The following is a 60,648-nucleotide window of genomic DNA, read 5'->3' on the forward strand; positions in this document are numbered from 1 at the left end:
CGTCGCCCGCCGCGCGGCCCGCGGACGCGGCCCCGGCCACGCCGTCGCCCACGGCGCCGCGCCACCCCCCCGTCGGCCAGCCCGGCACGCCCTACTCGGCGTACCCGCCCGCGCTGGCCAACGCGCGCCACCTCGGCAAGCGCTTTTCGCAGGCGGCCGCGGCCGCGCCCGTCGCGCCAACCGCGCTCATGGGCACGTCGCCCACGGTCGAGGCGCCCGCGCCGGCCGCGCCCGCGCCCGCGCGGCCCACGGTCGTCGCGTCCCCCGAGGCGCCGCCCGCGCCCTTCTTCGCGCCCGCGCCCGCGCCGCCGGCCGCGCCCGCGCCGCCGGCCGCGCCCGCGCCGCCCGCCGCGGCGCCCGTCGCCGAGGAGCTGGGCGAGACGCTGTCGCAGCACGACGACAACGGCGAGTCCTGGACGCCCGACGACAGCGACGCGCCCGGCGTCGGCGACGAGGGCCTCCGCGAGGAGCGCGTCGACGACGAGATCGTGCTCACGGGCGCCGAGCTTTTGGCCTTGATGAACGAATCCGAGACCCCGGGCGTCCGCCCCGAGGCGGCCGCGTCGCCGACCGCGGCGCCCGGCGCGCCGACCATGGGCGAGGGCTTCGTCGAGTCGCTGGCCGCGCGGTCCGAGGCCGCGGACGCTATCGAGTCGCCGCCGCCCGAGGGCATGGACGTCGAGGATTCGCCGCCGCAGGGCGTGGCCATGGACGACGAGGCGGACCGGTCGCCGCCCGCGGCGCGCGAGCCGGACGTCGACGAGGAGCAGCGCGGCGCGCCCGGCGACGCGGACCAGGAGCGGCCCCGCGCCGCGGCGACGCCGGGCGCCGCCGCGGCGCAGCGGCTCCCGCGGCTGAAGAGCCCCCACACGGAGCGGGTCCTGAAAGCGAAGAAGCACGTCCACGGCGACAAGGTGCCGCTGACGTTGACCAATCTTTCGGGTCAGAACGCGTTGTACCTGCGCGAGTACGCCATGGCCGTGCGCATCAACAAGGCCACGAACCTCAAGGTGGAGCAGCTGCTCAAGGCGCTGACGGAGTACCTGCAGACGCACGGGCCCATCGTGTCCGACATGGAGTTTGATGCCGAGCGCGTCGAGTCCGTCGCGACGACGACGACCGACGACGTCGCCATGGGCGACGACGACGTCACCATGGACGGCGACGACGAGCCGTCGCCCGCGGAGGGCGAGACGTCCGAGCCGTCGCCCGAGCCGCGGCTCCCGCGGCCGTCGCGCGCGGCCAACGCGTCGCCGCCGCGCCTCGTCGCGGCGTCGCCGCCGTCGCGCGCGGCCGCGGATCCGGCGGCGGTCGTCGACGAGTCCGAGGAAGACGACGCGGCCTTTGACGGCGGTCTCGCGGCCTGCTACGACGCGGACTCCGCGGAGCGGGCCATCCCCGTGGACGTCGGCTCGCGCGTGTCGGTCCTCTTCGACGACGGCGACAACGCGTGGTACGACGGCCGGATCGCCAGCTACGACGCCTTGCGTAGGCTCCACACGATCAACTACTCCGACGGCGACATCTCCATCGACGCCCTGGACAGGCGCTTCTTCCGGCGACTCGAGCGCCCCGGCAGCGAGGCCATCGGCCGGCGCGTGGCCGTGTATTGGTCGGGGTCAAAGCGGTGGTTCAAGGGCCGCGTCTCGGGCTACTCGCCCCAGCGCCGGCTCCACAAGATCTCCTACGACGACGGCGACGAGCCGAACGACCACAACCTGGCCGACGAGTGGTTCAACTGGCTCGAGCCGTGGGAGGAGTCCCAGCGGCGCGCCGCGGCGGCGGACCCGGACGGCCGCTTTCTGAAGCAGCCCAGCGCGAGGGACAAAGACTACCTGAAAGCCATCAAGCTCGTCCACGATTTGAAGACGCCGCTCACGTTGGACGACCCGTTGAGCCGCGAGCTTGGGCGCACGACTTTGGAGGAGCTGAGGGCGAGAGAGCTCACCGAGTACGCTTACGCCGCGGGCATCCGCGGCCTTTACGGCTCGGCCAACGCCGCGCGCATGTCCAAGGCGGACATCGCGAGCGAACTGCAGCAGTACCTGAGCAAGCACGAGCGGCTGGTGTCGCCCATTCGCGTCGACTGGAGCGGCTGCCAGCGCGCGCTCGTGCCGAGCCGGCGGCGGCGCCGGCCCGCCGCGGCGCCCGCGGACGCGCAGCAGCGCGTCGCGGAGGACGCGCAGCAGCGCGCGGACGCGCAGCAGCGCGTCGCGGAGGACGCGCAGCGGCGCGTCGCGGACGCGCGGCAGCGCGCGGAGCAGCTGCGGCAGCAGCGGCGCGCGGCGGCCGAAGCGGAGGAGCGGAAGCGCGTCGAGGCCGCGCGGCTCGCGCGAGAGCGGCGCCTCAAGGCCCTCGAGGACGCCCGCGAGGACGCCCGCGTCGACCAAGAGCGACGCGAGGAGGAGGCGGAGAAGCGGCGCGGCGAGGAGACGAAGGGGCCGCGCGTCGAGGAGCCGCCGCCGCCGCCGGAGCCGGAGCCGAGCGACGGCCCGCGCGACATGGACGTGGACGCCGTGCTGCAACTCCCGGGGCGGCTCGACGGCGTCATGCCGCAGCCGCGGAGCGACGACACCGCGCCCGTCGCGGCGCCCGTCGAGGCGCCCGTCGAGGCGCCGCCGGAGCCGCCGGAGCCGTCGCCGCCGCCGAGCTTCGACCCGCGCGACACGCTCGTCTCGGTCGGAGGCGCGCCTCCGCGCCCGCTCCGCGAAATTCTGGCGAACCGGAGCGCCGCCGAGGCCACGGACGCGCCCCGCGCCGAGGCGGACGTCGAGGAGGACGTCGAGGAGGACGTCGAGGAGGACGTCGAGGACGCCGAGGACCCGCTCACCGGCCCGGTCTATTCAACAGCCCCCCGGTGGGGCTGGAAAATCGACTCGGACCGGGCGCGGCGCGAGGTCGCCGTGCAACTCGCCGAGGCCGAGAAGCAGCGCGAGGCCGAGGAGGCCAAGGGCCGGCGCGAGGCGCGCGCGTACGACGTGGACTTTCCGCACGAGGCGCACGCCTACGAGGACGACGACGCCGACGTCGCCGCGTGGTACGACGCGGAGTCGCCGTCGACGCAGGCGGAGAGCGTCCGCGCCGCGGCCCTCCGGCTCGCGGATTTGCAGCTCACGGCGGACGCGCGCGACGCGATCGCGCCGTCGCTGACGCCGTCGACGCAGCCGCTGACGCCGCCGCCGCCGAGCGACGACGCGCCGATGGACGTCGACGACGAGGAGGGCCCGTCGATCCACGAGCGCAAGATGGCGCAGGCCGCGCGCCGGCGCCTCGGCGACTACGTCGAGGAGTGCGCGCTCGCGGCCACGATCGCGGCGACGGCGCCGCCGCCGCGGCCCGCGGACGCGCGGCGCGCGGAGACCGAGCCCTTCGCGGTCGCCGCGCCCGCGGCCGAGGCGCAGCGCCGCGAGCCCGACGCCGCGCCCAAGGCCGACGCCGCGGCCCAGGCCCAGGACGACGCCGCGCTCGAGGCCCAGGCCCACGCCGCGGCCCAGGCCCAGGACGACGCCGCGCTCGAGACCCAGGCCCACGCCGAGGCCGCCGCCGCGGCGCTCGCGGCCGGGGCCGACGCCGCGCTCCGCAAGGGCGCGCGCCGCACGGGCGGCGCCCCGGAGCGCTTCACGGGCTCCCACCTGAGATTCGACTCGCAGGCGCCGCCGCAGGCGCCGTCGACGCCGTCGACGCTGTCGGCGGCGCCGCGGGCGCCGTCGACGCAGGCGTCGTCGCAGGCCCAGCCGCCGCCGCCGCGGGCGCCGTCGACGCAGGCGCCGTCGGCGCCGGCGCAGGCCGCAGAGCTCTCGCACGACGAGATGGCGGACGACATGATGGCCTGGATCACCATGACGGCCGGGAATTACGCCGTCGGCGAGGGGGGGCTCCAGGCGATGACGCGGAACCTGAGCCTGAAGTTCAAAGTCGAGCAGTCGCTCGAGACCATGCGGTGGGTCCAGGATTGTCTCGAACATTTACGCGCGCCCCCGGACGACGCCACCATGGCGCGGCTCTTCCGCGACGCGCCGCGCCCGCGTCCGCCCCAGGCGCCCCAAGCGCCGTCCGCCAAGCGGAGCGGGGCGCCGGTGCGCAGGCTCGCCTCGAAGGACGTCCGGAAGCGCGGGTCCTCGGACCTCTGAACCCCTGTTCCCCCTGTTCCCCTGTGCAAACCCCCGCGCCTCCGCGAGCGGAGCGCGCCCCCCATCCCCCCCGCGCGCGCCTAGTCTGCTAAGTTAGGCGCTGGCAACGGCCTCGCGCTCGCCGAGAAGAGGTCGCCCGAGACGGGCTCCGAGGCCGCGTCGAGCATGTCCGCCGCGAAGAAGAAGCCCGTGGACCCGCAGCACCGGAACGTGGGCTGGTAGGGCGACGACGGTGGCACGCAGTCGAGCGCGACGCAGTCCGGCGAGAGGGTCGTTGCCTCGACCGCGCGCCACCGGAGCGTCGCCGAGAGCCCAGGGCCGCGGAGCTTGACGCGTCCCGCCGCGCACGTCGACGAGCACGTTCTCCGGCTTGATGGCGCGGTGGGCGAGGTCCGGCGCGCGCACGAAGGCCAGGCCCCCGCGCGGCGACGCCGCGACGACGACGATCGTACGCGAGGAGATCCGCCGGAGCGTCGCCGAGAGCCCGGGGCCGCGGAGCTTGACGCGTCCCGGCGCGTATCGCCGCGCACGTCGACGAGCACGTTCTCCGGCTTGATGGCGCGGTGGGCGAGGTCCGGCGAGCGCACGAAGGCCAGGCCCCCGCGCGGCGACGCCGCGGCCCCGCGACGACCGAGCGCGAGGAGATCCGCCGGAGCGTCGCCGAGAGCCCGGGGCCGCGGAGCTTGACGCGTCCCGGCGCGTATCGCCGCGCAGTCGACGAGCACGTTCTCCGACTTGATGGCGCGGTGGGCGAGGTCCGGCGCGCGCACCGCGCGGCCACGAGGAGCGGCAGCCATCCTCGGCGCTGCCGAGCGTCGACGCGAGCGCGTCGCAGCGCTCGCTCCAGCGTGCACGCCTGCGGCTTGCCGCAGCGTGCGCAAAGCGCTCCGCGCGTCGTCGCGAGGACGCGCGGAGCGACCGGATGGCCGTGCGCGCAGCCGTCGACGCCGACGCCGCCGAGGCAAGCGCCGCATCGATTGATGACCTCACACGCTGAACTCACGTTGAGCTCAACGAGGCGTCCCGACAAGGTCGCGATGAGCCGGAGTCTTATTACCGGACCCATCGGGGAGCGCGCGCGCGGGAGGGGCTTGGGGGAAGTGATGCGCGCGCGGAGAAAATGGCGCAGCCCCGCTCCGGCGGCCGGCGCGCGCGAGGCGCCCGGCATGGGCGAGTGCCGCGGCGCGAGAACGAGCCCTAGGCCACGGCGTACTTGCCGCAGACCTTGGCCCCCGGCACCGGCGCCGGCGCGTCGCGCTGCGCGGCGCGGCCCCGGGCGTTCGCGTCGGCGACGTCCGCGGCGCGCGCGCGCTCGTCCGCGTCGTCCTTCTCCTTCTGGACGCGCTCCTTCTCCGCGCGCTCGTGCGCCGCGACCCGCCGGGCGTTCCGCGCCTTTTGCTCGGCCGCGCGGGCGACCGCGTCGCCCTCGTCGTCCTCCGCCTGGGCTTCGAGCTTGCGGTCCTTGTCGCGCGAGTAGTTGGCCGCGCTCTTGCGCTTGCGCCGCGCGCGGTCGCGCGCGTCCTCCTCCTCGTCCTCGCGGTCGCGCGCCAGCTCCCGCCGCGCGTCGATCTGCTTGCGCAGCGCCTCGATCTCGGCCAACGTCGGCGCGCCGTCCGCCGGCACGTCGCGCGGCGCGCCGCCCACGTTGAACGTGGCGTTGAGCGTCGAGTGGCCGCCCGTGCCGCCCGTGCCCGTCGCGTCCTGGCGCTGCTGGATGCCGCCGGTCTGGCCGCCGCTCAGGTCGTCGCCGCCCGGGCCGCCGTCGCCGCCCATGCCGCCGTCCTTCGCGCCGCCGCCCCCGCCGCCGTTGCCGCCCGGGCCGTTGCCGCCCCCGCCGCCCGCGTCGCCGCCGCCGCCCTTGCCGCCCGAGTCGCCGCCGCCGCCGCCGCCGCCGCCGCCGCCGCCGTGCTTCGCCTTCTTCTTCTTCAGCATGCGGTCCACGCGGTACTTGAGCGCCAAGACTTTGGCGGCGTCATCGCTGGGCGACTGGACGATCTGGACGCAGATCTTCAAGGACTCGTCGGCGGGGTCGTCCTCAAGCGCCTCGCTCAGCATCGGGGCGATGAGCAGGACTTTGCCCGCGTCGCCACTCGGGCCGGAGAGAATGTCGTGGATCGCACCGAGAGCGTCCATTTTGAGTAGTCCTACAAAAGTGGACTTCCACGCTCTGTGGCAATACGTCAGCGAAGCCTTCACTCACGGCTTGATGCACTGGCTAACTTGGAGGCTGCCCGCGGACCGCCACGCTCTCCGTCGACCGTGCCTTGGCCGCCGCTCGCTCGCTCGGTGCTTCTGCAGCTTCTCGACCGCATGGCGATGTCGCTGAAGGCCGTGGTGGACGCCGTCGTGAGTTTCAAGTCCAAGGGCCCGGCCGAAGCCGAGGGCGCCGGGGACCGGGCTGCGCGGCTTGGCCGTCTGATCAAGAACATCCTCGACATCGACAACGTCGCGGCCGTGGACAAGACGGAGTTCGTCCGCCTCGTCGTCGAGAGCGTCGACTACGTCGGCGCCGCGGCGCGCGACGACGACGCGGGGATCGACGAGGAGCTCGAGAAGATCGCCGCGCGGCGGAAGTTGGCGCGCGCGCGCGAGGACGAGGAGGAGGAGGCGCGCGGCCGCGCGCGGCGCCAGCGCAAGGCCGCGGAGAACGAGTCGCGCGACAAGGAGCGCAAGCTCGAAGCCGAGGCGGAGGAGGACCGCAAGGCGAGCCGCGAGAAGCGGGAGAAAGCGCTCGCGGACCGGCGCGCGGCGCGCGCGGAGGCGAAATCTGACGAGAACGCGGACATCCTGAACTCCGTCGAGGAGCAGCGGTCCCTCGAGGAGAGCCTCCGCAACCGCCGCGAGCCGGGCGTCGTGGCCGCCGAGAAGGAGGCGAAGCGGAAGGCGGAGCGCGACCGCGACGAGGACGTCGCCGACGCGAAGGCCCGGGCGCGCGCCGCGGCCCACAAGGAGCGCGAGGCCGAGGCCGAGGTTCAGCGCCGGCAGATCGTCGAGGACGCCGCCGCCCAGCGGAAGCGCGACGAGTCCGCGCGGCTCGACGAGGAGCTCGAGAAGATCGCCGTGCGGCGGAAGCTGGCGCGCGAGCGCGAGGAGGAGGAGGAGGAGGCGCGCGAGCGCGCGCGGCGCCAGCGCAGGGCCGCGGAGAACGAGTCGCGCGAGAAGGCGCACGCGAAGCGGCTCGCGCAGAGCGCGGAGGAGGAAGCCGACGTGCGCACCGTGGAGCAGCAGGAGGCCGTGGAGACGGCCAACCACAACCGCCGGCTCGCGGAGGCCGCGCGCGCTGGAAAGGAGCGCCTGGAAGCGGAGGCGAAGCGGAAGGCGGAGCGCGACCGCGACGAGGACGTCGCCGACGCGAAGGCCCGGGCGCGCGCCGCGGCCCACGAGGCCGAGGCCCAATACCAGCGCCGGCGCATCGTCGAGGACGCCGCCGCCCAGCGGAAGCGCGACGAGTTCGCGCGGCTCGACGAGGAGCTCGAGAAGATCGCCGCGCGGCGGGAGCTGAAGCGCGCGCGCGACCTGGAGGAGGATGAGGCGCGCAAGCGCGCGCGGCTCGAGCGCGTAGCCGCGGCGAACGAGTGGGACGCGAAGGAGCGCCAGCTCCGCGAGGAGGCGAACGACGAACGCGTCGCGAAGCGCGAGGCCAAGGTCGCAAAGCGCCTGGAGCGGGCGAACGATTGGCACGTGGAGGCGCGCACGCTCCGCGAGCAGGCGAAAACGGAGGCGCGCGCCGCGCTCAAGTGGGAGGCCGAAGAGAAAGCCGATCTACAGTGCCGGCTCGCGGAGCACCAGCGCGCGGAGAAGGAGCGCCTGGAAGCGGAGGCGGCGAATAAGGCGGAGCGCGCGCGCGACGCGGACGTCGCCGACGCGAAGGCCAAGGCCCGGATCGAGAGCCTCAAGCCCCTCGTTTCCGCCGGGGGCTAGTCCCCGCTCGCGCGCCACGCCTCCCGATCCCCCCCCTGATAAGTCCCCTGTGCTGATTCTACGGAAACACCCGTCGATGATCTCCCGCGTACTACCGGTGCGAGTTTGCGGATTCACGGCCCGCGGCCCGCGGTGCGGAGATTCCCGCTCGACGACGGACACCGCGTGCAGGCGGCTCACGGCCGGCGCGGGCGCGCGTCCAGCGGGTCTCGGGCGCGCGTGCACGCACGCTCGGGAGGAAGCCGCGCGGCCCGCGGAGTAACCGTCCACGTCAGTGCAATTGCATTTCAATGAATCTCAGGAACAACGAGATTTAGCCAACCGTGCACTCTTTTTTCACATTCAGGCCGTGTCCACACCAGAGATCGCCGTGCTGCCAGCCGCGCCGCCGGCCACACCGACGTAATCACGTCACCAAACCTATCGTAGACACCGCGCGTTCCACCAGCGTCCCACTAAAACCCCCAGAAAAGCTGCAGAAAGCTCCAAAGCTCCACCGACGCTCCAAAAGCTGCCCCGTTTGCCGGCGACGTTACTCCAGCCGCGGCGCGACGAACGACGGCGCACTCGCGGACCGCCGCACCGCCGGGCCCGCCGCACCGGCTCCTGGATGCGCCGGACGCGCCACCGCGCCGCCCCGACGGACGGCCGACGGACGGACGTCCCGGCGACGGCTCCGAACGGCTCCGGACGGTCCCGCGGAGCCGCGGAGGAGCGCGCGGCGGCCGCCGCACGGTCGCCCCACCGGTCTCGCCGCTGCTCCACGCCGATCCACTCGACGCGGCGCGCGGCCCTCGTGCGCGGCGTGTCCGGCTCCGCGATGGCTTGCCCCGAGCGGCCGAGCCATGCGCTCGCGTCGCGGCAGCGGCCCCGAGAGGTCTGGTCCGCCAACGCCCTGGGGCGGTGGCAACGGCACGGCGCTCGCGGACTGCGTCGCGAGACCCGACGACGGAGCGGCGTCCGACGGGCTGGCGGCGGCGATCGGACGGCCGCTGCGGACTCCTGCGGCGCGGAGCCGTCGCTCTCGGCCGGCGGCGGCGGCGACGTTCGACGGCGCGACGTTCGACGGCGCGACGGTCGGCGGCGCGACGGTCGGCGGCGCGACGGTCGGCGCCACGGGCGTCTCCATGGGCCCCGCGGCGTCGCCGGAGTGCGTCGACGGAGCTGGAGTGCCAGGGCTGGAGCGCCAGGGCCCCGGAGCCGCAGGTCTCCACCCCCGGAGCTTTGCTGAGGCGTCTCGTCCGGGGGAGCTCCGCGGCCCCCGCTGACGCGCTGACGCGCTACGCTCCGGGCCGTGGAACTCCCCCGGACGAGCCGCGGTCTGAGAGCTTCCCCTCGCCCATCCCCGCGCCCGCAATCACCGCATCACCGCGACACAATCGTAGGTCCCGATCGCCGCGCGGAGAGGGGCCGCCCCCCCGAGGAGGATGCGGGCCGCCCTCTTCCTCCTCCTGCTGGAGCGCGTCGCCTCGACGGCGACTCCGACGTCGACGTTCGCGCCGACGGTGACGTTCACGCCGTCCTACTTCCCCACGGAGGTGCCGTCCTACACGCCGACGTCGTGCCCGTCCGCGTCGCCCTCGGCGACGCCGAGCGCGGCGCCGAGCGCGCTGCCGTCGATCGCGCCGACGCCGAACCCGTCGACGCCCGGGCCGACCGGGCTCCCGTCGGCCTGCCCCTCGGCGACGCCGACGACCCTCCCGACGCCCCTGCCGAGCTTCACGCCGATCCCGTCGTCCGTGCCGACGGCGGAGCCGTCGCGCGTGCCGTCGTCCGTGCCCACGGGCACGCCGACGGCCGACCCGAGCGCGTTCCCGACCGTCGGTCCCGGCGCGGATGCACGCCACTTCTTTCTCTGTGAACGCGCCGAGAGTTCGTCGCGCGGAGCTCGCATTCTCAACAACCCCCCGCCAAAACCTAGGTCCCGCCCACGCCGGAGCCGTCGCTGACGCCGTCGAGCTGCCCGACGTCGACGCCGACGACGACGCCCGCGCCGAGTTCGCTGGCCATCAGCTTCCAGGTGCCGCTCCAGATGTTCACCTACACGAACAACACGTTCAGCTTCTTCTTCACGGGCCACGCGGCGAACTGGACCGAGGCCGAGGACGCGGGCGAGACGCCGGTCATGGACCCCTTCTTCCTCACGGACATCATCCTCATGGACTACAGCACGGACACGAGCGTCGAAATCATCGAGATGCACTCCTACATCGAGTCGCCCTTCTACGAGGACACGCACTACATGCCCGGCCAGAACACGCTCCTGCCGGACACGACGATCAGCGGCTGGTACTACATCGAGGTGCTCGAGTACAACTACGGCTACCGGCAGACGAGCTACCACTTCATCGTCACCGACACCGTGCCGCCGACGCCGCTGCCGACCCTCGTGCCGAGCACGCACCCGTACCCCGCGCCGACGTTCAGCCCGACGTCCGTGCCGACGTCTACCCCTACTTCTCCGTCGCTCTTCCTCCAGATCCTGGTGAACAACACGGAGCGCGAGGCGCACACGCTCGGCCTCGGGTCCAACGACAACCTGCTGACGGGCGACGTCATCGACCTCCAGATGAAGTTCACGGGCTCGACGGGCCGCGAAGCGTCCGCGACGATCCGCCTCTGCGAGGGCGAGATCACGGAGGAGAACGAGTACGACCCCTGCCCGACGCTCGTGGCGACGCTCTCCGTCGGCGCGGACGTCACGGACACGGGCCTCCTCGACGTCCAGGTCGCGATCCCGAACAACCTCCCGTACCGCAACGACTACCGCATCGTCGTCTACACGCTCGAGCTCCGGCGCCACCTCGGCGAGGACCGCCAGCTCATCGCCGAGTCCGAGGGCGGCGACAACGCGTACTACACGGGCGACTTCGGCATCCAGCCCGCGTACCCGACGGCCGCGCCGAGCACCCCGCCGACGCCCGTGCCCACCCGCGACCCGAGCGTCATGCCCACGGCCGTGCCCCACCCGCGGCCCACGCACTTCCCGTCGCCCGCGCCGTCGCCGTCGCCGTCGCTGCCGCCGACGGCGCCGCCGACGACGATCCGCCGGCCCGTCGTCTACCTCACCGCGGAGAAGGCCCAGTACGACATCAACCTCGAGCGCGGCGGCAGCGAGCAGACGGGCAAGAACAACGACGCCTGGGACCTGAACCTCAACAACGACGCCTGGGACCTGAACCTCGTCGCGGGCCACGAGGAGATCGCGGTCGTCGCCATCACCTACCTCAACCACCAGCTCACGCTCAGGGGCTGCCTCATGGAAGGCTTCACCGAGCACGACTGCAACGCCGCCTTCGGCGACCTCGTCTACGACTTCGTCTACGACCTCGTCCTCGTCGACCAGGGCGGCAACGAGGTTCAGCAGATCTGCGTCGGCTGCACGTCCACAGCCTCAAACGTCTTCTTCGGCACGTGGACGCCGTCGGAGGACCTCACCCAGTACCGCACCTACCAGTTCAAGCTCGTCGAGTACACCTACGGCATCTCGCACCGGTCGCCGACCATGTACCTCTCGGGCACGAGCAAGCCGTCCGCGCGGCCGTCGCCCGTCGCGACGTACCAGCCGTCCGCGTACCCGACGACCTACACGCCGTCCTACGCGCCCACGGGCGAGACCCTGTCCCTCGAGGTCACCGTCGACCCCGGCGGCGACGACGCGTCCGAGCGGCGCGTCGTCACCTTCGGCGGCGGCGACGACAGCACGACGAACTGGGTCCAGCGCGGCGAGACCGTCTCGATGCGCATGATGTTCACGGGCGCCGACGACCGCGAGGGCCTCGTCACCCTGCGGCTCTGCGAGGGCGTCCCCGACCCGGGCCAGAACATGTGCAACGACAACAACGGCTTCATCGAGGAGATCACGTTCCTGAGCAAGGTCGTCCACAAAATCGGCGACACCGAGGACATCTGCGAGGGCCACGACTACACCCAGACGGTCTGCGAGGCCATCTCCTGCTGCGAGTACGACGCCACGGACGGCTGCGAGGCCGAGTACGAGGGCCAGTGCAACAACGACGGCACTTTGGTCAGCTACACGATCCCCAAGACCCTCGCGCCCGGGGACGACTACTACTTCGCCATGTTCATCGCCGTCAGCGGCAATATGCGCAAGCTCGGCGACGCCGACGCCGACGGCCGCCGCAAGGCCCTCGACGTCGACGACACGGACGACGACGAGCTCGAGATCTACTTCACCGACAACTTCGCGGTCGTCGACTACGAGCCGACGCCCGCGCCCTTCAAGTCCAAGGCGCCGACGCCGCTGCCGACGCACAAGCCCTCCAAGACCGGCGACCTCCCGACGGCCTACCCGACCTACGTGCCCACGGCGGCGCCCATCAACCCGACGGTCGAGCCCACGGACTGCGAGATGACGTTCCGGGACCTCGACCTCGAGTGGGAGTGGGGCGAGACCGTCGACATCGACCTCCACATGTGCAACAAGGTCTACTCCTACTCCTACGGCGTCATCGACGTGCTCCTCTACGAGGGCTCCGTCTCCGGCGACCCCGTCGAGACCATCGCGCAGTACGAGGCGATGCACACGGCGGACACCATGCTCCACTTCAAGGTCCCGAGCGCGCTCCCCGTGTCGGACTACCGCATCCGCGTCATCGAGTACGGCCAGGGCTTCGACGTCGAGTCGCCGGAGATCCTCATCGTCGGCGGCGGCGCGCCGTCGCCCGCGCCGGTGAACCCGTCGCCGGAGCCGACGCTCGAGCCGACGCCCGAGGTCCTCGGCTGCTTCGGCATCACCGTCGAGGACCTCGTGCTGGACAGCATCTCCAACGACGGCAAGGGCCACGGCTCCGTCGCGCCGGGCTCGGACGTCACCTTTGAGGTGGAGTACAGCGGCGACTGGCCCTACGACGAGAGCGAGGTCAACGTCGCCGTCCGCCTCTGCCGCGGGGCCTGCACGAGCATCCGCCAGACGCTCATCTATAACCTCGAGGTCGAGGACACGGGCGGCAGCGACGACGAGACCGCGACGCTCTCGCCGTACCTCGAGACGGGCGACGACTACCGCTTCCTCATCGAGGTCGAGGAGGGCGGCGAGACGTGCAAGAGCGGCTTCTTCACGATCACCAACTACGCGCCGACGACGTCGCCGACGCCGGAGCCGACGCCCGGCCCGAGCGTGCCGCCGAGCCCCGTGCCGACGGCGCCGACGGTCACGTTCCACCCGCAGCCCGAGCTCTGGCTCGTCGGCGAGACGTACGACGTCACGATCCGCGTCGGCGACTCGCGCCTCGTCTACTCCTACGGCTACGGCCAGAACGGCGCCGTCGTCGACGTCCTGCTCTACAGCGTCGCGCCGTCGGGGTCGTCCTACGTCGACCCGACGGAGACCATCGCGGTCTACCAGGAGCTCACGGGCCCGCGCGAGACGTTCACGTTCGCCGTGCCGTCGGACATCGCCGTGGGCAGCACGTACCAGATCCGCGTCATCGAGTACACGCGGGGCTACGACGTCTACAGCGACGCCTTCACGATCGCCTACGGCACGCCGACGCCCGGGCCGACGGTGGACCTGCTCCCGACGCCCGCGCCGACGCCCGCGCCGACGCCCGCGCCGACGCCGAGCGCGATCCTCATCAACGTCGACGGCCTGTCCTACGACAAGGGCCAGGCGCTCCTCGCGGGCGTCGCGTACGACCTCACGACGCAGTTCACGGGGTCGCTCACCGACGACCTCTCGTCGGTGCGCATCTGCCCCGTCTGGGAGATCGAGGACCACGGCCACTGCGAGCCCGACAGCGACCACGCGCAGACCGTGGCCTACATGGTCGACGACGGCGTCTCCGCGTCGTTCACGCCGGACGCGAAGCTCGTCGAGGAGGGCCTCGTCGTCTTCCAGGTCATGTCCATCCAGGGCGACCTGGCCTTCACGGGCACCTTCGCCGTCGCCGACTTCGAGCCGAGCCCCGCGCCGTCGGCGCCGCCGTCGCCGAAGCCCACGATGTCGGACCCGTCGGCCGCGCCGTCCGCCGCGCCGTCCGCCGCGGGCCTCCGGCTCCACGTCACGACGGCGACGCACACGCCCGTCTGGTTCGTCGGCGAGAGCGAGCAGATCGACCTCCACCTCACGGGCCTCGGCGACCCCGGCGCGCTGTCGACGGGCTTCGTCGACGTCTACATGTACGACGCGGACGACGCGGCGATGCAGCCCGTCGTCGTCCTCGCCGAGGGCGCGGAGATGATCGACGGCGCGCTGAGCCTGAGCTACGCGGTCACGTCCGACTACGTCGGCGGCTTCAAGATCCGCGCCCACGAGTACACCTACGGCTACTACGCGGAGAGCGACGAGTTCCACATCTCGACGACGTCCTACCCGACGGCGGCGCCGAGCCCGGACCCGACGCCCGCGCCGACGCCGACGCCGACGCCCGGCCCGCTGCCCGAGCCCACGGCGGCGCCGACGATCTCGACGCTCCTCGTGGACCTCCAGCTCGACGCCGACGCCATGGCGCCCGACGCGACCGTCGTGTCGAACGCGTCCGTCTTCACGGTCACGTTCACCTACTCCGGCGAGCTCCAGAAGGTCAGCGGCTACCTCACGCTGCGCATCTGCGAGTCGACGTCGAGCCACGTCGCCTACTCCGGCGACGCGGCCGCCGCGACCTACGAGTCGTGCGACGAGGCCGAGACGCTCCTCCTGTCGCAGACCTTCTCCGAGTCCCTGACCTACGAGTTCACGGCGCCGACCATCGACTCGTCGAAGCCCTTCTACCTCCGCGCGGACTCCATCGCGTCGCGCGACAGCGGCGACTACGACTCGCAGTCCGCGTACACGCTCGCCTACGAGAGCGACAACTTCTACTTCGTCGCGTTCTACCCGACGGCGAAGCCCACGGAGGCGCCGACGATCCCGCCGACGTACCCGCCGACGACGACGCCCGTCTTCGAGCCCACGGCCCTGCCCACGGAGCCCAAGCCGAGCTCGGCGCCCGTGCCCGCGCCGACGGTCGGCGTGCTCCTCGACAGCGCGCTCTGGTACAAGACGGACGAGCCGAGCAAGGACTGCGTCTGGGTCGCCGCGTACTTCGACACGGACAACGACGACTACGTGCGCTGCGACGTCAAGGGCTGGGACGACACCTTCGCGTACGAGTCCTGTGCCCTGACCTGCGCGGACTACGACTCGAGCAACCTCTAGACCCCCCGCCCCGCCCAGCTCCCCCCCAATTCGCCTCTTCGCCCCGGCGAACCCCACCGCCCCCCGCCGCCCACTCCGCCCGTCCCTCTAAAGACGCCCTTGTTCTTGCAATCGCTGCGTTTGTGTGACGGCACCTTGAAGCACCGTGACACAAGAATCTGTGGCGGCAGCTGATCGAACTGCCTGTCGTGGGCTGCGCTAATCGGCGCGGCATATAAGATGGTGGCAGCCTGATCGAACCTGCGAGCCATGGGCTGCAGCTAATCGGCGCGGCGAGCGATCCCATGCCTCGCAACTGAGCCGATGGCGACGCGCTGGCTCGTCGTCGTTTCAGCGCTGCCACTCGCCACGCACGCCACGATTCCCAAGGTGCTGTGGCAGACGGTGGCGAACGCGTCGCGGCTGACGCCCGCGTTCCTCTCGCAGCGGCGGCGGACGCTGAAAGCGAACCCGGGCTGGCGCGTCGAGGTCCTCGACGACGCGGCGCTCGAGCGCTTCGCGGCGTCCGAGCTCGACGAAACCCTGCGGCGCACGTTTGCGTCGATGAACCCGGCCGTCGGCGCCGCGCGCGCGGACTTCATGCGCTACGCGCTCCTCTGGGTGCGCGGCGGCGTCTACCTCGACGCGGACTGCTGCGTCCGCGAGCCGCTCGACGCCTGGCTCCGGGGCGGCGCGGGGCTCCAGCTGCTCTACGAGCCGCGCCAGTTCCCCTACCACGCGCCGCCGCGCACGGACGACCCGGACGAGCGGGACATCGCGGCGCGCGCGGGCCGCGTCTTCGCGCACCTGCGCGCGCGCGGCGTCGCGTCCGAGCCCGCCGGCGCGCACTCGCTGCTGCCGCTCGTCGTCGCGCAGTGGTTCCTCGCCGCGCGGCCGCGGCACCCGGTCCTCGGGGCCGCGCTCGCGCGCGTCGCGCGGTCCTACGACGCCTGGGCCGACGACGGCGACGCGCTGGCGCTCGAGGCGCGCTTCAAGGTCGTCTACCTCACGGGGCCCGCGCTCTTCAACGCCGTCCTCCGCGACGACGCCGGCGGCGACGTCGACGTGCTGGGCGTCGTCGACCGGCTCGACCGGCCCTGGGACGCCTGGGTCGCCGAGGCGTACGGGGACCGGAGGGTCGCGGGCCTCGTGGACTACCACTGCCTCGCGGACGCGTACGAGGCGCCGTCCGCGGGCTACGCGAACTACAAGGACCTCCCGAGCTGCGCGCCCATGAAGACCGACGCGCCGCGGTGCCCCGGCGTGGCGGTCCCCGCGTGCTACGGCGCCTACTGCCGCGCGCACGCGGACCTCCGCGCCGCGTTCTGCGGAGGCGGCGCGTGCGCCGCCGCGGCGGAGACCCAGGCCTGCGGCGCCCACTGGCGCGACCACGGCGCCGCCGAGGGGCGCGAGCCGAACCCGGAGGCGTGCTCCTGCTACGAGGCGTACTGCGACCGGGCGGACCGGCCCCGGCGCCGCCACGGCGCGCACCGGCACCGCCACGCGCGCCACCCCGGCTAATGTTTGTCCCAGGAGGAGTAAGCGCCGAAGGACGGGGGGCGCGTGTCTCCTGCTTGGTGCCGCCCCCCCTGATCTGGACATGCCTCTAATGATTAACGACGGTCAGCGGCGCGCGGCGGGCTTCTCGCCTCGTCGCTGGCCCGGGATGCGGCCGGAGACGGCGTCGACGCTCTGGCAGCCCTCGGCGCCCTCGATGCGCGACCACTCGCCGTTGAGCTCGTACCAGCACGTCCCGCGCGGCGTGACCTTGGTCGCCGTCGCCGGCAGCTCGGCCTGCAGCGACGCGGTCGCGTCGGCGCCGCGGGACCGGCGCGCGGCCTCCTCGCGCTGGCTCTGCTCCGCCTCGTTGAGCCGCTCGAGCAGGCCCGACAGCTCCTCGAGCTGCTTGTCCCGCGTCGGCTCCTCGCCCTGGACGGGCAGCGCGCGCGCCGCCCGCCGCGGCAGCGCGAGGCCCGCGGCGACCGGCACGGCGCGCAGCAGGCGCCGCCGCGAGAGCCGCCAGGCGCGCGCGGCGCCGCAGCAGAGCGCAGCGAGCACGAGCACGCGCTTGCACGGCATCGCGTCGTCGATTGTCGCGCCGCCGCGGCGCGCGAATCCTTCGCCACTGGCGCGGCAGAAGTTGTGCGCGCCCGCACCTTGGAACACGAGTCGAGTGAATGCAGGCACGATGCATTTTCGAGTGCGGGCAGCCCCGAATCAATCACACGCTTGCGATGGCATGGTGGACGGCTGTCCTGGCGCGGGCATGGACGCGGTGAACTTCTTCTGCGCGGAAGCCGATCAGAACCCGCCCGGAGACGAGTTTCGGGTCGGCGGAGGGCGGCCGTCGTCGCCGCCGCAGGAAGAAGTGCCCATGATGCCGGAGAAGAAGCCGTCGTCCTTCGACACGCTGCGCACGGCCCTCGGCAGCGGCGAGGCGACGGCGTCGCCCCCGAAGCCGCCCCCCGCGCCGGACCAGGGCGAGTTCAGCGACACGGCGTCGGGCGCGTCGCTCGTCTGCGGCGCGCCGCCGGACGAGATCGCCGCGCCGGCGCCGAAGCCCGACACCCGCCTGCGGACCCCCGGCCAAGCGCGCGCGCTCGGTCCAAGGACCCGCAGGCAAGAGGCAGCGCTGAGCTCGGCCAAGACGCGGCGGCCCCCGACCTCGCTGTGTGCGCCGTGATCAACTAAAGTCCCGCCGCGGCCTTCGACCTTGCCTACCGAGGGGACGTTCGAGCGCGTGAATGGTCGCAATCGATGCACCTGGCGCCGAGAACGAGCGCCGGACGGATCGCTCTCGGAGAGCCCTCAGCGCGGCCCAGCTGAACACCGTCCACCGACGGTCTCGCGGGCCGCTCGAAAGCTTCAAAGCCGCCCCAGGGCATCCCGAATCGATGCCCGTGCGAAGAAACATTCGTGCCCCTCGGCCTCTCGCTGCCTCGGCGGACGTCTGCGGAGCCGACATCGTGTCGCAGAGCCGGCGGACCGCGGAGCCGTTTCGCCGCGGCCGACGACGAGCTGGTGCGTCGGGCGCGCGCGCGACGCGACGGCCCGTCCAGCGACGCGCGCCCGGACGACGTGCGGCGGACCGCGGAAGCCGCGCACGCGGTCCAGGACTCCGTCGGGCGCGGGCAGAGTCGCGGAGCCGGTTCGCTGCGGCCGACGACGAGCTGGCCGACGACGAGCTCGTGCGCCGTACGCGCGAGCGACGCGACAGGCCGTCCGGCGATATCTCACACAATCGGAACGGAGTGTACGGCGGATCGCGGAAGCCGCAGCAGCTCGCGGTCCAGGAGCGCGCGAGACAACCTCCGAGTCGAGAACGATCGTGAGAGCGGCTAATTTAACTGTGAATTGGGCTAGGCCCCGCAGGGCTAGGCGTCGTCGAAGTCGCCGTCGCTGTCGTCGGCGTCGGAGAAGACGGGCTCGCCGTCCGTGATGCGGATCTCGTCGTCGGGGTCGCGCTCCACGGCGCCGTCGGCCTCGGGCTCCGCGGCGGTGGCGGCGCGCAGCCGGTCCTGGAGCTCGGCCGCCTTGCGCCGGGCTTGGACAACGTTGCTGTCCTTCTGGTTCTTGCGCAGCGCGGCGTTGCACTGCTTGATCGTGGCCTTCAGGTCCTGCATCTTCGCGGTGCTGGATTTCAGGACCCGGACCTTCTCCTGGCAGAGGTGCGCGTGCTCGGCCGCCGCGCCGTCGCGCTCGGCCACGAGCGCGCTCTTCTGGCGCCGGAGCAGGGTCTCCGCGCGCCGCATCGTCGCCCGATCGGTCTCGTCGCCGGCGCCGGACGCGGCGGGAGCCGTCGCGTCCGAGATCGCGGCGCTCGCGGCGACGAGCAGCGCGTTCGGCCCCTCTTGCGCCATGCCCAACGCCTTGGCCAGGTGCGCGTCGGAACCGGCCCGGCGCGCGGCGCGGCGCGTCGCCAAGGCCGTCGGCGGCGGCTCGCACGAGTCGCGCGCGAGCTCGAGCTGGAAGGCGGTGCCCACGGGCCGCTGCGTGACCGGCGCCGGCGGGCTCACGGCCACGTGGTCCAGGGGGCTCGCGCAGGGCGCGCCGTAGCCGTCCGGGTCCTCGTCGTCGGCTTCGAGGCGGTCGGCTCGAGAGCTCGTGTCCGTGGAGAGGCTCCGCGCGAGCTGCAACTCCCAGGCGCTCATGGGGCCGCCGTCGCCGCGCACGTTCACGTGGAGGTTGCTGCTCTTCAAGGGCTTCGGCGGGCCCGCCGGCGCGTAGACCAGGAGCCGCAGCTCCTCGGGGCGCGCCCGCGGATCGTCGGCGCCGCCGAGGATGTCCGCGAGCGTCGCGGGCTCGTCGATGGGCTCGAAGAGCATGAACGTCGGCGACGTCGCGCCGGACGTCTTGACCTCCGCGGCGACGAGCACGGCGTCCGGCGCGACGTTCAACGAGAGCGCGGCGACGCACGTCGACACGAAGCGCGGCTGCCCCGACGTCGTGGCGCGGTTCGACGGCTCGAAGCGGAGCGAGGCCAGCGCGACGGCGAGCTTGTCGCCGCCCAGCGCCACGCCGTAGGACGACTGCGTCATCTCGAGGTGCGAGAGCAGGGCCGCGCGGTCCGGGCGCCGCTCGCAGGACCGCGCGTCGCGGAAGAGCGCGGCCACGGCCGCGACCTCCTTCTTCACGGCGACGCCGCCGAAGTCGCGGCGCCTCTCGCGCCGCAGCTCGAGGGAGCGGTGGTAGCCGTGGAGCACGGCGGCGCCGAGGCCCGCGACGGCCGTGGCCGCCTTCATCTTGGCGAAGTCGCCGGCGGCGGAGCCCGTGAGCCCGCGGTTCGTCTCCGCGCGGCCTTCGTGGAGCCGCGTCGTGGAGCCGAAATTCTGGCTGCCGAGCCGCTGCTGGGAGGCCTGCACGATGCCCTCGTGGACCTCGCCGCTGGGCTTGCCCGACTTCTCGACGCCGCGGGTCGTCACCGTCATCGCCGAGCGCCAGAAGCCCAGGGACTGCGCGAGCGACCGCATGCGCGAGAGGAAGGGGAGCTCGAGGAAGAGGATGCCGTAGTTGGGCTTGTTGTTGGCCAGCATGGCCGGCGTGGAGATCGTCTCCGCGACGTTCGCGAAGAGCCAGTGGCGCCACTGGAGCGACGTCTTGAACGCGTGCAAGTTCATGGCCAGGAGCGCGTGGTCGCGGACGCACTCGAACTCGCTCCCGCCGTCGCCGCTCGTGAGGAAGGCCACGAGGAGCGCGACGAAGTCGGCCTGCTTGATGGTGCCGCCCTCGACGGGGAGCGCGTCGACGCGGGAGCGGAAGGCGTCGTCGCGGAGCATCGCGGACACGAGCTCCTTCACGGCGGCCAGGCACTGGATCCGCTCGTGGTGGACCTTCTTGCGCACGTTCTGCCCCGCCTCCGCGGACGACGTCGTGACGCCGGTGAGGCCGCGCGCGCGGGCCACGGCCCGGCCCAGGTGCTCGAAGCCGTGTTTCAGCGTGAGGTGCGTGAGGTGGAACACGGCGTGCAAGCGGTCGTGCTCGACGACGTTGCACGTGAGGAACAGGCTGAGCTGCTTCAGGACGATGTTCGCCTCCTCCTTGGAGCCGGCGCCGTCGATGACCGCGTCGCGGAGCTTGGCCAACGCGCTCTCGTACCGCGACACCGTGAGCCCGTCCGAGCATGTCATCACGAGGCCCTTCGACGTCGCGGGGCTGATCAGGGCGCAGTCGCTCAGGCCCTCGTCGCGCAGCAGCCTCAGGAACACGGCCTCGTCGGCCGGCCCGTCCGGCGTCGAGCTCGAGGGCGTCGCCGCGGTCGCCGCGGTCGCCGTCGTCGCCGGGGTCGCCGTCGTCGCCGTCGCCGCCGGGGTCGCGGCGGTCGCGGCGGTCGAAGGCGTCGCCGGGGTCGCCGTCGTCGAAGGCGTCGCCGTCGTCGAGGGCGTCGGCGCGGGCCGCGGCGACGCGGCGGCGACGGCCCGCGTCCACTGGCGCGTGAGCCGGCCGCCGATCGTCGGCGACACGGCGTCGGACTGCACGAGCACGGGCACGGGCACGGGCGTGAGCGCGGCCGCGGGCACGGGCGACTTGCGCTTCTTCGCCTCCTTGGCTTTGTTCGCCGCCGCGATGCCCTTCGACTTCGCGTCGACCGCGAGCTGCACCTTGGCCGCGCCGGCGACGCGCCGGGCCGCGGCGCGGTCCTTGAGCGTGTCGATCTGCTTCTTGCCCCGGTCGACGCCGTCGCTGATGCCGAAGGAGGCCGGCGTCTGGATGGGCAGGAGGTCCATGAAGATCCGCGCCGCGCCGTCGGTCGTGAGCTCGTTGTGCTGGCTCGCGGGGAGGACCTTGATCTCCGTCGCCTCCTTGTGGCCCGGCGTGACCTTGTCGATGGAGTGGCGCATGAGCTTGTCGAGCGTCGCGATCGCCTCCAACTTGACGCCCTTGGGGAGCAGCCGCGAGCCGCGGATCACGGGAAGCATGTCCATGTTCTCGAGCGTCGCGAGGCAGTCCGCGAGGCCGTAGACGAAGAGCGCGCGCGCGGCGTCGTGCGTGCTCGCCCGGCGCCCGCGGGCGGCGCCGGACGCGGCGAGGAGGGCGTCCGGGTCGAGGTCGCCGACCGTGAGCGGGAAATCCAGCGCGACGAGGCGCGACGGGAAGGCGAGGTCGGGCACGTCGCGCATGAGCTTCGAGAGCGTCTCGACGGGGCGGAACTCGATCTCGACGCGCTGGCCGTCGCGCTCGAAGGGCATGAAGACGCGGCCGTAGTCCTTGGCGCCTGTGTGGATTCCAACCACTGGTTTGGGGGGTCCTGGCCAAACTTTGCAACATGGCAGCTCGGCCAAATCAAAGTCGATTCGGCTGATTTTTGGACGAATCGATCGCTCTCGTCGAGCTCTCGAAGCACGGCGGAAAGCCTCGCGTCGAAACGTTCGCATACGCGCACATTGAAGTCGGGTTGAAGATTTGATTTCCACGCAGCTCGGCGCCCGCGGCCGCCGTCGCGGGCTCCTCGACGCGCGGCGGCCCCAGGACCTTCGGCAGGGAAATCTCGACGGCGCTGCAACTTCTCGCGCCGGTGACCAGGCTCGCGAAGGTGTGGCCGTAGAGGCCGTAGGCGTCGCGCTGCACGCAGACGAACTTGGGCATGGCGTCGTCGTAGAGGCCGCCGGCGGCCGCGAGCTGGATGCGCAGCAGCACCCGCACCGTGAAGTGCGTCATCGACGCCGAGGAGCGGTCGCTCCCGCCGAATTTGGCGCGCGCCGTGACGCAGGCGTTGTCGACGAGCCTGTGGAAAGACACGGTCGTTTCGGGGGTGTTTCGGGGGTGTTTCGGGGGTGTTTTCGGGGGTGTTTTCGGGACGCCGCGTCGCGCGAGCACGTCGAGGCGCCGTCCGCCGCGAGCCCGCGCGCCCAGAGCGCCGTGTTCTCCGAGCATATTGACGCGTATTCAGATTCAAAGGCACGGACGATCTTCCGGTCCGCTACTATCCGCAGCATGGCCATCTCCTCGAGCTCCACGTTCGTCGCCCCCTTGGCCGCCTGGACCAGGCCCCACCAGAGCAGGAAGTTCGGGCACTTCGCCGCCGACGCCGTGGCACCCAGCCACATGACGTGCAGCGTCCCTATCTTGGCCTTCATGTCCTTCCGCCCAATCCTCCCTGCCTTGGCCGCCCAGAACTCGTAGGACCCGGTCGCCTTCTCCAGGAGCGTCGACGGCGCGCCGGCCGCGAGCAAGGCCAGCTTCGTGCCCTTGAACTTCCTCAGCATCTTGAACGCGTTCTCGAGCAGGCGCTCGTCGCCGAGCGCGCCAGACAACAGGGACTCCAGCTCCTTGCCGAAGAGGATGTCGCATTCCCGGACGCCCTTGTCGAAGGTCTCTGTGTGCGTCGACGCGAGGCCCTTCGTCTTCTCGGCCGCGAGCTTCTTCTGGAGGTGCTCGATCTCCGCCCGGAGCGCGTGCGGGTCGTCGGAGAGGAGGTCGGGCTCGGGGGCAGCTGGGGCGGCCTTGTCATCGTCGGCGGCGTGTCCAGATGGGCTCAAGGCAGCCCCGGGCGCCGGGCCATCGAAGGGCGGCGGCCCCGCCGCGGGCGGACACGAGCGGCTGGCGCCGCGGCGCCGCGAGTGAGTCGACGACGACGCCAGGATGGACACTTGGGCCTCAAGTTTTATCGCTGCCAGAATGAAGTCGTCCTTGTGGCAAAATTGCAGCTGGACGCATGGCGCCCCAACACCAAAAAAGCCACGAAGTACGCTCCACGCGCGTCGCTCGTCCGCCGGGTCGCTCGTCGTCGCGGGGACGCGTGGCCGAGGCCGCCGGAGCCGCGGCGGCGGCTCGCCACGGCCGCGGCCGCGGCCGCGACCGAGACAACATGCGTGCGACGGCGGCCCAGCCCCTGCCCGCAGGGTCGCGCGAAGCGAACTTACTACTGCCCGCGCGCGACGACGGGCAGCTCGGCCCTCGAGAAGACGACGACGTTCGCCGACGCGCCGCGCCGGTTCCACCGCGCGGCGGCCACCTCGTCGACGACGAACTTCACGGCGCGGCGCTCGCCGAACGCCCGTTCGAGGCGGAGGAGCCCGTCCGTGAGCAGCGAGCAGATGATGCGGCCGCGAGCGTCGACCGTGTACCGCGCGCCCCAGCCCGTGAGCTTGCCCCTCGCGAGCGCGACGAACGTCGCCTGGAGCTTCCGCCGCCGGCCCGCGGCGCGCACCTCGCGGAGCAGCGCCCGAATCTCCGGGACGTCGATGGCCTCGACGGCGGGCACGCCCGCCTCGCGCGCCTCGAGCGCCGCGGAGCAGGCCGGGCAGCAGGCCGGGACCGGCGCCGCGAGCAGCGGCGCCGCGACGTCTCCGAGCACGTGCGCGGCGACGGATCGCCAGCAGAACCGCACGGACTCGAAGAGGCGCACGAGGTCCGTGAACTCGGCGAGCTTCTTCGCGTCGTCGACGATGATGCCCGCGACGGCGAAGAGGGCGGCGCGCGGGAACGCGACGACGACCGTGCCGCTCTGGCCGGCGCCGCGCGCCGCGCGGCCCACGAGCTGGAGCCAGGACTTCACGCCCGAGGGCGGCTCCATGACGATGATGGTGCGCAAGTCCGGGTGGTCGAGGCCGCGGTGCCCGGCCTCGTTCACGACGCCGACCGCGCCGTAGCCCGTCTCCGAGAGCGGCGCCTTGAGCCGCCGGAGCCGGCTCCGCTTCTCATCCATGGCGAGGTTCCCCCGGATCTTCACGACGTCGCGCTCGGGGAACTGCGTGGCGAGGTGGTCGCCGAGGGTCTCGACGACGCTCTTGCGGAAGGCGAACACGAGCGCGGCGCCGTCGTCCGCGTCGCGGACGTAGTCGACGACGCCGCCGCCGTCGCCCGTGTGGATGTCGACCATGGAGTTGATCGGCGACGCCGTCCGGATGACGAGCGTCGCCGGCGCGGGCGGCAGGCCGAGGGCCTCGAGGAGCGAGCCCACCTCGAACTTGGACAGCGTGCCCGACAGGGCGACGACGGGCGCCTTCGCGCCGGCCAACGCGAAGCAGGCCTGGATCGTGCGCCCCTGCGCCTCCTGGCTCCGCCGGAACGAGTCGTCGTTGCCGACCTCCTCGTCGCACTCGTCGATGACCACGAGGGAGATGATGCCCGCGCGCGCCGCGAGCACGAACCACGCCGCGTGCTCCGCGAGCATCTCGGGGCACATGACCAGGACGGCGACGTCGCACGCCTTGGCCGAGATCGCGGCCAGCACGGGGTGGCGCGCCGTCGACGCCGACGTCGAGCTCGACGCGGCGGCGTCCGCGTAGTCGAAGACGACGTCGCCGTCGTCGTCGCGCGCGCCCGCGCGCTCCAGGCCGGCGACCGCGGCGGCGAAGTCGCCGCGCCCGCCCGCGTTCCGCCAGCCCTCGCCGTAGCGCCCCTGGAGGTCGTCGACCTTGTCGGCGACGAGCGCCTGCGTCGGCGCGGTCCAGACGCAGACCTGCTGCGCGCCGCGGTCCAACGCGTCCCGGGCCCGAGCCGCCGCGACCATCGCCGGCGGCAGGCTCTTGCCGGCGCCGCAGCGCACGGCGAGGAGGACGTCGCGCCGCTCGTGGAGCGCCGCGATGGCGTCGACCTGGAACCCCCGCAGCGGGCCGTAGAGCGGCAGGTAGTCGTTCGCGAACGAGTACGGGTCGTCGAACGGCGGCGGCAGCGAGACCCGCCCCTCCGGTCCGTCGACGAAGCGGAGCACGAGCGCGTCGCGCCCCGCCGCGTCCTCCGCGTCCGCGGCGTCGACGATCTCGACGCCACGCCGCAGCAGCTCGCGCGCCGCGCCGCGGAACGCGTCCGGCGCGACGTCGTCGTCGATGGCGAGGAGCGCGTCGGCGAGCTCGCCCCACCGCGCGAACCACGTCTCCCCGCGCTCGGGGTCCGTCTTGTGGCAGAGGTCACCGTCGCTGTCGGCCTCGGCGTCGTCGGCGGCGTTGTTGTGCCGATTCGTCGACTCGCCCAGCACCGATCGCCGGCGAACCTTCCGAGAGCCCGTGCTCGACCGCCGACGGGCCGATTTTTTCCATTCCAGCGACGGCGCGTCGCCCAGGGAGTCTAACTCGAGGTCCATGGCGTCCGCCGACGCCAGAGAGGCGCACGTCGACGAGTTTCGGTCTGGCTTCGGCGGCCGAAGCTCAGCGCTGCCTCTTGCCTGCGGGTTCTCTTGAACCGCTCTCCGAGCGGGGCAAGGTCGGCCCGCAGGCGGGTGGAAGCCCGAGAAGGCGGACGTGCGCGCGCTCAAGGGCTTCGGCGGCCTCGACGCCGAGTGCCTCGGCGAGGTCGTCGGCGCCATGCGGCCCGTCGTCGAGGAGCGCACGGCGCCCAAGCCCAAGCCCAAGGTCGTCAACGTGCCCGTCTTCGCGACGCTCCTCGTGAAGCGGCTCAGCGAGGACCACCACAGCGGCGACGTCAAGCTCGAGGCGACGATGATCCAGCGCACGCTCTTCGCGGACCCGCTCCTCATCCGCGAGGCCGCGGGCAGCTCGACGCCCGACGACGAGGCGTCGCTCCTCGGCTTCGAGATGCGCGTGAACGACAGCCTCGACAAGGACACGCTCATCCACGTGCGCAAGACCATGCGCGGCACGCTCGGCGACAGCGCGCCGGGCCAGACCTTCTGCGCCGTGACGGCGTCCGCGGAGCTGCCCCTCGTGCTCGTGCCCCTCGTCGACTGCCAGCCGTTCGGCATCCGCGCGCTCGAGCTCACGCTCGAGTATTCGAGCTTCGTGTCCGCGGTGCCCGGCGGCGACATCTACAACTTCCGGCCGGACCTGCTCTGCCACGTCGAGGACCTGCGGAACCTGGTCTGCGTCAAGAACTGGAACGGCGCGAAGCGCGAGTCGCTCGACCAGATGTACAGCTGGGACCTCATCAACACGTCGCCGACGGTCGAGTTTTTGGTGGAGGCGTCCGTGGACAAGGGTTCCGGCCAGTGCAAGACGGTCTACTGCCCGCGCGTGCGCCTCACGTGGTTCGTGACCAAGGACTGGCTCGACGCGTTCATCACGACGATGCTCCCCGTGCTCTTCGTCGCCATGGGCAACATGCTCAACGGCATCTACTGCCTCCCGGGCGCCGACGACCACATGGGCCACGGCATCGTCGACGACGACTGGAACCACGACAACCCCGAGGACGTCCAGGCGCAGCGCGGCGCGTTCTTCGCAAACCAGCTCACGCTCGCGCTCACCTTGGTCTTCATGATCCCGCAGCTCCGGTCCACGTCGTCGTTGTCGAACCAGGCGTCGTCCAACGACACCTTCGTCGGCCTCCTCTTTTTCGGCCTCTGCGTGGGCCTCTGGGGCGGCATCAACCGCTCGCACCGCGTCTTCCTCCACGTGTCCAACTACATCCTCTTCGGCACGCTCGTCGTCCCCGTCAAGCACATGACCCACTACATGCGCATCCGGAAGACGATCCACAAGGCCTTCCGCCACGACGAGTCGCCCCTCTGCTTCAACGGCCGCCCGGGCAAGCCCAAGAAGAAGGCCGGCGGCGGCAAGGCCGGCGGCGGCGACGTCGACGTGTCGACGCTCGCGCACTTCTACGCCTTCGACGCCGCAAGGCCATCCACGCCAACGACGCCATCAGCAAGCACCCGGACTCGCCCTGGCGCCGCACGACCTCCAAGGCCGGCGTCCTCGAGAGCGTCTACTGCGGCATCCGCTCCGAGGACATCAAGACGGACGTCTTCTCCTGGGGCCAGCCGCCCCAGCTCACGATCGACAGCATCGCCAAGAAGGCCCACGGCTCCATCAACCTCGGCGCCCAGATGGGCGCCGACGCCGTCGCGGGCCTCAAGAGCCACTTCACGCCCACGCACGGCGAGGCCAAAATCGGCGACGAGGCCGGCGGCTCCCAGGTCACCGAGAATACGGGCTACGCCTGGAAGATGGGCCGCGACAACATGTCGACGACGGCCGTGCGGACGGCGAAGTAGGGGGGGGGGCGCGCTTTAACTCCGCCTCGTGCGAGATCAGATTAGGGAGAATTGACCGACGGCGTCCCGACAAGTGTCCCGACTTTGAAATCCTCGAGCCGGTACGCCGGCGCCCGGCGGGTTGAAGTCTTCAGTGAAGCCGACCATCGCCCACAGCGGAGCCTCAATTTGCTTCGACGCCGCGCGGCCGCAACTTACTGTGCCGTCCTGCAGCAAACGCGTTGACACCGCTCGCCCTCGCACCGTGCGACACCACTCACCCTCTCTCGCACCGCACGCGACCCGGGAGGTGCGAAACGGTGCCCGTTTTCCCCGCCCGCGGACGCCCCGAACCCCTACCGGCTGCCGCAACCTTCTTTGCCCCGCGGCGCTTCGTTCCCCCGACGCCGCCCGACCGCTCGCAGGCGCGACCGCCACGATGATCGCCGCGGTGCTCCTGGCCTCCTGCGCGTCGGCGCTCGTCGCCCCGGCGTCGCGGCGCGCGGCGCCGCGGACGCGGATGCGCGCCGGGCTCACGCTCTTCGACAAGATCTTCCGGGACCACGTCGTCTCCGAGGACGACGGCGGCGCGGCGCTCATCTACATCGACCGCCACCTCGTCCACGAGGTGACGAGCCCCCAGGCCTTCGAGGGCCTCCGGCTCGCGGGCCGGCCCGTGCGGCGCCCCGACTGCACGCTCGCGACCGTCGACCACAACGTGCCGACGTCGAACCGGGACTCGTTCCACAGCGGCACGGAGAGCGTCGACACGTTCCTCGAGGACGTGGCGTCGCGGACGCAGGTCCTCGCGCTCGAGGAGAACGTCGCGGATTTCGGCGTCAAGTACTTCGGCATGAGCGACAAGCGGCAGGGCATCGTCCACATCATCGGCCCCGAGCAGGGCTTCACGCTGCCCGGGACGACCTGCGTCTGCGGCGACTCGCACACGGCGACGCACGGCGCCTTCGGCGCGCTCGCGTTCGGCATCGGCACGTCCGAGGTCGAGCACGTCCTCGCGACGCAGACGCTGCCCCAGAAGAAGGTGAAGAACATGCTCGTGCGCGTCGACGGCCCGTTGCGGCCCGGCGTGACGTCCAAGGACATCGTGCTCCACGTCTGCGGCGAGATCGGCACCGCGGGCGGCACGGGCTGCGCGATCGAGTTCGCCGGCGAGGCGATCCGCGGCCTCACGATGGAGGGCCGCATGTCCATCTCGAACATGGCCATCGAGGCCGGCGCGCGCGCGGGCCTCATCGCCCCGGACCAGGTCACCTACGACTACCTCGAGGGCCGGCCCATGTGCCCGACGGGCGCGGAGTGGGACGCGGCCGTCGCATACTGGGACACGCTCGGGAGCGACGCGGACGCGGCCTACGACACGACGGTCATCATCGACGCCAAGGACATCGCGCCGACCGTGACCTGGGGCACGTCGCCCCAGGACACGGCGCCCATCACGGCCGTCGTGCCCGACCCCGCGGACGCGGCCGACGCGCCGCGCAAGGCGGCCATGGAGCGGTCCCTGGCCTACATGGGCCTCGAGCCGGGCACGAAGCTCGCCGACGTGCCCGTGGACATGGTCTTCATCGGGTCCTGCACGAACGGCCGCATCGAGGACATGCGCGCCGTCGCGGCCGTCGCCGAGGGCCGGAAAGTCGCCGCGAACGTCGAGCGCGCGATGGTCGTCCCCGGCAGCGGCCTCGTCAAGGAGCAGGCCGAGGCCGAGGGTTTGGACAAGATCCTCGAGGCCGCGGGCTTCGAGTGGCGCGAGCCGGGCTGCTCCATGTGCCTCGCGATGAACCCGGACAAGCTCAAGCCCCAGGAGCGGTGCGCGTCGACGTCGAACCGCAACTTCGAGGGCCGCCAGGGCAACGGCGGCCGCACGCACCTCATGTCGCCCATCATGGCCGCCGCCGCCGCCGTGACGGGCACGCTCACGGACGTCCGCGATTTGCTCGGCGACGTCGAGAACGGGTCCTTCGAGGCGCCGCCCGAGGCCACGCCGACGATCGACGCCTTCTTCGCCGACGCCACGGCCTCGACGGGCCCCCAGATCAACGCCGACGCCACGGCCGGCGGCGGCGACGGCGACGCGGCCGCGGGCGGCGGCATGACGCCGTTCGTGACGCTCACGGGCCTCGCGGCGCCGCTCGACATCCAGAACATCGACACGGACATGATCATCCCCAAGGAGTTCCTCAAGACCATCAAGCGCAGCGGCCTCGGCTTCGCGGCCTTCGCGGAGCTGCGCTACGAGAACCCGGACGTCGTCGCGACGGCCGGCACGCCGGACGTCGCCGTGGACCGCGCGGACTTCGTGCTCAACCAGGCGCCCTGGCAGGGCGCGGCGAACATACTGGTGGCCGGCGACAACTTTGGGTGCGGCTCGTCGCGCGAGCACGCGCCCTGGTCCATCAACGACATGGGCATCCGGTCGATCATCTCGACGTCGTTCGCCGACATCTTCTACAACAACTGCTTCAAGAACGGCATGCTCCCCATCATCCTCCCCCGCGACGCCGTCGAGGACCTCCTCGACGCCGCCGCCAAGTGCGAGCAGCTCACCGTCGACCTCCCGTCGCAGACGGTGTCGCGCGCGGACGGCACGGGCGCGACGTACTCGTTCGACGTCGACCCCTTCCGCAAGAACAACCTCCTCAAGGGCCTCGACGACATCGGCCTCACCATCGCCAACAACGCCGACGACATCGCCAAGTTCGAGGACAAACGCTCCCGCGTCTGGCCCTGGCTCGACGGCGCGACGACGCGCGTGCCGGACAACATGCCCGTGCCGCTCGCCGCGTCCGCGCAGGAGCTCCAGGCCAGCCGGTGAGCCGGGCCCGCCCCGTCCGCCGCCCCGAAGGCGCGCGGTATACATACACGCCAGCGACCGCCGTTGTTACTCGTCCTCGTCCTCGACCTTGGGCAGGCCCGACAGGTCGGGCGCGACGCGCTCGTAGGGCTTCGCGTCCGCGTCGTTGTTGAACTTCTGGCCCACGACCTTCTTCTGCTTCTTCAGCCGCTCGTAGTCCGGGTAGCGCACGAGGATGAACTCGCCGCTCTGCTTCTCCACGGGCACGTAGCGCGAGAAGGGCCCGAACTCGCCCGACTGCGAATTCGCAAACATCTCGAGGTCGACTTGGCGCTTGTTCTTCGCCGCGTTGTCCTCGGTCTGCTTCCGCAGCCGGAGCACGAGGGGCGACTCCTCGTCGATCATGCCCGCCTTGGCCTCGGCGGCCTTGCGCGCGCCCGCGAGCGCGCCCGCCTGCTCCTCGGCCGCCGTCTTGTCGATTTGAGGCGGCGCGGCGCCGCTGCACGCGCCCAGGATCCCTCGCCGCCCGCAGCCCGACTCGCTGAAGAGCTCCGTCTTGTAGTCGGACAGCGCCGCCGAGGCAGCGCGCGGCATCGCGAGCGACGCCGCGGCGCCGGCGACGAAGCGGCGGCGGCTGGTTTGTGGGCGTGTTGTTGCCGGTTCGAGCGCGCAAACGCTTGCGAACAAGATCAGCGTTCTGCGCATCATGTTTTTTTGCACGCGTCGCTGCTGCTGCAGCGGAAGGCAGAGGTGCGCTGGCGGGCGACGGCGCGACGACGATGACGACGGTGGTGGCGAACTGCAATCACACCAGTGTGCACTGCACAAACCGGTGCAGACGATGGCGCTCCCAAACGTGCTGAAAAGCGCGGCCTTGCGCGGCTTCCGACGCAGCATATACCTCCGGCGCGCGGCGCCGTTCTCGGCCAACGCCGTCGCGGAAGAGGCCGCGCCGCCGTACGTCCTGCTCCCGCAGGACGACGCGTCGCCGGCGCGCGTCGCCTCCCTGCTCGACGCGCATGGGTTGGTCGTCATCCACGACCTGGTGCGCGGCGATGCTCTGGAACACTTCTCGTCGTCGCTGCGCGAGCACACGTCCGAGGTCCTCGCGGACTGCGAGGGCGTGCCGCTGGGCGTGGGCTCCGCGCGGTCGTTCGAGGAAGTCGTGCTCCGGTCGCCCGGGCGCTACGACGTGCCGCACGACTTCGCGGCGCTGGAGAAGCACGGCGCGCTGGACCGCGTCGAAGCGCTCGCGCGCGCCGCGCTGGGCGACGACTGCGAGCGCGCCTTCTGCGGGACCGTGCTCGCGCGGCCCGGGTCGCCGGCGCAGGAATGGCACGCGGACTCGCTCCACGAGTCCGAGGCGGAGCGGCCGGCGCAGCTGCTCAACGTGCTCGTGGCCCTCGACGACATCACGGTGCCCATGGGGCCCACGGAGCTCCTGCCGGGGTCCCACCAGCGGACGAACCACCGCGCGGAGGCGCGGCGGGAGAGGCCGCGCTTCGACGAGGCCATCGTCTACCAGCACGCGAGCCACGGCCCGGCGCTGCTGGGCATGGACGCGGGGGCCGTCTTCCGGGCCGTCGTGCCCCGGGGCGGCGGCGTCATCTTCGACGACCGCATCCTGCACCGGGGCGGCGCGAACGCGTCGGCCGACGACCGCTGGGTCGGCTACTTGAGCTATTTGCGCCGGGGCTTCTCCGCGGACACGCACTTCGAGGCCTTCCGGCGCCTGCGCGACCTCGTCGCCGCGGCGCCGGACGTCCCGACCGTGCGCGCGGAGTTCCCGGGCTTGGCGGCCGTCGGCGAGAACGCGCTTTTGGACGGCGCGTCGGGCAGCCAGGTCCACGCGTCCGTGCTCGACGCCGTGCGCGAGGCCTTGGTCTTCGCCGCCGCGAACCTCGGCGGCGCCTACCCGTCGTCGGCGAAGGTGCTGGACACGGTCGTGGCCGCGCGCGCGGCCGCGGCGGACCTCTTCGGCTGCGAGCCCGCGGAGGTCGTCTTCGGCAACAACGCGACGTCGCTCGTGCTGCGCGCGTCGCGGGCGCTGGCGCGGACCTGGGACGCCGGCGACAACATCGTGCTGTCGTCGCTGGACCACGACTGCAACGCGGGGCCCTGGGCTTGGGCCGCGCGCGACGCGGGCGTTCGGGTGCGGTGGATCCCCGTCAAGGGCGACGGCTGCCTCGACGTCGACGCGCTCGAGGCGCTCGTCGACGCGCGCACGCGCCTCGTCGCCTGCGGCTACGCGAGCAACGGCCTGGGCTCCGTCACGGACGTGTCGCGCGTCTGCGGCGTCGCGCGAAGAGCCGGCGCGGTCTCGTTCGTCGACGCGGTGCACTACGCGCCCCACGGCCTCGTCGACGTCGACATCGTCGGCTGCGACTTCCTCGTGCTGAGCCCCTACAAGTTCTTCGGCCCCCACTGCGGCGCGCTCTTCGGGCGGCGCGAATTACTGGAAGCGCTCGAGCCCGCGAAGCTCCGCGTCGCGGACGGCGGCCTCCCGAGCGACGCCAACTGCCACATGTCCAAGTGGGAGGTCGGCACGCAGAACTTCGAGGCGCTGGCCGGCACGACGGCGGCCGTCGACTACCTCGCGTCGCTCGGCGACCGCTTCGGCGGGCTCGCGGCCGGCGGCCGGACGCGCCGCGAGCGGCTCGTCGCGGGGTTCGGCGCCATCGCGCGCCACGAGCACGTGTTGAAGCGGCGCTTCCTCGCCGGCGCGGCGAAGGTCCCGGGCCTCGTCGTCCACGGCGTCGCGGACCTCGGGAGGCTGGACGAACGGACGTGTACGTTCGCGGTGACCAAGGCCGGCGTCGACCCGGAGCGGCTCACGGCGGCGCTCGTCGACGATCACGGCGTCTACTGCACCTACGGCAACCACTACTGCACGTTCTGGGACGACCTCGGCCTCGACAACGCGACGGGCGCGACGCGGCTCGGGTTCCTCCACTACAACACGGCCGGCGACGTCGACAAGGCCCTCGCCGCGCTCGCGGCGGTCGAGTAAACGGAAATTTCGGGACTTTCGTTACTTCAGGGGCCCTCGGTGATCTCGTCCTCGCCGTCGAGGTCCGGGACGAGCGCGCCGCGCGCGCGCGCGAGGACCGCGTCGAGCTCGCCGAGGTCGAGGTCCTTGGGCTCCGACGAGTCCGCGAAGTCGCGGAGGAGCGCGTCGTCGCCCGATTCGGCGGCGACGTCGGCGGCGTAGTCCGCCGTCTCCGGCGCGTCGAGCGCGTCGTCGAGGTCCGGGAAGAAGTCGTCGGTCTTGTCCGCGAGGAGCTCGTCGACGTCCGTCGCTTCCGCCGGGCGCGGCGCGCCGAGCTCCGGCACGCCCGGCACGTCGAGGTCGACGCCGAGGCCGGCGCGCAGGTGCGCCAGGCTGCGGCGGCTCGCCGGCGCGAGGAGGTCGCCGCCGACGTCGTCCGCGGGCGTGTCGTCCGCGTAGTCGGCCGCGACGCGCTTCGCCTCGGCGACGCGCGCGTCGGCCCGCAGCTTCTCGGAAGCCAGATGGATGCGCGCCCCGGCCTCGGCGTCGGCGGCCTTGGCGTCCGCGTGCTGCTTGCGCTTGAGCGCGGCCTTGGCGCGCGCGGCGCGCTTCCGCATGTCGTCGCGGACGTCCGCGAAGCGGCGCCGCTCGTCGCGCGTCGCGCGGCTCCGCTCCTCGCGCAGCGTCGCCGCGAGGTCCAACGACCGCGCGTGGGTCGCCACGAGCGCCGCGCGCTTCGCGTCGCGGAGCTCCGCGGCGCCCGCCTCGCGCGCGACGGCCGCCAGCGCGCCGTGCACGGCCTCCTCGCCCTCCATGCCCTTGGCGTCGTCGTCCGCCGCCGCCGCGCGGAGGATGGCGTCGAGCGCCGCCTCGTGGGCCATCTCCTCCGCGTCGCCGAGCTGGCGCGCCTCCGCGAGCGCCGCGGCGTCGCGCGCCGCCGCCGCGGCGCGGAGCCGCGCCGCGCGGTCCGCCGCCTCGCCCGCGCGCGCGCCCGCGAAGGCGTCGGCGGCGTCGCGCGCGCGCTGGACGCCCTCGGCGGCGTCCAAGATGGCCTGCTTGGACGCGAGGCGCTGGTCCCGGCGCCGCGCGCCGTCGGCCTCGGCGTTCGCGAGCCGCGCCGCGCGGCGCCGCTCGACGGCCGCGAGGCCCGCGTCGCGCCTGAGCGTCGCCTCGAGGAAGGCGCGCTCGGCGGCCCGGCGGCTCCGCGCCGACTCCTCGAGCGCCGCCGCGTGCTCCTCGTCCTCGGCGAGGCGCCGCGCGTCCGCGTCGAGCTTCGCGTCTTCCGCCTGCAACCGCAGCGCCGACGCGCGCGCCGCGAGCGCGGCGCGCGTCGCCTGGGACGCCACGTCGTCCCTCAATTCCTTGGCGTCGGCCTCGCGCTCCAGCGCGTCCTTCATCGTCGCGACGCGGTGCGCCGCCTCGGCCTCGAGCTGCGCGAGCTGCTCGCGCTCCGCGGCGTCCGCGAGTTCCCTTTCCAGCTTCGCCTCGGCTTGCCGCGCGACCTCCTCCGCGCGCTGCGCCGACTCGGCGCGGCGCTGGGCGGCGAAGTCGAGGGCATCGCGGGCGCGCTTCTCGGCGCGTTCCACGGCGGCGAGGCGCCGGTTCCGCAGCGCCGCGCGCGCGTTCGCCTCGTCTCGATCCCGCCGCGCGTCCGCGTCGCGCGCGCGCCGCGCGGCCGCCTCCTCGGCTAAAGCCGCCGCGGCCTGCTTCGCCGCGAGGCCGTGGGCGGCGTCGGCGGCGCGCTCGGCGGCGAGGGCCGCCGCGACCTCGAGCTCGCGCGCGTCGCGCGCGGCGGCCGCCTCGAGCGCGATGCGCTCGCGCTCGCGCCGCGCGAAGTCGACGGCGCGCCGCGGGTAGTAGGCGATGGCCGGGTAGGCCGCGTCCTTGGGCAACGGGAAGGGGAAGCGGTCGTAGGACTCGAGCGCGTCGACGGCGATGGCGCCGAGGCCGCGCGCGAGCGCGGGCGACGCGGCGGCCGCCGCGTCCGCGCCGTCGTCGGGCACGCCGCGCGCGAGCTTGGCGAGGCGCGCGTCGGCGCGCACGACCGCGCCGAGCTTCTTGAGGGCCGTGGTCACGGACGCCTCGGGCGCCGCGAGGGGCGCGCGCAGGAACCGCGCGACGTCCGCGGCCGTCGCGCACCCGAGGAGCGACGCGCGCGCGACCTTGGCCACGGCCAGGGGCGCCAGGAAGAGGGACTCGGGCGCCTCCGGCGCGGAGAACAAAGCGTCCCAGACGCGGAGCCAGTGGCGCTTCGGCAGCACCTCGCTGAGCATGCTCCGCAGCATCGGCCACGCCCACGCCGTCGCGGAAGCGCCGACGTCCCGGAAGTGCGCGGCGAGCTCCGGGTCCACGGTCCCGAGGGCGTCGTCGAGGGCCTGGAGCATGGGCAACGGCGGCTCGGGCCAGCAGGCGAGCCAGCCCCGGGCCCAGCGGCCCAGCACGCAGACGAGCGCCTCGAAGGCGCAGAGCGCGTCGCCGCCGAAGACGACGACGAAGGGGTAGGCCGCGTGGGCGAGCCACTCGGCGCCGGCGAGCGCCGGGCACCAGCGCGCCAGCGCGCCGCAGACGCGCACGAGCGTCCGCGTCGTCCGCGAGTCCGCGACGTCGCGCGTCGCCGCGCGCGCGAGCTCGGCGGCCGCGTGCGCGGCGTCGCCGGGGTCCGACGCGGCCTCGACGCCGTCGGCGAGCTCGTCGAACTCGGGCTGCTTCTCCGGGAGCTTCAGCAGGAAGCGCCAGATGAGGGGCCGGTACTTGGCCGGGTACTCGCCGTTCTCGCTGAGCAGGTGCCGCAGCCGCCGGTCGCTGAGCCACGTGTTCTCGCCGGGCACGAGGCGCCGCACGCGGTGGAGCGGCGCGGGGCCCGTGCGGCCGAGGCGGCCCGTCGCCCGCGGCGCGGCGCCCCGCGGCGCCGGGGCGCCGCCGCCGCCGCGCGCGAACGCGGCGCCGGGCCCGCCGCGGTGGACGCGCGGCGCCGCGGCCGCCGCGGCGCCGCCGTCGGCCGCGCCGGCGCCCGGCTCCGTCTCCCAGGCGATCTGGACCCGCGGCGGCTGGGGCACGGCGACGTCGACGACGCCGTCGCCCCGGGGCACCGCGGCCGCCGCGCCGTGGCCGAGGCCGCGGCCGCCCCAGGCCCGCGCGCCCGGCGCGTCCGCGGGCCGGCGCTTCGTGAGCGCCGTGCGCGTCGGCCGCCCCGTGATGGGCGACCGCGTGGCCGGCGGCGCGTTGCCGTCGGCGTTCTCGTCGCCCTCGTCCCAGTCGCCGACGGCCTCGCGGTAGCGGCGCGGCGCGCGCTGCTCGAGCGGCACGGGCTCGTAGCCGCCCGCGCGCTCGCGCTCGAGCACCGCGCGGCGCCGCGCGGCGACGAGGTCCACGAGCAGCAGGCAGCCGTCGGACGTCGCGACGCACATGGACCGGCCGCCGCGGTCGACGCAGAAGCCGATGGCGGCCGCGGCCGCGCGCGGCGCGACGTCGAACGCGCACGTCGCGTCGCGGCCGCCGAGCGCGAGCGCGAGGACGCGGCCGTCGTCGCAGAGCAAGAGGAGCTCGTCGGCGCGCTTCCACTCGACGCGCACGGCGTGGCTCGCGCCGGGGGGCAGCCGGGACACGCGCTGGAGGCACTCGCGGCCGACGCTCCACTCGTAGAGCGCCGCGCCCGCGGCCGCCGCGCGCGCGCCCCCGGGCCGGAAGGCCAGGGCCCGCAGCCGAAAGGCCGGGCCGGCGTCCTCGGCGGGCGCGCTCAGCCGCTCGCGGAACTCGAGCGTCGCGAGGTCGACGACGGCGACGGAGCCGTCGCGGCCGAGGAGCGCGACCTTCTCGCCCGGCCGCGACGGCCCGTCGTCGACGAACCGCGCCTCGACGATGTCGAGGCCCCGGGGCTTGGGCACCTCCTTCATGCGCGCCCAGGACCCGGACGCGGACCGCGCGTCCCAGAGCCACGCGTGGTCCCGCGACGCGGACACGACGAGCGGCTCGCTTCCGTGCGCGTCGAGGCTCGCGATGGGGCCCGCGCGGTGCGCGCCGTGGATCGTCGCCTCGACGTCGCCCGTCGCCACGTCGACGGCGACGAGCGCCGGCGCCTTGGGCGCCACGAGGGCGCAGGCCACCGTCGACGGCGTCGCCCAGCACAGCGCGGACACCTGCGCGCCGAACGTGTGCGCGCGCCGCCACGAGTTCCGCGACACGTCGACGACGACGAGGCACCCGCGCTCGTCGACGGCGGCGACGACGGAGCTCGACGGCTCCATGGCCACGGACGTGAACCGCAGCCGCAGCGTCGACGACGCGCGCACGGGGCGATTGCGAACCGTGCAGACGACGCCCTCGTGGGTCATGATCGGCGGCTTGCCCGTCACCCAGAGCCGCCCGCGCGTCACGCTGTCGCTGAGGGTGGCGACGGAGGCCATCGCGTTGGTTGGGTGTTGCTGTGTGCGACGCACTACTTAACCGCCATATTCGGCCGATGTTTGGGCTTCGGGTGCGGTAAAGATCGGGAAACTTCGGCCTGGGCAGGCCTGGGCGCTCATCTGGGCGGCTCGGGCTGGCGCCGCGGATAGTGGACTTGCTCGCGCCGCGCGGCGCGATGGATGAGACGAAGGTGCAAGAACTGGCAGGCATGCATCAAATCTCAAATCTTCTACACAAAGACCTCGAGTTGCTCGAGCAGGAGAGCGGCGACATGCACGAGGAGATCGCGGAGCTGGAACGCGCGCTGATTGAGGAGAAGAAAGCTCGCGAAGCCGCGCGGGCGCGCGTGAGCGCTTGGCGGGCCGAAGCAGGGGAGCTCCCGCCGCTAGGGCCCGCGCACCGCGCGAAGGATGTCCCGACGCCCCCGCGGTCGCCCGACAGCCTCCCGACGCATCTCCCGAAGCTCGGGCAGCGCACCCAGCAGGGCGGGAAGGGGCGCGACGGCAAGACCTGCGCGACGAAGATCATCGAGCTCTGGGAGATCGGCGGCATCGACGCCGACGGCGTGGCGTTCCCCGCGCTCCGCTTGTGGGACCAGACGCCCCAATTCCACGAGCGGCGCTACGACAACTTTGGCAAGGTCGCCCTCGCCTGCCAGTACATCGGCGCGCGCGGCCGCGACGGGACCGACGGCGCCGCGAAGGACCCCCAGGAGGACGCGCGCACCGGCGCGCAGCTGGCGGACGCCCGCCATTGGTTCGCGAAGAACCAGCGCGAGACTTGGTGGGGCGCGGCGACGCGGCTCGCGGCGAGCCACGTCTCCGCCGCGCCGCCCCTGGGCGGCGACTCCTACGACGGCGAGGCGCCCGCGCCCGTCGAGGCGCCCGCGCCCGTCGAGGCGCCCGCGCCCGTCGAGGCGCCCGCGCCCGTCGCGGCGCCCGTTGCGGCGCCCGCGCCCGTCGCGGCGCCCGTTGCGGCGCCCGCGCCCGTCGCGGCGCCCGCGCCCGTCACGGCGCCCGTCGCGACGCCCCCGCGGTCGCCCGACAGCCTCCCGACGCATCTCCCGAAGCTCGGGCGGCCCTGGCGCGACTGCAAGACCTGCGCGACGAAGATCATCGAGCTCTGGGAGATCGGCGGCATCGACGCCGACGGCGTGGCGTTCCCCGCGCTCCGCTTGTGGGACCAGACGCCCCAATTCCGCGAGCGGCGCTACGACAACAAGGCGAAAGACGCGCTCGCCTACCAGTACATCGGCGCGCGCGACCGCGACGGGACCGACGGCGCCGCGAAGAACCCCCAGGAGGACACGCGCACCGGTACGCAGCTGACGGACGCCCGCCATTGGTTCGCGAAGAACCAGCGCGAGACTTGGTGGGGCGCGGCGACGCGGCTCGCGGCGAGCCACGTCTCCGCCGCGCCGCCCGCGCCGGGGGGCGTGTCGCCGCTCGTCGCGCTCGCCGGCCCGCCGCCGCCGCGGCAGGCCGCGCTGCCGGCTGCTTTCGAGCGGTCGCTTGCTGCCCATAGGGAGCGAAGAGACGCGACGACGGCCCTGTCGCCCGCGCCGCCTCCCGTGGCGCGGCCGCCGCGGCCGCCCCACGGCGCGCCGCCGCCGCCCTTCGGCGCGCCGCCGCGGCCGCCCTACGACGCGCCGCCGCGGCCGTCCTACGGCGCGCCGCCGCCGCCCTTCGGCGCGCCGCCGCGGCCGCCCCACGGCGCGCCGCGGCCGCCCCACGGCGCGCCGCCGCCGCCCTTCGGCGCGCCGCCGCGGCCGCCCTTCGGCGCGCCGCCGCGGCCGCCCTACGACGCGCCGCCGCGGCCGTCCTACGGCGCGCCGCCGCCGCCCTTCGGCGCGCCGCCGCGGCCGCCCCACGGCGCGCCGCCGCTGCCCTTCGGCGCGCCGCCGCCGCCCTTCGGCGCGCCGCCGCGGCCGCCCTACGGCGCGCCGCCGCGGCCGCCCTACGGCGCGCCGCGGCTCGCGCCGCCCGCCGCGCCCGCGGCGCCCTGGCCCGCACTGCCGCCGGCAGCCGTCGCGCCCGCGGCGCCCGCGCCGGCGCCCGTCGCGGCGCCCGCCGCCTCCGACGACGGCGACGGCGACGCCTCCGACGACGGCGACGGCGACGACTCCGACGACGGCGACGGCGACGACGCCGCGCCCCGGGCGGACGAGGCCGTCGAGTACGACGAGTACGACGAGCTCGAGCGCATGAACTCGCGGCTCAAGGGCGTCGAGTTCGAGGACGACGGCGACATGTGGAAGGTGCTCAAGGTGAGCTTCGACGCGGAGCACGAGGAGATGGTCTGCTTCTACTACGACGCGGCGCTCGGCGACGACGGCACGGTCGACGACTGCGAGTACAGCGCCGTCGACGAGGTCGTCAAGTGGATCTCGGCCTACGAGCGTCGCGAGCGCCGGGAGCGGCGCGAGCGCCGGGAGCGACCCGAGCAGGGCCTCGGCGCGCCCGCGCCCGGCGCCCGCGGCTACAAGGCGGCCCAGCTCCGGCAGAATGCTGCCGACGCGCGCGAGCGCCGGGAGCGGCGCGAGCAGGGCCTCGACGCGCCCGCGCCCGCGACGCCCGACTTCGCGGCGTCGGTCTTCGGCCAGCAGCCCCAGTCCTACAGCGGCGACTACTTCGGCGCCTTCCCGGGCGGCATCGCCCTCGCGCCGCCGCACCCCTACGGCGGCGACCCCGCGGCCGCGGCCTTCGCCGCACCCGAGCGCCGCGCGGCCGAGGCGCCCGCGCCCGTTGCGGCGCCCGTCGCGGCGCCCGCGCCCGTCGCGGCGCCCGCGCCCGTCACGGCGCCCGTCGCGGCGCCGCCGAACGCGCTCGTCGCGGGCGCCGACGGCCTGCCGGCGGCGCGGCGCGTCTGCCACCGCGCGTTGGCCGCGAGCGCCGACGTCGCGGAGCTCGCGCCGGCGTTGGCGGACCTCGAGGCGCCCGTCGACGTCGCGACGCCCGCGCTCGCGACCGCGCCGGAGCTCGACGTCGACGACGCTGAAAATTTCATGGACGTCGTCGCCGAGGCCGCGGAGGACGAGGCCGCGGAGGACGAGACCGCGGAGGACGAGGCCGCGCGCCGGCAGGCCAACGCCCAGGAGGCCGCGTGCCGGCCGCGCGCCTTCTTTGCGGCCAAGGCCAAGGCCGAGCCGAAAGCGCTCCAGCAGGCCGACGACAACGCGGCCGCGCTCCGGCGGGCCAAGGTCGAGGCGCCCGTCGAGGCGCCGCCGGAGCCGCCGGAGCCGTCGCCGCCGCCGAGCGTCGACCCGCGCGACACGCTCGTCTCGGTCGGAGGCGCGCCTCCGCGCCCGCTCCGCGAAATTCTGGCGGACCGGCGCGCCGCCGAGGCCACGGACGTGCCCCGCGCCGAGGAGGACGTCGAGGAGGACGTCGAGGAGGACGTCGAGGAGGACGTCGAGGAGGACGCCGAGGACGCCGAGGACGCCGAGGACGCCGAGGACCCGCTCACCGGCCCGGTCTATTCAACAGCCCCCCGGTGGGGCTGGAAAATCGACTCGGACCGGGCGCGGCGCGAGGTCGCCGTGCAACTCGCCGAGGCCGAGAAGCAGCGCGAGGCCGAGGAGGCCAAGGGCCGGCGCGAGGCGCGCGCGTACGACGTGGACTTTCCGCACGAGGCGCACGCCTACGAGGACGACGACGCCGACGTCGCCGCGTGGTACGACGCGGAGTCGCCGTCGACGCAGGCGGAGAGCGTCCGCGCCGCGGCCCTCCGGCTCGCGGATTTGCAGCTCACGGCGGACGCGCGCGACGCGATCGCGCCGTCGCTGACGCCGTCGACGCAGCCGCTGACGCCGCCGCCGCCGAGCGACGACGCGCCGATGGACGTCGACGACGAGGAGGGCCCGTCGATCCACGAGCGCAAGATGGCGCAGGCCGCGCGCCGGCGCCTCGGCGACTACGTCGAGGAGTGCGCGCTCGCGGCCGCGATCGCGGCGACGGCGCCGCCGCCGCGGCCCGCGGACGCGCGGCGCGCGGAGGCCGAGCCCCTCGCGGTCGCCGCGCCCGGGGCCGAGGCGCAGCGCCGCGAGCCCGACGCCGCGCCCAAGGCCGACGCCGCGCCCAAGGCCGACGCCGCGGCCGAGGCCCAGGACGACGCCGCGGCCGACGCCGAGGCCGACGCCGCGGCCCAGGCCCAGGACGACGCCGCGCTCGAGGCCCAGGCCCACGCCGAGGCCGCCGCCGCGGCGCTCGCGGCCGGGGCCGACGCCGCGCTCCGCAAGGGCGCGCGCCGCACGGGCGGCGCCCCGGAGCGCTTCACGGGCTCCCACCTGAGATTCGACTCGCAGGCGCCGCCGCAGGCGCCGTCGACGCCGTCGACGCTGTCGGCGCCGCCGCGGGCGCCGTCGACGCAGGCGTCGTCGCAGGCCCAGCCGCCGCCGCCGCGGGCGCCGTCGACGCAGGCGCCGTCGGCGCCGGCGCAGGCCGCGGAGCTCTCGCACAACGAGATGGCGGACGACATGATGGCCTGGATCACCATGACGGCCGGGAATTACGCCGTCGGCGAGGGGGGGCTCCAGGCGATGACGCGGGACCTGAGCCTGAAGTTCAAAGTCGAGCAGTCGCTCGAGACCACGCGGTGGGTCCAGGATTGTCTCGAACATTTACGCGCGCCCCTGGACGACGCCACCATGGCGCGGCTCTTCCGCGACGCGCCGCGCCCGCGTCCGCCCCAGGCGCCCCAAGCGCCGTCCGCCAAGCGGAGCCGGGCTCCGGTTCCCAGTCTCCCCTCGAAGGACGTCCGGAAGCGCGGGTCCTCGGACCTCTGAACCCCTGCTCCCCCTGTTCCCCTGTGCAAACCCCCGCGCCTCCGCGAGCGGAGCGCGCCCCCCATCCCCCTCGCGCGCGCCTAGTCTGCTAAGTTAGGCGCTGGCAACGGCCTCGCGCTCGCCGAGAAGAGGTCGCCCGAGACGGGCTCCGAGGCCGCGTCGAGCATGTCCGCCGCGAAGAAGAAGCCCTTGGACCCGCAGCACCGGAACGTGGGCTCGTAGGGCGACGGCGGTGGCACACAGTCGAGCGCGACGCAGTCCGGCGAGACGGTCGTCGCCTCGACCGCGCACCGCCGGAGCGTCGCCGAGAGCCCGGGGCCGCGGAGCTTGACGCGTCCCGACGCGCACGTCGACGAGCGCGTTCTCCGGCTTGACGTCGCGGTGGGCGAGGTCCGGCGCGCGCACGAAGGCCAGGGCCCCGCGCGGCGACGCCGCGGCCCCGCGACGACGACCGAGCGCGAGGAGATCCGCCGGTCCGCGCGGCACGCCGCGGCGCTGGGGCACGAGCACCGCGGTTCGCTGTCGTCCTCGACGCCGCCGAGCAGCAGGTGCGCCGCAAGGCACCGCGACCTCGCGCCGCAGGCCGCGCAGGTCGGCGACCGCCACACGTCGTCGAGGTCCCGGACGCGCGACGTGGGGGCGGCCCACCAGCACCCGCAGATGACGCTGAGCACGGCCACGCCGCCCGCGTCGGCCGTGAGGTTTATGACGCAGCGGCGCATCCACTGGCGCAGCGCCGTCCGGACGTTCTCCGGCTTGACGTCGCGGTGGGCGAGGTCCGGCAGCCATCCTCGGCGCTGCCGAGCGTCGACGCGAGCGCGTCGCAGCGCTCGCTCCAGCGTGCACGCCTGCGGCTTGCCGCAGCGTGCGCAAAGCGCTCCGCGCGTCGTCGCGAGGACGCGCGGAGCGACCGGATGGCCGTGCGCGCAGCCGTCGCGCCGGCGCCGAGACGGGGCGGCCGCACGATTGATGACACCACACGCTGAACTCAAGGTGAGCTCAACGAGGCGTCCCGACAACGTCGCGATGAGCCGGAGTCTTATTACCGGACCCATCGGGGAGCGCGCGCGCGGGAGGGGAGTTTTGGGGAAGTGATGCGCGCGCGGAGAAAATGGCGCAGCCTCGCTCCGGCGGCCGGCGCGCGCGAGGCGCCTGGCATGGGCGAGTGCGCGAGAACGAGCCCTAGGCCTGGGCGTACTTGCCGTTCACCTTGGCCCCCGGCACCGGCGCCGGCGCGTCGCGCTGCGCGGCGCGGCCCCGGGCGTTCGCGTCGGCGACGTCCGCGGCGCGCGCGCGCTCGTCCGCGTCGTCCTTCTCCTTCTGGCGGCGCTCCTTCTCCGCGCGCTCGGCCTCCGCGAGCTGGGTCTGCACGTCGGCCTTCGCCTCGGCCTCCCTCAGGAGCGCGGCGCGCGCCTCCGCTTTCGACTCCTCGCTGAGCTCGCGCATCTCCGCGCGCTCGTCGGCCGCCTCCTCCAGGCGCTTCGCGACCTTGGCCTTGCGCTTCGCGCGGCGCGCCTTGCGTTCCTCCTCGACCTTGGCCTCGGCCAGGTCCGACTCCTTCGCCAGCACTTTCAGCTGGCCGTCCAGGCGCGCGAGCCTCGCGTCGACCGCGGCCTGGGTCGGGTTCGCGGCGTCCGACTGCGGCGCGCCGCCCACGTTGATCGTGGGGTTGAACGACACGTTGCCGCCCGTGCCCGTGCCCGTCGCGCCCTGGCGCTGCTGGATGCCGTCGGTCTGGCCGCCGCTCATGTCGTCGCCGCCCGGGCCGCCGTCGCCGCCCATGCCGCCGTCCTTCGCGCCGCCGCCCCCGCCGCCGTTGCCGTGCGAGCCGCCGCCGCCGCCCGCGCCGCCCGCGTCGCCGCCGCCGCCCTTGCCGCCCGAGTCGCCGCCGCCGCCGCCGCCGCCGCCGCCGTGCTTCGCCTTCTTCTTCTTCAGCATGCGGTCCACGCGGCACTTGAGCGCCGTGACTTTGGCGGCGTCACTACTGGGCGACTGGACGATCTCGACGCAGGTCTTCGCGAACTCGTCGGCGGGGTCGTCCTCGAGCGCCTCGCTCAGCATCGGGGCGATGAGCAGGACTTTGCCCGCGTCGGGACTCGGGTCGAAGAGAATGTCGTGGATCCCCTGGACGACGTCCATTTTGAGTAGCCCTACAAAAGTGGACTTCCACGCTCTGCGGCAAACGACGGCTCCGGGCGCCGACGTTGTCGTACAGGTCCTCAGGCCTCCGGCTGTCGCCGCGCGCGCTGCGGCCGCGCGACTCGGCGGCCCCGGCTTGCCGTTCGGCCGTGGGCTCGAGCCACCCCGTCCCGCGCGGCAAACTGGCTCTACTAGACCAGGCTACGCGCGCGCGGCTCAGCCTCACCGCCGGCGAGTCGCCGGCGAGCTCTGCGCGACCTCGATGAGGCGGTTGAGCGTCGTCAACTCGGCCCGAAACATCGCCACGTTTTGGCTCACCTCGCCATCCCATTCGGAACGATTTTGCTCAAGCTGCGACTCCAGGCTCGCTTTCTTGCCTCGCAGAAGCTCGAGCTGTCCTTTATAGACGTCGATCTGACGCCACAGCTCAAGCAGTGCATCTTCGAGAAGGGAAGAGGGGCCCTCGTTGTGCACCTTCTCGTGCAGGCGCTCTTCATCACGCGACTTTGTGCGCTCCCACTTCGGCCTCTGCGGCGACTTCTCCGGGCGCCGGGGATTCTTGAGACGCTCCAGCCACTCGAGTATTTCTCGAGTACAGTTCGCGCGCCACGAAAGCTTCCGCGGATCGTATGGACAATCGTGGCGCGCGATCTGGATGATCCCGTGCATTCTGCATCTGCGGCAATTCCTCTCAGCAGGGTAGAAGCGCCGAGAATCCCGAGAATTTGTGGGCGTCGCGGTGGCCGCGGGCGACGCGGTGGCCGCGGGCGACGTGGTGGCCGCGGGCGTCGCGGTGGCCGCGGGCGACGCGTCATCTTCCGCGCCCTCGTTCACGGACACGGCGGGCGGCGGCGTCGTCTTAGACCGCGTTTGCACCATCGTAATTTTGGCTTTCAGGAAGCTTGAAGCACTATTGCAGCTCGGGTTGACCTTTCAACAAACAATGTTGAAGTAGTTTGTGGGCTGGCGAAATGACGCCAAACCCCGCGACGAAAACTCAACGACGAACCCCCCAGCAACGTATACCGCTTACGCTCCCCCCGACTAGGCCTCGGGCTTGAGGAGCGGGAAGGCGATGACGTCGCGGATGGACGGCGCGTTCGTGAGGAGCATGACGAGGCGGTCGATGCCGATGCCGAGGCCGCCCGTGGGCGGGAGGCCGTGCTCGACGGCGGCGAGGAAGTCCTCGTCGACGCCGCAGGCCTCGTCGTCGCCCGCGGCCTTCTTCGCGGCCTGGGCCTCGAAGCGCGCGCGCTGGTCGACGGGGTCCGTGAGCTCTGAGTAGGCGTTGGCGAGCTCGCGGCCGACGCAGAAGAGCTCGAAGCGCTCGACGAGGCCCGGCTTCGACCGGTGGGGCTTGGCCAACGGCGAGATCTCCACGGGGTAGTCCGTGACGAACGTCGGCTGCCGGAGCGACGCCTCGCAGAGCTCCTCGAAGCAGCAGTTCAGCAGGTAGCCGAGGGTCTCCTGCTTGTCCGCGAGGGCCGCGGGCACGCCCGCGGCCTTGGCCGCGGCCTTGGCCTCGTCCAAATCCAGCCCCTCGAAGTCGACGCCCGCGTCCCTCACGACCTCGGACATCGTCACGCGGCGCCACGGCGCCGACACGTCGATGGTCTCGTCCGCGTAGGGCAGCTGCGTCGTGCCCACGAGATTCTCCGCCAGGGACTCGACGAGCGTCTCCGTGAGGACCATCATGTCGTCGTAGTCCGCGTAGGCCTGGTAGAGCTCGACGGACGTGAACTCGGGGTTGTGCCGCGTCGACACGCCCTCGTTGCGGAAGATGCGGCCGAGCTCGTAGACGCGGTCGAAGCCGCCCACCACCAGGCGCTTGAGGTGGAGCTCCGTGGCGATGCGCAGCGTCAGGTCCAAATCCAGCGCGTTGTGCTTCGTCTCGAAGGGCTTCGCCTCCGCGCCCCCCGGCTGGCTGTGGAGCGTCGGCGTCTCGATCTCGAGGAACCCCCGGTCGTCCAGAAAGCGCCGGATGCCCGACGTGATCTTCGCGCGGAGCTCGAAGGTGCGCCGCACGTCCGGGTTCGCGATGAGGTCGAGCTCGCGGCGCCGGTACCGCGTCTGCACGTCGACGAGGCCCTTGTGCTTGTCCGGCAACGGCGCGAGGGCCTTCGTGAGCATGGTCCAGTCGTCGACGTAGACGCTCAGCTCGCCCTTGTCCGTGCGCTTCACCGTGCCGCTCGCGCCGACCACGTCGCCGCCGTCCGTCCACTCCAGCAGATTCTTGAACGTCTTCGGGTCGCCGTCGCCGAGGCCGCCGTTGACGCGCTTCTTCTCGAGGAAGAGCTGGATCTCGCCCGTCGCGTCGCGCAGCCCGAAGAAGGCGAGCTTCTTGCCGAAGACGCGCTTCGCCATGAGGCGCCCGCAGACCGACACGCGCGCGCCCTCGTCCTCCGCGCCGTTCTCCAGACCCGCCCACTCGGCCTGCGCCGCCGCCGCGCTGTGCGACGCCTCGAAGCCGTAGGCGAAGGGCTCGACGCCCGCGGCGCGCATGGCCTCGGCCTTGGCCAGGCGCCGGCCGCGGAGCTCCGCGTACGCCTCCGTCGCGTCGCCGCCCGCGTCCGGCGGCGGCTCGAGCAGGGCCTTGAGCCGCACGAGCTCCGCGACGGCCGCGACGACCTCGGGACTCTTGTTCCCGAGGCCCTGGCCCTCCTTCAAATCCCGGATCAGCGCCCCCTGCGCCTCGACCTGCGCCGCGACGCCCGCGTCGGGCGCCGCCGGCGGTGGTGTTGCGACCGTCGCGCGCAGGCCCCGCCGCTGGAGGTGTGATCGCGGCACCGACGCGCGCTGGAGCGCGCGGCACAGCGCGAGCATGCCCGCGAGGTGCAGGCGCATTGACGAAAGCTGCGCGTCGACGACGAGCCGCTCGACGACGCCGAAGGAGACAGCTCGAGGAATGGGTTCAACAGCAACGAGGATGCTGAAATGATCAACCAAGCGGGTCAAAGCTGGCTATTGAGAGCCCTCGGCAGCCCCGGCGCCTCGGGGCACCGCCCAGGAGCCTCGTCGAGCGGTCAATGAGGCCCGCCGCCGCCATGCCGAACAACTGGATCGTGGTGCACAAGCTGGCGCTGTCGAAAATTGATGACGGCGACTTCGCCGCCGCGGAGACGCTGCACCGAAAGGCGCTCGCGCTCGTCGAGAAGCAGCAGCCGGACAGCCTGAACCTCGCACGTGCGCAGGAACACCTAGCGTGCCTGCTCTTTAACAAGTTCCGCGACTATGCCGCCGCGGAGCCGCTGTTCCGAAAAGCGCTCGCGATCCGCGAGGACCAGCAAGGGCCGGAGTCTGAGCATGTCGCGCGCTCGCTTTGTAACATCGCGCATTGTCTCAAGAGCAAGGGCGACTACGCCGCCGCGGAGCCGCTGTACCGGCAGGCGCTCGCGATCAACGAGAACCACTGCGGTTCGGAGCACGCGAGATTCGGACGCGTGAAGACGGCCTTGCTCGAGATCAAGCGCGCGCGCGAGCGGGCCGGCGCCGCCGCCGCCGTCGCGCCGCCGGCGCCGAAGCGGCAGAAGCGGAGCGAGGAATCGGACGGCGCTACGGAGGACGATTGCGTCATCACGGGCTCTCGGTCGGCGGAGGAACGCGACGCGGAGCTCCTCCGCAACGCGATCTCCGTCGCCGAGGACTCGGACGCCGAGGCGGATGCGCCGAAAGCGCCCGGCGAGGGCGCGCAGCCGACGTGCGCGGGCACGCTCGAGGACCAGCTCGCGAAGCTCCGCGACGGCCTCGAGGGCGACGGCTTCGACGTCGCCGTCGCTTTGACGTGGTGCGAGGAGAACGGCGCGGACAAGCTCTACGAGATCGTCGAGGCGAAGATGGTCGACGAGTTCGTCGCGAGCCTCGCGCTCAAGCCCGTGAAGGCCAAGGTCCTGAAGGCGCGCCTCCGCGCCTTCGTCGCCGCCGGGGGGTGATTGATCTTGCGATGGCCGCGGCGCCAGGGGCCTGCCACGGCGGCCTGCCCGACGGCGCGGCGGCCGTCGCGCAACGACGACGCAGGCTTCTAAGTGCCCTCTTCGCTGCGCGGTGGCGTCTCAACCGGCCGATACGACTCGGAGGATCTCAAGAAACCGCCGCGGCGCGCGTCTCGCGCGCGGTTTCACCGCGCGGCCGGTTGCGGACTGCTTAAGCTGGATTGCGGACGTGGTTCACGACGACGACGACGACGCGGCGCGGCGCGCAGGGCCCGCAGCTGCGTGACCCGCCAGCGCGCGGTGTTTGCGACAGCATCGGCCTCGGGAGAGACGTTGAGAGCGTTGAGAGTTTGCAATCTCATGGAGCACTCCAGTGTAACCTGTTGCTGGCATGGGCTCTAGAAATTTCAGGCGCCTGCCCTCGCCGTAGCGACCAAACCACTCAGCGGTATGCGCTCCTTGGCCGAGGTCGCCGCCGGGCGCCCGCGCGTCGCGCCGCTCAAGGCGCAGGTGGGGGTCGTCGAGCGGTTCGAGCAACTGCTGGACGCCTGGCCGAAGCGGTGCCGCGACAACGCCGCGCGCGCCCCGCGTCTCGACGACACGCACACACGCGCCGCCCCTCGAGACGCGACGAACCCACGCAGGCGCGGCGGCAGCGGCGGCAGTGGCGGCGGCGCGCGATGGACCTGCTCGCGGAGCACGGCGGGTTGCCGGCGGAGGTGCGGAAGCGCGCGTGGTCGACGGTGCTCGAGGCGGCCGTGGAGTCGCCGAAGCCCGCGGCGGCGGCGCCCGCGGCGGCGTCGCCCGCGCCGTCCGAGGACGCGTCGAACGCGTCGCCCGCGGCCGCGACGCCCGCCGAGGCGGCGCGGCGGAACTTCGAGGCGGCGCCCGGCGGCGAGTCCGGGAGCTCCTGCGGCAGCACGGCGGCGGAGCCCAAGGAGGAGGAGGAGGAGGAGGAGGACGCGGAGGTCGCGGCGATCGCGGCGAACGCGCGGCGTGCGGGCGGCGACGACGACGCGATGCGCTGGGCGCGGGCGCGGCGGCGGTCCGACACGGGGCGCCTGAGCCCGAGCGACGAGCTGCCCCGGGAGATCGCGCTGGACGTGCCGCGGACCTTCCACGGCGCGGAGGAGGCGGCGCCGGACGCGATCTCGAACGCGAAGCTCCGGCGGCTCCTGACGCACTTCGCGCGGACGGCGAGCGAGGACATGAAGTACTGCCAGGGCATGAACTTCCTCGGCGGCGCGCTCCTGCGCGTTTTTGATGACGGCGCGTCCGGGGGCGCGCGGACGACGACGGTCGACGCGGGCACGTACAACGCGTTCCGGGGGTTGATGGCGCTCGTGACGCCGCTCTACGTCCCCGACTTCCGGGGCCTCCGGGAGCTCGTGGCCGTCGCCGGCGCGTTGCTACCGAAGTTCGCGCCGCGGCTCGCGCGCGTGCTCGACGACGAGGGCCTGGACCTCATGCCCATCGCGTCGGGCTGGTGTTTGACCCTGTTCGCGTCGTCCGACATGGCCGACGATTTGCTGCTCTGCTGCTGGGACTTTTTGCTGCTGGGCACGCCGAGCCGCCGCGAGCTGCTGCTGGAGCAGGGCGAGGAGCGGGCGGACTACGCGTCGGGCGACGAGAGCGACCGGGAGCCGCCCGCGCGCGCCGCGTCCGCGCGCGCGGCGGCCGCCGCGCCGGCGCGGCGGTCGCTCCTCCGGAGCGCGACGTCCATGCGCTGGTCGCGCAGGAAGACCCCGCCGCCGGCGCCGGACGCGGGCGAGCGGCCCGAGTGCGCGACGTCGGAGCGCCACGTCGTGCTCCTGCGGCTCTGCCTCGTCATGCTCCGCCTCGGCGACGAGGCCATCGAGGGCGACGCCGACGGCCTCGAGGCGCTGTCCCTCCTCGGGTCCCGCTTCTTCCCCGCAAGCCCCGAGGCGCTCTGCGGCCTCCTCGCGCGGACGACCGTCGACGGCCGCGCGGCCCGCGCGGCGGCCCGCGCGCACGCGCGCGACCGCGCCGCGGACGGCGCCGGCGCCGCGCCGCGCCCGCGGAAGAAGAAGTCCGTCGCGCGCTTCCTCTCGACGCCGTTCCGGGCCGCGGCGCGGCGGAAGCGCGTCGTCTTCGGGCGGGCGAAGCGCCGGGCCGACGCCGCCGCCGCCGCCGCGGAGGCCCCGGACGACGACCCGGCGCTCCGGTCGCTGCCGAACCCGCGGCCGCGGCCGCTCGCGCCCGCGGCCGCGCCCGCCGCGGCGCCGGACGAGGACCCGTCGTTAAAAACCCTCTAGGTGCGTCTGTTGCTAGCGGGACTTCGGGGACTTAGGAGCTGGCGGGATGGCGCGGCGCGCGAGGCTCAGAGGCGCGCGCTCAGTGGAACTCGCCGGAGTTCTGCACCGCGGCCTCGGCGTCGGCCAGCTTCTTGAGGCGCTTGGCGCTGCGGTCGCGGAGCGCCGCGGCGAACTCGGCCTCCCAGTCCTCGTCCTCCTTGATGCGCTTGAGCTCGCACGCCTTCTCGTGCGCGCGGTCCTTGTCCTCCTGGGCCTCGCGATCCGCGTCTAACTGCGCCTGGCACTCGCGGGCCTGCTTCTCAATCTTGTGAATTCGGTCGAAGACGTCGTCGCCCTTGCGCTTCTTGGACTTCTTGGCCTTCTTCTTCTTCTTCTTCTTCTCGGCCGAGTCCGAAGCCGACTCCGAGTCGGAGGGCGACGACTTGGACGACTCGCGGCGGGCGTCGATGTCCGCGAGCGGCTCGTAGAGGGGCCGGTACTGCTGCGCGCACTTCAGGGCCCACCCCGCATCCGCGCCCGTCTCAGCCATCTGGAGGTACTTGCGGACCTCGGCGAGCTGCGCCTCCTTGGCCCGCGCTTCCGCGGCCGCCGTCCCCGCCTCCGCCGTCTTCGTGCGCTCCAGCGCCTTGAGTTTCTCGAGATCGCTCTCGCTAGCGGCCATCGTGGGGAGGCGCGCGGGCGCGACGAGGGCAGCCGGGTTAGGCCTCGAGGTTGGTGCCTTTGCCTTGGGGGGCGTCGAGGCTTTTGCTTCAATGTTGACGCTTGACAGCAACTCTCATCGTCGCCCTTGGCGCCTCGAGGGAAGACCTGTCGGACGCCAGCGGATAGACGCTGGCAAGGCACAGCATCAGGATATGAAAAGTGCAAAATGGGCAGCCTGAGTTCGAGTTTTTTGTTACAAGTTTACGCGCGGCCATCCAGGAACCGTGGATGGCGCGGTGCACTTGGACATGGCGGCCGCCTACCGCAAGCGCAGCCTGAACTACCCCACAGAGTCGACGACCCCGCGACGTCCCTGGGCCACCGGCGCACGAAGCCCGGGGAGAATCTAGACGCGCCTCGGGCGCGCGACGAATCTCCGCGCGAATTGAACTTAAGTCGGCGGCTTCGACGGCGGCGGCTTCGGCGGCTCCGACGACGGCCGCTTCGGCGGCTCCGCCGGGGCCGGGGGCTTGGCGTAGTCGGACGGGTGGTTCCGCGGCGGCGGCTTGGAGGACGTCGGGAACGCGCTCTCGTAGGCGCTGGAGTCGCGGCCCCACGCGGCCGCGCGCTTCGCGCCCGGCGTCCAGGGCCGCTCCTTGATCTTGCGCCGGGGCACGGGCCGCCGCGCCGTCGCCGCGCCGCGCATGGCGACGCGGATGTTGTCGACGACCGCGGCGACGCGCGCGTCCGCGTCCGTCGAGTCGATGGCGTGGCACGCGGCGTCCGCGTGGAAGGCGAGCACGTGGCCGTCGTCGACGCCGTAGACCCAGAAGGAGACGCGCGCGCCGACGGCGCGGAAGAGGGGCGACCGGGGCACCGTCGCCGCCTTGGGCCGCTTCGGCCGGTCCGGCGTCAAAGCCTCGGCGACGTAGATCCGCGACACGCGGTACGCGGCCGTGACGCCGACGAGAAACTCGTCGAACTCGAGGTCGCCGGCGGTCATCTCGTCGTCCAGCGCCCGCAGCTCCGCGGGGATGTCCTCGAACTCCGAGTCGTCGACGGCGGCTTTCGACGCGCTCGGCGGCCGCGGGTGCCGCGCGAGCACGTCGCCGCCGATCGTCGCGAGCACGATCGTCGACACGCCGGGGAAGATGCGCTCCACGTCGCGCAGGAGGCTCTCGTAGCGCTTCTGCGACTCGGCGACGACGCGCGCGTCGTAGGACGCGCCGCTCTTCTGGCCGAGCGCCGCTTTTGCCAGATCCGAGAGCTTGTCGAGGAACTTGACCATGTTTTTGCTGGTGCTTTGTGGTTTGTGCTTTGTGGTTTGCGCTCGGCGCTCGGCGCACGGCGCAGCGGTGCGACGCGGCGGTTCGGCGCGCGCGAGAGGCGCTGGCGCTCGGCGCAGCGGCGAACGCGTCGTGGCGCGGCGGCGCGCGCGCAACAGAGTGCCCAGGCGGAATTGCCAAGGGGTAATAAATAGTAGATTTATATCCCCTTGGAATTGCCGCAATTCAGCGACACCTCCGACCTTTGCTGCACGGTCGCTGGCGGACAAAAGATCAGCCAGACGAAACGATGGGAACGTCTCTGGACTTAATCACGTCGCGCCGCTGTCAGTTTTCTTCCCCGGGCCGCGGGGAACCCACGCGCTCGGGCACAGTCCTTGTCTGGCGGCGCCTGCGCGTTTTTTCGCTGCGACGACGGCTGGAAGACGAGTAACGGTCGGCGTCTTCGCGCGCGGGCAAGGCTGCGGCCGCTGGAAATCGTGATTTTGCGCTAAAGAACGACACCTCCTCTTCGATTACGTTCCTTGCATGGTGTTGAACGCGTCAACGCTTACTCCGGGTGTCGAGCGTGCGATTCCGGACACCCGATTTCAGGCGCTCGGGCGCGTTCCCGACGAGCGCCCGAGCGCATGTGTTCGGGCTGTAGGCGCTGCGCTCGCCGTACCAAAGCTTGCCGTACTCGCGGAACGTATCGGCGGACCCCCTGGACGGGTTCTGGTTCGCGGCGAAGCGCTTTTGGAGCTGTTCTGCCGCCTGGAAATCTCGACATTGCCTATATCGGAGGGTTTTCGGTGCTGCATGCAGCGTTTCGTGCGGACCGATCACCGTCGCTGCGTTCCGCCGGGCGGTCGACATCATAGAGCTCCTGCGTGAAGCTCTACGCGGTCGTCGGCGACCGCAAGGCGTCCCGCACGCGCCGAGCCGCCTTGGCTGAAACCGGCGGATGGTCGCCGCGGCCCAGTGCGGCCGCGTCTGGGCTTTGCTCGAGGTGTCTGCGGTCCGTGCGCCCGACAGGGGTCCCGACGGCTTCTCCTGAGCGCCAGGTTGCTGCAGAGAGTACCGTGGATCGCGTTTAGGGGTCCAAAACACCTGAATTTCACCTAAACGCACTCCAAGATGTCTCTCTTGACTTCTTTCGGGACAACTGTGGAAGCGACTAGCGTCGATTTGAAATCGATTTGTTCAGTGCGAGTCAGCGGGGCGCGCGGGCGCTGAATAGGGCGTGCCAAGGAGTGCTCTAAGGTGGAAATCAGGTGGTTGGCCCCCTAAACGCGGCCCACGGTACTCTCTGCAGCAACCTGGCGCTCAGGAGAAGCCATCGGGACCCCCGTCGGGCGCACGGACCGCAGACACCTCGAGGAAAGCCCAGACGCGGCCGCACTGGCCCGCGGCGACCATCCGCCGGTTTCGGCCGAGGCGCCTTCGGCGAGTGTCGGGCATCTTCTGGGTGTCGAAGACGACGTAGAGCATCACGTAGGAGCTCTATGATGTCGATCCGCCCGGCGGAACGCAGCGACGGTGATCGGTCGACGCGAAACGCTGCGTTTGGCCCCGAAACGAATCGTTTGGGAGCAGCTGGTCCAAAACTAGCTCTGGCACGCCGATATCGCAGCACACACCAACTTCAAAGCCTTGGAGGGCACGAACCATATGCCCACCGCCTTCGACTACATCCAGATCATCGCCTGCGGCCAGAACCACACCGCGGTGCGCGTTTTCGGGAATCCGTCGCGCAGGCGCCGCGCATCGACCGCGTGTCGGCGAATGCGAAAGCGGGCACCCAAAAGTGGTTCGCGACAGCGTGGCCAATGTATCAACCGACGCGAAAACGGCTGAGGTGTCGATTTCTACCGGTGCGCGCGTGCTGGAGCCCAGGACCGAGCCCTCCCGGCCTCGGGCGACGATCTCGCTCCCAGCCGCGCGCGCCCGCACGACGCGCTCGCGCGATGAAACTTTGCAGAGCGTCGCACCCAAGGTAGTACTCGACTCTCACCAAGTTTGGGCCGGTCGGAGCGCCATCACGTCGACATCTCGCGCTGCCAGCGCCGGCGGCGCCTGTGGAGAAATTCGATTGGTCCAGGCCGGCGACCGTGGCTGACAGGCAACTTGGTCAACTTGGCAGGCATTCCGAGTCCGCTGCTCGAGAATTTAGCCGCAAAAAGGTGCGCGCACGGTGTCTCGAGTTCCTTTGGGCCACGCGCGGGGGACGCGCGGAACGCGAAGGGCGAGAGGCGATGTCAAGGGGGTGGTTTTCGGATCCCAGTCGTGAGATTGGCCGCCTTTGGCTCGAGGGGGGCGCTGGGGGCGCCGCAGCTCCGCGGCGTGCCCCGACGGCGCCCCGGCGCCAGCGCTGGCGCCGTGCGGCGGGGCCCTCGGCGCCGCCGCGTGGTCGCGACGTGCCCGCCTCCTTCGGAACTCGTCCGTTCGAATCGCGCGCCGCGCGAGCCGGCGGTCCCCCGGCCCCCGCACCGTTTCGCCGGTGCGGGGCCGCGTGCTATCGCTTCGACGTGCCGCCGCCTCGACGCCCACCCCGTGACACCATCTCTCACCTCTCTGAACTCCCGCAGGCACCGCGTCGACGAGTCCTACGTCTCCATGGCCGCGCGTTTCGCCTCCCGCCTCTCCTCGAAGCTCCAGCTCCCCGCCGCGGCGGCCGCCTCGTGCGGTGCGCTCGTCGTCGCGCAGAACGATGCGGCGCGCTGCGATGGATGGAAATTCTGGCAGAAGAAGGCCCCAGCCGCGGAGCTGCTGGCGTCGTCGCCGTCGCGCAAGGCGACGCTCGCGGACCTCGGGGAGCCGATGACCGCCGGCGGCGTGAGCTTCCCGGCGGCCAACGAGGCCGGGTCCCTCAAGCTCGCGGGCTGCGGCGCGCGGCCCGCGTCCCCGGACCTTTCGATCGCTCGGCCGACCGAGCCCTTCCCCTTTTTCAGGCGTGCGGGCCAAGTACGGCATCGTCCCCGTCTACGTCGTGGGCCTCTACGCGCACCCGGACCTCCGCGTGGGCGCTGACGGCGACGCGCTCGCGGCGCTCCGCGGCGCGCCGAGCGCCACGAACGAATTCCGCCTCACGCTCGTCCGCGACGTGTCGACGTCGACCTTCGTCACGGCCCTCGAGGAGCAGGTCCTCCCGCGCGCCGGCAAGGCCGAGACCGACGCCTTCTCCCAGGCCTGCCAGGCGGGCCTCGCGGACACGCTCCCGAACAAGTCGACGATCGTGCTCCGCCTCAAGCCCGGCGGCACCGTCGACCTCCTCGCCGGCGGCGCCGTCGTCGCCTCCGTGGACGCCCCCAAGGTCGCCGACGCGCTCCTCGACGTCTACGTCGGCCCCAACGCTGTCAGCCCCGCCGCGCGCGACTCCATCTGCGCGGGCCTCAAGGCCTTCTGAGCGCGAGCGACGCAGGTCGCCGCGGAGAGCGACGATCGCCGCCTAACAACCCCCTTGCCTGCCTGCGGTTGTCCCAGGGGCGTCGCGCGTCGACGAGCTCTTGCCTCGAGGCTCGAGCCGGCCGTGCCGTCTAGACGCGGCCACGAGTGGCTCGCCGGGGAACTCGAGGCTTGAGGGGGGTCGGTGGCGCCCTCGGCGCCCTCGGGACGAGGGCGCCGCCCCCTCGGCCGACGCCCTCGGCTGAGGGATTTTCCCCTCGTCCGAGGGAGCCGAGCGTCCGAGGGTCCGAAAGGTCCGAGGGCGCCGAGGGCGCCGACGGCCGCTGATTGGCCAAGGCACGCCCGGCCGATCAGCAGCCCTTCCCGAAGGTTCGGCCATCCGTCGTTTTAAGGTTATGAGGGGGGGCGGCAGCCCAAAGGCGCAGCCCTTGGGCGTCCCTGGGCGCGCCGTGGGTGCCGGCATTGACGCCCACGGTCGCGACGGTCCCCGAGACGGGGCGCAGCCAAGAGCGGCGGCCGTGCGGCGCTTTCCCCTCGCGGCGCCGTGGGCTGCCTACACGTCGGCGCGGGCACGAGGTCCTGTCGGTCCTAGGCCGCGCAGTCGCCCCAGTCGATGATGGAGCGTGGCCCGGGGGCGGCCAGGGATGATCTCTCCTGGCTGCTGACGCTGGTGCTGCCGTGGATCATCACGGAGTCTCCGTCGGACCGCCGCGGCGCCCGAGCCCCGACCGGACGAACTCGACGATTTCGAGTCTCACGACCCAGCCCTTGTACCGAGACGACGCCTGGGTGACGACGAACGATTCCCGATGCTGCAGTGACTCGAAACGAGTCGATGGGTTGGGAGGCGTCGAGCGCGCCCCACCCGAGCCTCTGAGAATCGCCCGCCTGTTCCCCGACGCCATCGCCTGGACGTCCCGTTTTCACCGGCGCGTCGTCCGTCAGGATGCGGCCCATGCAGCCACTGAGATCGTTGCGCATCTCCGCGTATTCGCTGAGCGGCGCGGGTGCAAAGCCTGTCATCAATCATGCAGCCCGTACATCCAGCGCCCGGGGGGTCACCAACGGTTCGCCGCCCTCGTCCGATGGACGTGCGCTCGTCCGACGGCCGTGCGCTCGTCCGACGGCCGAGTCCTCGTCCGAGGGCGCCGATCCGCCGTCCGAGGGTCCGAGGGCGTCGGCCGAGGGGGCGGCGCCCTCGTCCCGAGGGCGCCGAGGGCGCCGAGGGCGCCACTGACCCCCCTCAACTCGAGGCAATTACGAGCCCGGGAGGCGGCGAAGTCGATGTTGAAAGGAATCGCCGACCCGCCGCGGCCCCGGGCACAACATGGACGGGTCGAGCACGGGTTCGTCCATGGACGACGAGCTCTTCAAGAGCGCCCACGAGCCCGCGGCGCTCTGGGCCAAATACCTCGCGCGCCGCCAGGCTCGCAACCCTCTGTATTTGCGGAGGACGCTGAGCTACTGCCCCGAGGCGACCCGCATCGGCGACGCGCCGGCGACGCCGGCCGTCGCGTCGCCGCGCTACGTGAAGCTACGGCTCGCGGCGGACCTCGCCGCCTACCCCGCGCGCGCCGTCGCCGACGCGGGCGCCGCGCGGCGTCCGCCGCGCGCCGCGCCGCGCGCCGGGGGACGCGCCCCTCCGCAGGCGACAAGTGGCTGTGCCTGACGCTCTACGAGCGCCGCGCCGAGGGCTACCGCCCCCTCGAGGCCGCGCGGCCCCTGCGGCTCGCCGTCGCGCGCGAGCCGCGGGGCGCGAAGAAGGCGGGCAAGAAGCGCAAGGCCGACGCCGACGGCGGCGGCGGCGGCGACGAGGTCTGGGTCGCGTTCGGCGTCGAGGCCTCCGCGGCGCTCGCCGGCGAGCGGGACCTCGTCGTCGCGCTCCAGCTCTTCGACGCGCCCGCGGGCGGCGCCGACCGCCTCGACTGGGCGTCCGGCTGCGCGTTCGCCGCGGCCGTCGTCGGCGAGGCCGACGCGCGCGCGCGGTGGCCCGTCGCGCAGCGCGGCGCGGCGACGCCCCTCGCGCGGGCGAGCCACGCGGCGCTGCGGCCCCTCGCGGAGCTCGCGGGCGGCGCCGGCGGCGGCGGGCTCGAGGCGCTGCTCGCGGCCGGCGGGCCCGGCCGCCGCGGCGGCTTCGACTCGATCACGCTCGCGCCGCTCGACCTCGCGGCGCCGGAGGGCTCGGCCGGCGCCGCGGCGCTCACGCTGCCCGTCGGCGCGGCGCTGAGCGCGCTGCCCGTCGCCGGGCCGCCGCCGGCCGCGGGCGCGGCCGCGGAGCCGCCCGCGCCGCCGGCCGCGGCGACCGCGGACCCGCCGTCGCGCGCGCCGGCCTGCGTCTTCTACCACCTCGTCTACGACGCGAGCGGGCCGGGCGCCGCGCCGCGGCTCGCGTCGCGCGTGGACCGCGTCGACGAGCCCACGTGCGCGTGGTGCGCGGCGTCGTTCGGCGACGCGCGGGGACTCGTCGCGCACCTCGCCGCGCACCACTCGCCCCAGCTCCGCTTCGAGGCGCTCCTCGACGACCGCGACCGGCTCCACGTCGTCGCGACGCCCGCGGAGCTCCACGTGCCCCGGCCGGGCGACGCGCCGGCCGACGGCGACGGCGGCGGCGCCGCGGACTTTTCGTACCTCCGCCGCGAGGGCGCGCCCGTCGCCGCGCCGGCCGTGCCCCGCGCCGCCGCCGCCGACGCGGCCGCCGTCCGCCTCGCCGCCGTCGCCGCGGCCGACGCCGCGGACGACGCCGCGAAGCCGCCCGGCGCGGCCGCCGCGGCCGCCGCGCGCGCGCGGCCGCCGCCGACGCGCCAGTACTACCACGCGCGCACGTCCGCGCCCATCGCGCCCCAGCTCCTCGCCGCGGGCTACGACAGCGACGACGACGTCGACGAGGAGTGGCGCCTCGAGCGCGCGGAGCAGCTCCTCGAGGAGTTCGAGGACGTCACGCCCCAGGAGAAGGCCTTCATGAAGCTCTGGAACCGCTGGGTCTTCCGCAACCCCATCCAGGCCGACCGCACCGTGCCCCGCGCCGTCAACGCCTTCGCCGCCGACCTCGCGTCCCAGCTCGTCCGCCAGAACCTCCGCCACAACCTCCTCCTCCACCTCCTCCACCTCTGGGACAACTCCCTCCTCTCCGCGCAGAACATCACGGACTGCATGGCCATCGTCGACGACAAGGCCGCGCAGCAGCTGGCGGCGGAGGGGGCGTAAAGGTCGGGCCGGCGCGCCGGTGTGGCGGGGCGGCGCGGGCGTCGGTCGTTCTTGAAACCTCCTCGAGTCCCGGCGGGCGCGACGGGCCGCGGCGCGTCGCGACGTCGTCGCGGGGCGTGGGCGGCGCGACGGACGAGCGGCGTCGAGGAGGCGCGGCGGCGCGCGCGCGAAGGCGGGAGAAAAGGCCGCATTCGCGGACGCGCGCGGCGACGGGCGCGCGCGCGCGCGCGGGTTTGTGCGTCGGTCGAGCAGAGGGAGTCCCGGCGGGGGCGGGGCGAGGCGCGGCGGGCGGCGAGCGGCGTTTTACGGCGCGAGGAAACGGGCGTATTCGGGCGTCGAAGTGTCCAGAGCAGGGTACTTGGGGGTACTTGGCAATGGTCGCCAAGAAACCCGCACGATTTGGACTTGGGCGTTTTCAGAGAAGTGGTGGGACTCGATGAGTCGTAGTAGTAGTCGACGAGTGGTAGTCGATCGCTATGAAGATAAAACCCGCACGAAAGCGGCTTGGTTTTAAAAAGGTCTTCTGGAGTAGAGTGTTGCGTCGAGAGACGCAGAAGAGAAACCCGCACAAAAAGGCACGGATTTTGTTTTTGGGTTGGGTTGGTTCGCTCCAATTGGAGCTGTATTGGTTTTGGGTTTGGGTTGATTGGGGGGGGAGCGCGAAAGAGATGGATCGACGTGCAGCTCGACTCTCGGAAGAGGGCGCACAGAAGCTCGCTGTCTGCTTTCACATTAACAAATCGCCGGAACAAGAGGCTGAATCTCAGCAGATCGTAGGACAAAGCCTACTCTCATGCTTACAATACCCCGTTCCATATTTAAGTCGTCTACAAAGGATTTATCCCTCCCAACATTCGAAATTGCGATGGAGTATGATGCTCGGCCGAAGCCTATCGTGATGCGTGTAACATCGGGAGAGGTGAATATCGTCGCTTTCCAGCATGGATTCTGACTTAGAGGCGTTCAGTCATAATCCTACAGATGGTAGCTTCGCGGCACTAGCTGTTCAGCTAACCGCAATGACCAAATATCTGAACCAACGGTTCCTCTCGTACTAAGTTAGATTACTGTCGCGACAACCGTTCATCAGTAGGGTAAAACTAACCTGTCTCACGACGGTCTAAACCCAGCTCACGTTCCCTGTTAGTGGGTGAACAATCCTACACTTGGTGACTTCTGCGACACAATGATAGGAAGAGCCGACATCGAAGAATCAAAAAGCAACGTCGCTATGAACGCTT

At 72.7% G+C, this 60,648-nt stretch overlaps 6 protein-coding genes across 6 annotated transcripts; 3 read left to right on the top strand and 3 right to left on the bottom strand.

Moving 5' to 3' along the window:
• Positions 1-18,563: 18,563 nt before the first annotated feature.
• On the bottom strand, positions 18,564-25,751 carry AURANDRAFT_71747 (hypothetical protein; the record flags this gene model as incomplete). The annotated part of the gene is made up of 4 exons (XM_009039528.1): positions 18,564-21,901; positions 22,191-22,411; positions 22,504-23,129; positions 23,594-25,751. 4 exons carry the CDS (start codon positions 25,709-25,711, stop codon positions 18,564-18,566), a joined length of 6,303 nt encoding a protein of 2,100 aa, XP_009037776.1.
• A 2,328-nt stretch (positions 25,752-28,079) lies between these two features.
• On the top strand, positions 28,080-30,392 carry AURANDRAFT_27414 (hypothetical protein; the record flags this gene model as incomplete). The annotated part of the gene is made up of 1 exon (XM_009039297.1): positions 28,080-30,392. The coding sequence occupies one exon, from the start codon at positions 28,080-28,082 to the stop codon at positions 30,390-30,392; it is 2,313 nt and encodes a 770-aa protein (XP_009037545.1).
• A 1,738-nt stretch (positions 30,393-32,130) lies between these two features.
• Positions 32,131-32,844, top strand: AURANDRAFT_3107 (hypothetical protein; the record flags this gene model as incomplete). Its single annotated transcript, XM_009039252.1, has 1 exon — positions 32,131-32,844. A coding segment is annotated over one exon (714 nt), but the record flags the coding sequence as incomplete, so codon positions are not given.
• A 12,886-nt stretch (positions 32,845-45,730) lies between these two features.
• Positions 45,731-47,188, bottom strand: AURANDRAFT_59065 (hypothetical protein; the record flags this gene model as incomplete). Its single annotated transcript, XM_009039527.1, has 1 exon — positions 45,731-47,188. The coding sequence occupies one exon, from the start codon at positions 47,186-47,188 to the stop codon at positions 45,731-45,733; it is 1,458 nt and encodes a 485-aa protein (XP_009037775.1).
• A 4,796-nt stretch (positions 47,189-51,984) lies between these two features.
• On the bottom strand, positions 51,985-52,821 carry AURANDRAFT_64624 (expressed protein; the record flags this gene model as incomplete). Its single annotated transcript, XM_009039526.1, has 1 exon — positions 51,985-52,821. The coding sequence occupies one exon, from the start codon at positions 52,819-52,821 to the stop codon at positions 51,985-51,987; it is 837 nt and encodes a 278-aa protein (XP_009037774.1).
• A 6,193-nt stretch (positions 52,822-59,014) lies between these two features.
• AURANDRAFT_27586 (hypothetical protein) lies at positions 59,015-59,407 on the top strand (the record flags this gene model as incomplete). The annotated part of the gene is made up of 1 exon (XM_009039298.1): positions 59,015-59,407. A coding segment is annotated over one exon (393 nt), but the record flags the coding sequence as incomplete, so codon positions are not given.
• Between the last annotated feature and the right edge of the window lie 1,241 nt (positions 59,408-60,648).

The sequence above is a fragment of the Aureococcus anophagefferens genome, assembly GCF_000186865.1.
Source record: "Aureococcus anophagefferens unplaced genomic scaffold AURANscaffold_11, whole genome shotgun sequence".
Taxonomy (NCBI): domain Eukaryota; class Pelagophyceae; order Pelagomonadales; family Pelagomonadaceae; genus Aureococcus; species Aureococcus anophagefferens.